Here is a 72,089-nt window from a genome sequence, read left to right as displayed (position 1 = left end):
TGGAACCCTGGACAACCGTCGGTATACTCGAGTATTACCACTGGAGGGATAAGGTGATGGCCAGTCAACCGTGGGGATCCGGAAGTTATAAGGTGCAGAGGACCGACAAAGTTCCACCGGAATACCGTATCCTTCAGTATATGGTTACCGTGTATCATGATAATTGTTCCATGATAAAATGCCAACATGAAATCATGTGCTATACCTGTGATATGCTCCATACCTGTAATAAGTCCCAACCACTCATGAACTATACATAAGGTTTTCTGGATTAATTGTTATTACATGACTACTGTTCCTTGTTTAATTACTTGTTTATATATATAGAACCTCACTGGGATTTTTAGCTCATACCACGTCAATTGTTTTCCTTAGCAGCGGAAGGCGAGCAAGGACGAGAGTTCTGTATAGTCTAGTTGATCTAGTTCTTTGGCCTTGTAATGGTTCTTGCCCTAGTGCTTGGCACGGAATGGTTGTATGAGGAATGAGAACCCTTGTATATTCGATGTTTGTACTTGAATGGTAAAAGCTTTGAAGACTTCTGGTGTGTAGAAGTTTCTTATCTTTTACTTGAGCATCTATTATCTATGGATGTATATACATGATACGAGTGAGTGAGTCCTGGCGAGAGTTGGGCAGGCGACCCGCCGAACTCTTTGGTACGCCCTAGGGTGAGGTGGGGCCGTCACAGGTGGTATCAGAGCTTAGGTTTCAGATCTTTGTAGTGTATCCTAGACCGATGTTTAGGATGCCAAACTGTGGGACTGGCTTGAAAGTTAAATGATTGCTTGTAGCGATGTAATTTAGAGCCACTTCACGTGGCCTCTACAAAGGAGCAAGATAGGACCAAGTGGTGTTATGGTCCTTATCATATGGATGAGAAAAAGGGTTATGTGCTCTTCTAGAGTGAAGCTGTGGATCATAGATGCGATAGGTATAAAAACCTTTATTTTGTTGCTTGGAGGAAATTTGATATGTATGTTGAGTAGGAATCTCGAATTTGGTGATATACTCTTGGGACCGGCCGGCTTGAGTTGTGAATTACCTTATTTCGAATTCTCGTGCTCGAGTACTCCAGAGTTGAGGCGATGCTAGCTACTAGGTACTTGAAACTTGTATTTTGGAACATGAACAGGCTTTGTCCGACTAAAATGAATATAAGAAATCTACGGACATCTAGTGACTAGGAAGTGACGTGAGAGACCAGACAGGGTCATCTTCGCTGAGTCTGGAAAATATTGTAACCCAAAAGATCCTTGTGGTGAGATTGAAATCGAGCATGTTAGGGAACGAGAATCGTCTAGTTCCAATTAATCTAATGAATCCCTACTTGTGATCTTTTATAGTGAGACGACGGGAGTAGAACTTAAGAGTTGTGCCTTGGAGACGAGTGTACTTGTGATAATCACTTGTTTATTTTGTCATTGACTTTGACTTGGCATGGACTTTACTTGGTCATAACTTGTTTTATGATTTAATGAACTCTAGTTTGCGTGTCCTCGCACAGTGATAATGATATTTGTATATGTGATTTCTTTTCCTCTAAAGGGTGTTATTGGCACATGTGTGTAGTTCGACTAAGGCTTAGTATGAGATTTATATATATGTGTATAGATTAGTCGTGGACATGGAAACTAGAGGATAACTTTTGAGAACTGTTTTTGATCTGATTAGTGCAAGTTGAAATTTCGAGGTCGAAATTCTTTTAAGGGGGAGAGAGTGTGAGGACTCGCAAATTCCTTACATATTTCTCAAAAAAATTCCCTTTTATTTGAAAATTATTTTGTAATTATTATTTCATGTTATCCATGGTTGAATCACTCTAGAAAAGTGCCAATGACCATAGGAAATTAGGGTTTTCCTATTCGTTTTCAATTCAAGGTGAAATCGGATTTTTCGTGTAACCGCAGTATAATTATCCGATACCGAGTAAGGATTAAATTTGGAGATTAAAAGTGACTTTTAAGTGAGAAATAATATGTGAATAGAAGCAATGATAAAAAGTTAGTGAATTGGAAGTAAAAACTCTAGTACGTCCGATTTAAGAGAAAACGCGTCGCACCGACGTGTACCGTGCACTACCGATTGAACCACCACTTGACCACCACTTTCTTGCCATACAAGTTTATTACTAATGGAACAAAATATCTCCTCTCTTATGATGACATCTTGGCCGAAATTAAAGGGCTAAAATGCAAGGAACGAAAGAGAAAAATTTTGTGGTGGAAATCAAGCTAGGTATTGGCTAAACTTGTGGACACAATTTGTTCTAATCTTCTTGTCTTCTTATAAAACCAATTAAGCTTCATTCTTCCCCAATTTTCTGCTGCATAGCCGAGCTAGGAGAGAGAGGAAAGGGAGAGCAAGAGAAAATAAAAATTTCTTCTTGATTTGCATCATCCAAGTGCAAGAAACAAATTCTAAACCGATTAAAGTGTGAATTGTGATCTTGGGAAGGAAGTTAAAATTTTCAAGAGAAAGTGAAGTGGTACTCTTGCAAGCTTTGTTTTTTGAGGTATGGGCTGCCTATACTTGCTATATGGATGATCTATGTTGTATCTAAGCTTAGATAAGTGGTTGTAGTGATGATGGGAGCAAGAAATCAAGAAAGGTTCCATTAACAATCAAAAAATTCCAGATTTCTGGAAATTTCTTTCCTCTTTCTGTCCGGTTTTGTTGCCTCATGTTAGAGGCCGAATTAGCCTTAGGTCAAAACATGAAAGTTGTATAGAATGGTATTTTATAGTTTTTCACAAAATTTCAGCTCAATTGGAGCAACGTAGCTTGTGAAAAGATGAAAATACCCTCGCTGATCTAGGTTACTTTCCAGAATTTCCGCGTGGACAGTTTAGTCTCTTTGGTTGTGTTTGTTAACTATAATCCGTTCAGATTTAGCTTTTTACCAAAACATGAAAGTTTTAGTATTCTGACTTAGCTTTTAAACACCTCCAAGAACACCTTAATCGGACCTTTGTAACCTGAGATATGACCATTCCAGTGCAGTGTAGTTAAATAGCCAACGAGTAGGATTTTGGTTCTGTAATTTGAAGATTTAACTAAGTTTCATTAGAAACTGGATTAAGTGATCTTCATGAATATTGTAGCTCTGTGTCTTAGCTTCGAAACAGTATAAGTTGCGCCTCAATCTGATAAGCGTAGCCTCGGATGTGTTATTTCCGCTACCACACGTCGAATCTGTCTTTTGCTAGATTGTATTTCCACACTTGTTATTACTTTGATTTTTGTTCTTATATTGTCTTGAGCCTATGAAACGGCTATTATGATGAGTTTGTGCTGTACATGACTTTGGGATTGGCTGAGAAAAATCATGAAACCATAAATGGCTGGAAAATTAGGTAAACACAAAAGACATGCTGCCCAAATTTTCGCCCGAAAGCTAAGTTCTATTTGAACTTGTATAATACTATGACCGTTTTTCCATCTTAAAAACATGACCCCTCTTCAATTGGAAACTCCAAATGTATACTTACTCTTACCAAATAAAGAGGAGTAGTTTAGGATTTTCTTGAGTATTTTGTCCACGGGTCCAAATGTCCTCGTTCCACTTTAAAGTCTTTTTATACGTTCTACTCATCATTTGTCGAGCTTCTTTGATTGCACCTAATTGTTTGTGATAAATGAGTGGTAATATTCTTTTCATTTAATCTTAGGTTTTCTCGGTGACTAAAGATAATATCCGGAAGGATATTTTGCACGTTATTGTGCGTAAATAGGTGAGTGTTCTATATACCCGTTGTTTTCTGTGACTATGTGGATTGTTGGGACTATGTGATTATTTGTGAAAATATGATTAAATGTTAATTGTTTTCTATGATCTCTAAAATGAACTTTTGCAAGGTGAGTGTTCCATACAGGAATACGTAATTGAATAAACCTAAGACATGCTCGTTTCATGATTATTATCTGTTAAGTACATGGATTAAGTATTTACCATACTCATGCCTATATAAATAATGTATACTTGCATTGAATATCGATATGAATTGGTTAAATGATTAACCATATCAAATGACTATACGAACTCGATACATGCTATATGAAGTTGTCCATCATTGTTAGGCGAGTGTGTACTTTACCTCACTCGACCTATTCAATTGATGAATTTTACCTTTTTTGAATTACTTGGTTATTTGTGCATGTTGTAAGCTCTAAGCTGAACTTGGGCCCCGCCTCGGTTACTGACCTACTCGAGACAGGACTGGGCTCGGTCGGGTAGGTTGGAACCCTGGACAACCGTCGGTATACTCGAGTATTACCACTGGAGGGATAAGGTGATGGCCAGTCAACCGTGGGGATCCGGAAGTTATAAGGTGCAGAGGACCGACAAAGTTCCACCGGAACACCGTATCCTTCAGTATATGGTTACCGTGTATCATGATAATTGTTCCATGATAAAATGCCAACATGAAATCATGTGCTATACCTGTGATATGCTCCATACCTATAATAAGTCCCAACCACTCATGAACTATACATAAGGTTTTCTGGATTAATTGTTATTACATGACTACTGTTCCTTGTTTAATTACTTGTTTATATATATAGAACCTCACTGGGCTTTTTAGCTCATACCACGTCAATTGTTTTCCTTAGCAGTGGAAGGCGAGCAAGGACGAGAGTTCTGTATAGTCTAGTTGATCTAGTTCTTTGGCCTTGTAATGGTTCTCGCCCTAGTGCTTGGCACGGGCTGGTTGTATGAGAAATGAGAACCCTTGTATATTCGATATTTGTACTTGAATGGTAAAAGCTTTGAAGACTTCTGGTGTGTAGAAGTTTCTTATCTTTTACTTGAGCATCTATTGTCTATGGATGTATATACATGATACGAAAAAGTGAGTCCTGCCGAGAGTTGGGCAGGCGACCCGCCGAACTCTTTGGTACGCCCTAGGGTGAGGTGGGGCCGTCACAGTATATCTTATGATTCGTATGTGTAATTATGGTTATATACAAATGTTAGTTAGAAGTATAATTTCCATTTACCATGTTTCTGGACTTAACTTGGACTGCACATTTATCCATGTTTTAGAGTGAACAAAATATGAAAGTTGTAGAGATATGAGTTAGCTACCTACTTGCAAAATTTCAGGTCGATTGGGGTAATGTAGCTTGTGAAATGACCAAAATACCCTTGACTGCCCATAACTCCTGTTTCACGGACAGTTTCCATTTTTTTCTAAGATCTCGGTTTTTGACCATGAATATGTATGACTTGGCTTTGGAGGCTTTCATAAGAAATGTTGGTATATGTTTTAGCTTCGTAACGCCATAAGATTCGTTTCAATCCGATAAGTGTAACTTCAATTGTGATTAAAATGCCAAAAGGTGATAGGAACTTAATGCTTTTAGAATTCCTTTTGTTTGACATGATATTTGTGATCTAGGGTTTGGACTTGAGCAAGGTAATGATATGTGATGGTTGAGGTTCATGATCCGTGGTTGGTAAGTGATTCCACAACTGTTCCAAAGTTACTCTTCAAACTAATTGCATTGGTTACTTTTCGAACTAATTCTCGAATTAGTTACTTGATTGCATATCATTTGTGTTTGTGTGTGTGTCATGACATGATTTGGCTCCATTGAGTTCTTAGAAAATCTTGTGCTTAGAACCATCGTCTCTCCACTGTTGATTTGGAGCACCGATGGCTCCCTTGTATTGTTTGACTTACTGGATCTGTTTGAGCGTTGGAGTTCTAAGTACAATGACTTTACTGGCTCATACAAGCAATATATGAACATTTGATCATTGATCCATGACATCATCTAAATGCATTATTGTGAAACTGGTTGGATTACTATTTTTACTGAACACTCATTGAGTTTCTAGCTCACCCCAAAATATATTTTCTCCCCACAGGGTTCGAGGCAAAAGAAGCGCTGGTATTAAGTTCTTCGTGTGACTGGATGGTTTATCTCCTGTACAGTTGGAGTTTTAAATTCATCTTGTGGAATTGTTGGGATTGTATGAAGGTTTGGAATTGAGCGAATGTATGTGTACGTTCCACGCTTGGGAATTAGTATCCGCTTCACTTATGATATGTAAATTCATGGAGAATTTAATGTAACATTTGAGATGTGCGTTGTAATTTAATTGAGGACTGTAGTGAGTGAGTGAGTCCTAGCGAGAGTTGGGCAGGTAGTCCGCCGAACCCTTTGGTTCGCCTTAGGGGGGGTTGGGCTATCACAGTTGATATCAGAGTTTAGGCTTCAGATCTCTGTAGTGTATTCTAGGCTAAAGTTTAGGATGCCGGATTGTGGAACTGGTTTGAAAGTGGTAAGTGTAAGATATGACTTGGTTGCTTCCAAGCATACATCAACCGATTCTGGTACTAGCGTACGGCCTGAGTCGTAAAGTTTCTTAGTTTTGATTCTTATACTTGAGTACTTGATACTTTTTCTGAGAAAATGCTTGTGAATTTGGAAGGAACGTGGTCTAGTATATGATGATATGAATAGGAATCATAAGTGAGTTGGAGATAAGTTGTACTGGTACAGGTTAGGGTACAGAAGATTTTGTATTGTACTCGAGACTTAACCGAATGAGGAGATTGGAATGATGAATGTTATCGTGGACTTGTCCAATAGGTGTTTGGCTAGGGTTTTGATATATTATGGTGGTGACCGGATTTGCTGAGAAAACTTCTGGTTTTGCATCCTTCTTCTAGTCTTCTTGTTTGATTCAAGTTTGCACCACCCGATTTGTAAGTGTTGGGTTATGAACTACTTGAACTGCCTGAGATCGACTAAGCTGAGCACTTGAGACTTGAACCTGTTTAGGCGAGTGTGCTCTTACGTACACTCAATGACTTGACTTGCCTGAATATATGGTATCTCTTTTACGCATGAATAAGTAGCTTGATTCATATATGACCTCTATGTGGACTTGAAGTCTGTGACTACTTGAGAATGTGAATTGCTGGGCATAGGCTAGGCGAGTGAATTCTTATTCGTACTCGTGCTCCTTGAACTTGAAGTATTTGATCCTGCTTCCGAACTTGTATGTTTTTATGTGTGGTTGTAGACCGGCTACTACTCTTCTGTAACGGTTGAACTGAACCTCTCTGGTGAGACATTACCTGTTGTGTTGTCTAGCACCGCCATTCTTCAAGTGAGACATGCCTGTTGTGTTCTCAAGCACCACCAAGGGAGAACTTCTTGAACTGAGCCTCTCTAGCGAGGCATTGCTTGTTGTGTTCTCAAGCACCGCCATTTTTCTGGCGAGGCATGCCTGTTGTGTTATCAAGCACCGCCAGGGATGGAAATTTTTGAACTGAGACTCTCTGGTGAAATATAGTCGTTGTGCTAGTTTGTTGTGTTATCCAACACCACCAGGGATAAATTCCTTAACTGAGACTCTTTGGTAAAGTATAGCCGTCGTGCTAGCTTGTTGTGTTGTCCAACACCGCCAGGGGTAAAAATTTCCGACTTTAGACTAAGCTATGTCCTGAATTTTTCAAATATCTGGGACTTTATTTCCAACTTAGGGCTAGTTGGTTGAACCGAGCCCTTTTGTATGTTCTCTTTGGTTACTTGTTTAGCTATTTGCTGGCCCGTTACAAAGTGGTAATTGTGATTAGGGTGATTCTTAGTACTTGACTGACTTTCGAGGACTATTTTGATCTGATTAGTACAAGTTGGAATGTCGAGAACGACATTCTTTTAAGGGGGGAAGTTTGTGACGCCCGAAAGAAGAGAAAAAGGAAAAATTTCTGGTGAATAGTGCTCTTGACAAATCTGGCCGCAAATCCGGCCAGTTCTTGGCAGGATTGCTGGCTAGATTGTTGGTGAATTTTGAAAAAAAAAATAGATTCGCCACTACCTTGAATCCGGCCGGATTGTGATGTGTCGCCTCAGCAACCAGGTTTGATCGGCTATTTTTCCTTCATTATTATCTTGTTTTGGCTAAAGTTGGTCTTCATTTTTGCTCCCTCTTGCCCGGCTCTCTTGAGAGGAAAAACAAGAGAGATTTCTTCATTTTTGCTAGCTTCAATCTTTGCTCAAATTTTGAGATTTCAACGATGGTTTTGGAAACTACTCCATAAAAGTGTGTACTAAGGAGTTTAAAGCTTTTGATGGAGTGATTTTTGGAGAAGAAGCTCTAAGCTATTATCTTTCTTGAGTTTATAAGGTACCTTATTGGAGAATTCCCTTTTTGTTCTAATAATGGTAAATTAGTGACTTATATTAGCTAAATATGTGGTTTTGTGGAAGATTTTATGGTTTAAAGTAGAGTTTGATAAATTTTAGAATTTTTTGTGATTTTTCTGATTTTATATGATGTTTATTGTTGGGACATGGAATGGTAGTTTGATATGGTGTAAAATGAAACTCTTGTATATTAGTTGTGGTTGTTTGCGAAAATTTCAAATTTGTGCGAAAATTTCAGTTTTAGGGTTTCAAATTTGGGGCTTTCTTATGGTTGGTTATTGAGCTTTTACTTGGTTAAGATTTAAGGGTATTGTGGCCCTAATTAGGTGTGTTTTATAGTCTATGAATTATATGTGTAATTATGATTGAATTGAGATGAATATTGGTGTTATTTATAGGATGAAAAATAAGGAAATTAAAGGGAAATGCTGTCCAATCTTTGAGAGCATTTGATAGTTGTGTTATGTGAAATATTGATGTTATATGTGCTAGTTTCAATTGCTTTCGGAAATTCCAGCTTGTATAGGTCAATATCAATGTTAGGGTTTCGAATTGGGGCTTAATTATGATTGGTTTTGGAGCTATTAATTGGCTCATATTGAAGGGTATTGTGGCCTAATTAGATATGTGGTATATCTTATTATTCGTACGTGTAATTGTGGTTATATACAAATGTTAGATAGAAGTGTAATTTCCATTTACCATGTTTCTGGACTTAACTTGGACTGCATATTTATCAATGTTTTAGAGTGAACCAGCTATTGGACAAAACATAAAAGTTGTAGAGATATGAGTTACCTACATACCTGCAAAATTTCAGGTCGATTGGAGTAATGTAGCATGTAAAATGACCAAAATACCCTTGACTGCCCATAACCCCTATTTCACGGACAGTTTCCATTTTTCTCTAAGATCTCAGTTTTTTACCATGAATGTGTATGATTTGGCTTTGGAGGCCTTCATAAGAAATGTTGGTATATGTCTTAGCTTTGTAACGCCATAAGATTCGTTTCAATCCGATAAGTATAACTTCAATTGTGATTAAAATGCCAAAAGGTGATAGGAACTTGATGCTTTTAGAATTCCTTTTGTTTGACATGATATTTGTGATCTAGGGTTTGGACTTGAGCAAGGCAATGATATATGATGGTTGAGGTTCATGATCCATGATTGGTGAGTGATTCCACAACTATTCCAAAGTTACTCTTCGAACTAATTGCATTGATTACTTTTCGAACTAATTCTCACATTGGTTACTTGATTGCCTATCATTTGTGTTTGTGTGTATGCTATGACATGATTTGGCTCCATTGAGTTCTTGGAAAATCTTGTGCTTAGAACCAACGTCTCTCCACTGTGGATTTGGAGCACCGATGGCTCCCTTGTACTGTTTGACTTACTGGATCTCAGTTTGAGCATTGGAGTTCTAAGTATAATGACTTCATTGACTCATACGAGCAATATATGAACATTTGATCACTGATCCATGACATCATCTAAATGCATTATTGTGAAACTGGTTGGATTATTATTTTTACTGGACACTCGCTGAGTTTCTAACTCACCCCAAAATATATTTTCTTCCCACGGGGCTCGAGGCAAAGGAAGCGCTGGTATTAAGTTCTTCGTGTGACTGGATGGTTTATCTCCTGTACAGTTGGAGTTTTAAATTCATCTTGTGTAATAGTTGGGATTGTATGAAGGTTTGGAATTGAGCGAATGTATGTGTACGTTCCACGCTTGGGAATTAGTATCCGCTTCGCTTATGATATGTAAATTCATGGAGAATTTGATGTAATATTTGAGATGTGCGTTGTAATTTAATTGAGGACTGTAGTGAGTGAGTGAGTCCTGGTGAGAGTTGGGCAGGCGGTCCGCCGAACCCTTTGGTTCGCCTTAGGGAGAGGTGAGGCTGTCACTGTTTCGACATGTCGGGAACAGCTCCCAAAGTAGAACCATCCCTTCTCGTTCCCACTGTTCTGAGTTCCCCAGTATCGCAAATTGTCTCGAAGAAATCTAATAGTCAGCATCCTTAAGTCGGCTTTCAATTGCTTGACATAGATCACCACCCGACCTTCAAGAGGGAGCGCTGCTGACTGGTGCTTCTAAACCCAGTAGATGTTGTAACCTCGGCGGAAGGATAGGCCCGCAGCAGCACCCTTAACCTGGCCTCGCCTACAATGCTCTTGAATAAAGGGAGCTCGCTATAATCAATGGCAGAAAGATTTGGCGAAGCTCGAGAAACTACCACACCCTCATCCTGCAGCAACTTGGCCCCAAAAGTGTAGTTGAACAAAGCCTCCGAGTCTCCTGAGGACTTGGAGAACCCTATATCCTTGAAGTCTCCTAAGATATTCTCTCCAAAACTGGTCACCTCCTCTATACTAGTGGTTTCCTCTTCTAACGAGTTGGGATTCTTGACTTTCTCAACGTTTGGCCTCACTATTTTTTTGTAGGTTTGAACTATTCCAACCAAAACTAAGAAGAGAAGATTAACTTACTATTTCTTAATGAAGTGCTCGGCAAAAATTTGCTCGTGACAAACACGTTGAGTTATCACCTCAGATATGCAATTACAGTTTAACTTGTGAAAATAAACTATAAATCACCCCCTATTTATAGAAGGGGAGGAAGGTAAAAAGGCAAACTTTTCGAACTTCGAAACGCCTGCTTGTCCCTCTCTCTACATTAAATGGCTGACGATTCGACTAACACCTCCAAAACAAGACACGTCAATCGCTCTCAAGCTACGTTTCACCTTCTCATAACCCAAGGTCTCAACACGTTTCTCTTCTGGATTGCGGAATATAGTCTCGGATGGAGCATCGGTTGAACTCACTCTACCCAAGGCTGGGGGGCTTATGTGGGCACCTTGGTCTTCCTGGGTTAAATCCACCCCGTCCATACCCCTAAATGTAATATATTGTACCAATATATTATTATCCTACTTTCTTAAAATGTATTGTTATATGGGATTTAACTTGTACACTCATAGCTCTTATTCTGTTTCTTACTTAATCTTGTTTTGTCTCTTTTTAACCCAAAAAAAAGGTAAAGAAGTGATAGAATGTAAACTAAGTAAGCCAAATATTATGAACTTGTATATAATTTCTATTCTAAGTACAAAGATATTAATGAAAACAAATTGAATATAGTTTTCAAATCTAATTAAATATCATCTTTTTTATATAATACAACCACTACATAATAATTAATAGAAATGAGTTTAGAGAGCTCCAGATAGACTAGACATGCCTAGTTGAGGGAATGTGTGGAGTCTTAAATAGAGAAACCTGCAAATCTTCGTTTTACTATGATTTGGAGTTTTTTTAATTGATAATAGTCTAGCTTTCAGAAATCTTGGCAAAGATAACATTTGACATGAAAAAGCTTATCCATTTAGTTCAAAGAAAACTAATAAAGTTATTGCTATATCTTGAGAAAGCTTGTTAATGCTCTCCCCACGATGTTATTTTTTTTTTTAAATGTAGCAATATTATTAATTCGAACCAAAAGTTACAATAGTAGCAGAAATTACGCAAGCCCAAACCCTATAACATCCTGAACTTCCTAATTGAAGGCACTCCTAGTTTATCTAGCCGGATTGCACCACGAGCCATCTGTGGAATCATTCGGATGTGGTCATAAACCCTAACTTTATGCTCAGGGTGAGCTACTCCCACATTAGATAGAATGTCAGCAACATTGTTCGCAACCCTGTAACAATGAATTATCCGCGGGGATTCACCCAGCAACTGCCAAATCTGCCCCGCCTCCCGCCGGACATGCCAAGGACACTGACACTGCTTCCGCGGAATCCCCACCAAGACCAAGGAGTCTAGCTGGATGCCCACAGTACCAAACCCCTTCTGAGCACACTCGCGAAGCCCAATCAACAGGGCCATAGTCTCCGCCCGTAAACTAGAGGTAATCCCTAGAAAGGCCGAGAAAGCAAATAGAGGGCTTCCTGACGAATCCCGTAGGACACCACCACCACCACCCAGACCCGGGTTACCTTTTGAGCACCCGTCTGTATTCAACATTAGCCTCTCGACCTGTGGAACTGCCCAACGTATCAATTGGAAGCCAAACGTGCGCGCTGGGTGAGAGGACCATTCATACAACTGAAGAAACGTATTGACCCCAACCTTGCCCTTAAACTGAATCTCCGCCAGCAACTTCACCTCTTTGAATATGGCCTGAACAATATCTGCCGACTGCAGGGGTTTATCTTCAAAAACGGCTCTATTCCTAGCCTTTTAGATATGCTAGCAGATGAGACTAGGAAGAATTTTGAACAAGAAGCGCCTCCTTTCCGATCGCTGCTCCACAAACCACCATGCCGCTATCCGAGCTCGGAGTAAGGATCCCCACGATGTTATTTATTTTAAAGTAGATGTTTTATTATTTGTCTTGAACAGTTTTCTAATAAAATCTCCTCTTCCCCTACCAAAAGTTTTGTCCAAAAACTTCCTTCTCTTTTATAATTTCCTTTCTTTCATTTCTTTTTCAATCATTTTTTGTGGTAACTTGTTATAAATTTTTTGCAATTGTACTTCTTAGTTTGTTATCTCTACCATGAATTATTAATTGATAATCAACAAGAACAAACCTATCATTAGTAGCAAAAAATAGAGTGGCATGTGGCTTTTATAAAAGTAAGATATAAAGAAATTTTTTTATTAACTTTTTGGAATGTAATGTAGGAAGAATCAATTTCAATGTACTATCTACGCTACACAAGTAGAATCAGACATGGTGCATTGTTGTTAGCATGTCCATCTACCTTTACTATCCTAGGATTTTACAACTCAAAATTACAAATCCATCAGGACAACTAGGTTATCTAGAATATTAATTGAAAATTAGATTCTCCTAAAATTTTTGCCTATGATTCAAGAAAGTAGAGAATGTTTTGATAATTTAAAATTTAGATACTATATTAACTGAATGTAAATTACTTATGATGTTCTCTTTAGCTCTAAGTCAAATATGTATTTTAAAAAAATTAAGTTTACGGTATTGGGCTTAATACCGTAAGCCCAATACCGCCTGCCTAAAATTAAGTCAAATATGAATGTTGGATGAATGATAACTATGCATATCATAAATCCAACGGTGATAGTATATACACTGTCAGTACATATAAGATTTACTCTAATAGTATTAATACACAATCTTGAAAACCATAAATTTTGATTGAGGAAACTTTTTTCTGTTAATATTAAATTTCTTAATTCTCCATATGTTTTCATGAACTATTGGGTACAAAACAAACAAATGACCATACTTTGTATTTATCATAGGGTTTACAATTCTACAATGGAACCTATAATCCAATTCTATTTGATTTCAATCGATTCAACGTAGATTTCCAAATTTAAAAACAATGACAATGGCCAGAGACTCTTGTCATCATTCGTGTATCTATCTAAGATTTTTAACTTTTGGAGGAAAATCTATTCTAGCTTAGTTGATAATATAAATTTTCCACATAATCTTGCAATTTTTTTCTTTTTCTTTTTTATTTCTAGTAGATTCAACTATACTTTATCTAATACTTTGTGAACCTATGTAGCAACTAAGTTTGCATTTCAATTATAAAACTACTATATTTTTATTTTAGATCTATATAACGAGTGCCCATTAGACATTCAGTAAAATGTATGTGTTAGATATTTTGGAAAGGCAAAATTAATTCAAAAACATGTATAAATGCAAGTGAGGATAATAATTGTTAGTGAGTATATATATATATATATATATATATATATATATATGGTAGGTTGATTGAAATTTAGACGTATTAACGGGTTCTTAACAATGGGCACTTGTTAAGATGTACTTCAAGTGTTAACTTTCTGGAAAGATAAAATTAATTAGGAAAGTTATAAATGCAGTGAAGGGTAATAATCCTTAATGTGTGTATATATATGATAGGTTGAATGATATTTAGGTGTATTAACGAATAATCAGTATTAGTAGTTGCATTGAGAAGTTGTGAATACTAGTTTGATGAATTAAAATGGAGAAAGAGAAGAGGAATAAAAAAAGGAAAAAAAAGGACAAAGGAAAAAAGGAAAATTAATAAATTATAAAACTTATTCTTATGTTACCAATCATTCTATGGGTGCCACACAAAAATTCAATCCTGTTAAATAGCTTACCATGCACCCATCCATAACAATATTGATTGTGTAATTTGAACCAAACAGCTACAACTTTATGTTAACTAGGAGGGGATCACTGCGCGATGCGCGGTGTTAATTTCATGTTGCCCAGAAAATGCCCAGATTTTCAAGTGGAGATTTCATAAATCATATGCATTGCATTTAAGTTATTTGGTTATAAAATGATTAAGCTTTTAAATAAGCAATGTTGTAAGAAAATGCGAGTAAATAAAGGTTTGCATCTAACATGGTGTCGAGAAAAAGATAGAAAAGAAAATAATTGAGGCGAATAAAATTGAAGCTCATCAGTATGATTTTGCTTCATGTAGAGATGGGATGGAGTGTTGGGAGAAGTAAATGGGAGATTCAAAAATATTAAACAATGAGTAAACACTATTAATTTTTTCTATTATTCTGTGGAGCATTGATTAGCTGTGGTGGTTCTAAATTTACAACGAGCATTAATTTTGATGTGGTTCAATCGTTTCTATATTGTTTATCCAATTCTTTGCATGTAACACGAAAATCGGAACAACTAACACAACAACTCTGGTCAGAAGAATGGAAGTGTGATACATGGTATGAAGTAGGTGTACACTGAGAATGAAGGGGGTTCATATTTTGAAAAAGGATCCTCTATGCAACAATCTATCTTCACAGTCAATGGAAACGTTCCCTAACCGAAGTTTATTGTTGGGAGAATGAAATAACCAGTTGACAAATAGAAAGGTGGAATTCTTGGCGCACTTGACTTTCATGCCATAACAGGCCATTTATATGAAATTAATTACTGATTATGCAGAAAAAGGTAGCAGGAAAACGGTGAAAGCATGCAAATTGCCCAAACCTGGCGATCTAACTTGCAAATTGTTGTGATGACAAATGTTGAATTATTTGGCAATTTAGTGTCATTAAGAATACAACACACCGTAATTGGACAAGATTAGGAAGTACATAATAGGTCCAATGTACACAATATGATGCATTGAAACAAAAGTTGTTCACTATCTTTACAAACAAAACCTCTTATTTAAAATGTAAAAGGTACATAATGTCTACAATAATATGTATCCAAAAATGAGGCTAATAAATAATCACTATAGATCCATGCAGGACAGACATAGAAATAATTCCAATCTTGATTCTAGGGGTGCTTGACACTTCAATCATGATAATGCAAAGGAAGCGGTAAGAGTTCTTTCACTCTTTGGGTTTTGACTCATTGCTAAGCAAAACAAGCCAAACAAATCATTAAGCATTCTCTCAAATAATTTACTTAATTTGAACTCAAGCCACACAATCAAATAATAGTAAGTATAAAGATATCTGATTGGGCCTAGAACAACAAAGCCTAAAGAAGTGTCAGATGTTTTAAATGAGGTCCTTTAATCTCCATATCTTGACTAATAACCTGCACATAGAACAGTAGAAACATATTCCAAGGAAAGTGAAGAAAATTCTCTTAACAAATTTAGCAAGTCAGCAAAATGTTGAACTCAAAGTCATAGCTCAGGAAATCCTCATCAATCCATTTTAGCTGTGAAGGGTAAAGACAAGTTACATTAAATAGCTATCAATGATACAGTCAACCAAACACAGTAGCTCTAGTATGGTAAAAGAATATTGAAATGGTCAAATAATAGTGAATTTCCCAAAGAATAGGAAACTTAAATGACCAATGCTTATCTTAGCGCCAAGTAACCCAAGGGTCTTTCTTGAAACTCAATCTCTAGCTTTTTCTTAACATTTTAATCATTACAGTAATGACCATAATGATTTCAGTATCAGTATTTCAACTTGCACTTTTTCGCACACCTTTCTTCTTTTCTTTTACGTCCCTCCTCATACTGCCAATGCCTCTCATCCTTTTTTCAACAAGTTTATACCTATAAATATTGAAATTCAAGAAATGAACCCAAAAGGTTAAAGATGAAATATACAAATTAATTACCAAGTAAAACTTACTCTTAACAACAAAAGTGTAATCAATTTATAAAATTAATCAATGAAAAGAAACTAATGATTCGTTATTCAAAAGCCCATCAAAAGAAGATGACATTTTCACACTACAAAATAGTCTATCTAGATAGCCAAATAAGGAACCTGACATGCTATGGAGTTCCAAATACGGATGCGCACAATATCTGCTCAACCAAGTCACCTAGTTTAAGATATTCTCACCTATCAATTAAACAGAAACTCAATTAATTAGAACTTATACTATCATTAAAACCCAAAAAAGGAAAAACAACAATAAAAGGTGAACAAACACCTACTTAAAGGCTATCTTCACCATTTGTTTATTCCTGGACCACAAATAAAGATTGCTTCTTCCTATAGTGGATACCAGAAAAAGAAGAAAGAAGAAAGAAAAGGTCAGAGATAAAAATCTGATGGGGAAAAATTTATCCCTGAGAAACTGCAATGGCAAAATACCTTCAGTTGTGTAGACAATCATCTCTCTCGTCTTACTCTCAAACATATACTACTTTAGAAATATTGACTTGTCCTAAAAGATGCAGAGACAGAAATTGCATGAAGACCAGGCCCCATATTCAATGAAAAAACAAGAAAAGAACTAAAGGATTCAACTTTTAACTGGGCAAAAAATGATTCCTGAACCAGAGTGTAGAGGTTTCTTCGGAAAATCTTTAAACTTCTCTGCAAAAGTGAAATTGAAAAGTTTTTTGTTCCATATTAGTTAATGTTATTTATCATCTAACTTCTGATTTAACAGATGCACTTGATATAATTTTGGCAGATTTCATTTTGACAAGTAAAAGGATTCACTCAAAGCTAGTATTTAAAAGAAGAATATTAAAATCTAAAAAAAAAAAAAAAAAGGCCCAACATACCTTGAAAAAAATAGGAGCAAGAGTTTTACCACAATTTTTTGCCATCCTTCACAAACCTCTGTCATAGAGGGAAAGAGGGAAAGGTCACAAATTGAAAAGGAAAACAAACCAGAGCAAAAACTTGTTGGGGTAAAAAGTTTCTTACCACAGAGGTTGTTCTTCCTTTTCTTCCTTACTCTGTAAAAATGCAAATTGTAATATGAGAGTATAAACGAAGTAAAAAGACGGGAAAAATCACAGATGAATGTGCGCCAAGAAAAGAAGCAATCAGTGTTTCTATAACAGAGGCTCTAGAATGCATAGGTGTTTTAGGAATTAAATGCTTCTAGAATGCTTTAAGAAACTACTATAACTCATACTTCCTGTCAAATGACACCAGAAAAAATGTTTACAGAGGAAAACATTGATGTTCATGCCTATTTTTTTAGCTAAAACCAAATAAATTCATCTTCCTTTCTATAAAAATAATAGTATAATCCAATAAAATAAAAGACAAAATAAAAACTTCAAGTGATTTGAGAGTATAGACCGAAATTAAAAGGACAAAGTTTTTATCGGCAAAAAATAAATAAACAAATAAATCAATAGATAAATAAAGCAGAACAGACCTTTGGAGGACAGAAAAGGATGGAATATATCCACAAGTACTTGCATTTGCATCCCATAAAAGTTTCATCTTTTTCCTGCAAAGATAATACTATAAAAATTAGGAAATTGGATAAATAAAACATAAGAGACATAAAATAAAATAAAAAATCTTAAGATATAAAGATTAGAAGATCAAAGTTCTTATCGCTAAGAAAATAATTGAGTAACAGATATATTAAACCAAGCTTTATTAATTATTAAGCAAATAAAGACCATTGGAAGAACAGAGAAAAGTTGAGTAAATCTACAAGTTATTTGTAGCTCATCTCATCTAACGAGATCAGAAACAAAAGCCAGAAAATTGAAGGTCATCTGTGGCTGTTGTTGACCTTAATTTTTAGAGAAAACAATACGGAGAAAATCGGAGAGGTATGGAAGAAATGTTGGTCCGCTGGTGAGTTTGATAAGAGAAGAAAGTAAGTGATAAGGACGGAGAGTGTTTACCAAGCCCTAGTCCCAATCGTACAGAAATCAGAGGAGGAAAAAGATAAGAATTTGATGGTAGTAATCCTCGAGCCACTAACCAACCTTCAATTGATGTGATTTTCTCTGCTACTGCACGTCTTAGATTGGATCTAGTGGATAAAGAACAAACAGAAAAGAGAGTTCGTGTAAATGAAAAATCGGAGGGGTTAACCAAAGGACTAAAACCCAACCAGACGAGAGAGAGAGAGGAGAACAGCGACAAACAAGGGAGAAAAAGAACCCTTCTAAATTGTGATGTATCGAGCCATGCGCTAGTCCCATCCTCGGCAGAATACGTCAAAAAGAAATAAAACCCTCCAATATTTCTCTAGTTGGGCACGTAATTTTGGCATGAGGAGGACGACCACATTTTAACCAATAACAGCTTGACATATCAGCAGACGACCACTCTTTTGCCAAAACTCATTCGTGCTTTTACTATATAGGTAGAGGATTGCTAAACGTCTGAGCAAACAAAAGAATCCACGCGTGGGAATTCGTACGGCTGGATGACCATCAATTGAAAATTAGCACGGGTGGATGACCACCAATCAACCAATAACAGCGCGCCACGTCAGCAATTGGAACTCAATTGGAAACAACGGCATTCGCGCATAGACTAGATATGTTAAAGAGTGGTTGACCATTATTTGGCTGCCAAATTGGCCCTAGACAACTGGTATTAACTAGGGGTGGCAATTCCTGACACGATCCGAAAACACGACACGAACCTAACACGAAATTAATGGGTTTGGGTTGAGGTTTCGAGAGTTCGGGTCAGAATCGGGTCGAACCCGATGAACCCGAAAAGAAAACAAGTCAATTTCGGGTCAACCCGTGGTGACCTAATATGACCCGATGTGACCTGTTTATGAATTAAAACTAATTTAATAAACATAAAAATTATTTTATCTAACTAAACTAAATCATTTTTTTTCCAAAGGCATTAATTACTTAATCCTAAATGAATTTATTTAACTTGTGTGAAGTTAAAATTATTATATTTGGACAAATAATATATTATGTTATTTTTTACTTTTATGCTGTTTTAATTTATTTTATATTTGGTTTGGGATAAAACACTTTTATGGTGTTTAATTTATTTTACATTTGGTTTGAAATTATTTATTTAAATTTTTATTACTTGATGATGTAATTAATTTTGTGAAAAATTGATTTTATTAGAAATTACAGTGATAAATTAATAAATTAAAATTAAGTTTCGGGTCATTTCGGGTCGACCCGCCAACCCGCCAACCCGAAATTTTCGGGTTCGTGTCAGGTACCCTGACCCGTTTCGGGTTGGCGGGTCTGGTTCGGGTCAGCAGGTTCTTTGTTATACTTAAGCATCAACCCGACCCGCGTAACCCGAACCTGACCCGATTGCCACCCCTAGTATTAACTAAACTAAACTAATCACTCCTTAATTAACTGCTAATAAGTGTTCTTATTTTTTAAAAAAAATTGCTAAAAAGTGGTCACCTAGAGATTTCAGCCTGACTGAAAAAGATCCACACTTCAGCTAGAAAGATACGCATACATTGTCAAACCTCGTGAGCCCCACTTCTCCTTCACGCGTGCTCTTCCATCCAACGGCCACATTTCCGTCCGCATTATACGGAAAGCGCTTTACTTTCCTTGATCGTACGGCTACCAATCTCGGCCTTTGACTCCTTCCTGTCGTTACACTTCCCAAGATAATAAACAACCCAATTTACGTGCATCACTCACGCCCGCAAACACTCCCGCACTAAACTATCTTTCTCCCCCATTCACACACAAATTTTTGCAGACTAAAATCTAGCAGGAAAATTCAAGATTTTTGAGAGGAACCCAAGTGTTATTTTCCTTTATCCTTGGTGGGTTTCTACGAAGATCTTTCTTCTTGTAGAAATATATTTAGTTTTAGTGTAAATATGTACTGGGTAGTGGGTACTTGTGGTTCTGAAGTTTTATTTTTGGATGCTATACGTTAATTTAGCTTTTGTTGTTTGCTTACTGGCTCATTGACAACTTTTTTATGGCAAAATTTGAATTAATCCAATTATTGTGCCTGTTAATCTTTGGCTTTTGTTGTTTATGTGTGTTGATATATGCGTATATGTGCAATAGATTAATGGATGGTCTTTCTGATTGGATTTTCTCTTTTACTTGTTCTTGAATTTTGATATATATTCCTTTGGGTTGGATTAATCTTAGTGCTATTTTTTTTTTTGGCCTTTTCGTTTGAGTTGAATATTATTGCAAAACAGTTTCCATTTGCTTTTGTTTGTCTTCTCTGGTGCTCAGCTATGGCTACTTAGTCCAAAATTAACTGCGAACGGTTGTGATTGTTAGTTGTGTTTTGCTTGAAGAGTCCATGATCCCAAGTACCGTATAGTATTTTTACTGCTGCCATTATCCACTCAACTTTTCCGTAGAAGTACACATAATATGGTGTCCATTCTAACCTTTAGTAGTGCGAATTAGCGCTGCTATTGAATTGAATCGAACTCAGATTCACGCTCGAATCGAGTTGGAATCCAAAAGTACTTGACATGGCTTTTTGAGCATAACTATATACTTATCTTATTTTTTGTATTTTGAATAAATGAAATCTCTATGATATCCATTTTACAAACAATTATAGCTAGTTTTATTTTCTTATTTAAGCTCGATTAGGCTCAAAGACAAATTCAAGCTGGAGCTCGATTTTTACAGTAGGTGCTTGATCAATTTTGAGCATGATAAATTTGAGGCGAGCTTGGCTCAACTAAGCCAAAACTCGACTTGGCTCAACTCTTTTGTAGCCCTAAGTGCATAATTCCGCGAATGAGTATCATTGGGCATGTGGCAATTAAGAATTTCCTCATTTGAAGTAATTTGTTCTTTTTCCAATTAACATTTTTTGTTATCCGTGTAATCTAGCAGAGCATAGGACAACATCTTCTGTTAACCAGAGCTGAGGAGGAAATCAACATGCCGTGGGCGTTTTCATCTCTCAATTATTGTGGGAAGTGTGTGCGCTTGGTTGTGTTCTTTCGCGTGATTCTGTAATTTATTCTTTGGTAAGAATTTTGGCAGCTTCTGCCTCTTCTTTTACGTGTGGACATGTTAAATCTTTGTTGAAATTTATTACGCACGTAAGCATTGTGCAATAATCTAAATTATTAATGTAAGAGCAAATGAACTGTGACTTCAAAATTTTGGGAAATGCTTTTTATGAATGTTGTGTAAGTTGAGAAAAGAATATGTTAGATACATGGGGTTTCTCCGATTGTTTCTTGGACAGATTCAGGTTTTGGTTTATTTGTATTTTTCTTGTTGTATTGCTGAATCTTATATCTGCTTTCTTTGGACTTGAATTTCTTATCCTCTGCTGGGCTTGTTTTAACAGGTTTATCTCTCAAAGTCATTATTTTGCTCTTGGCTTTTTGCTGCGTTCAGTTGTACTGAGAATGTACATTGCTGTCGGTACTGAGAAATATCAAGCTGCAAAGGAAGTTGGAAAGACTAAAATGAGTGTCAGGAATATTGTTAACTGCCAATTGATGCAAGTTTGTCAGGTAAATTGCTTAGTTAATGAATCTTGGGTTCAGCAAGTTGCTTGCTGGAGTTTTAGGCCGGCATTATATTTGCCCTACTCTACAAGGGACCTGGATTTGTTGGACTCTTTTGTGCTTATTTTACTGTTCTTTCTTATATGAATGTCCAGAAAATGTAGTGCAGATTGCTTGTTTTTCTCTCTTTCGAGCAGTTTCTTTTTTAGGTCATCTTTGTAGAGGTACTATGTGATGTTCCCACAATGGATTTACTGGCACTCTTATAAATTTATTTATTTTTGGTAGTTACCTATCTTTTTAAGAATTATTTGCAGTGGCTGTGTGGGCATTGTCTTTTTATTTTTTCCTCTCCTTTGTATGGCCAAGAAAAAGGAAGTAGAAACTGGAAATTGGTTCTATGAATCTAAATGAACAATTTTCTTATATGTGGCATGTTTTCCGATCCATTATTCCCAGTAGTAGCCTCAACGTTTGCCTTTGTAGATAGAAGCCTGACTGTTTTGTCTCAAGCAATGATTCTGTTCTTTACCCCCTGCATTCATTCTGTTTCTCTCTGAGACTTGTCTTTCTCTTTGCATTTTAAAACCCATGTGACTGCTCAAATCATTAGTCATTTAAACAATTAATGCACACAGGAGTGTGTGTACTTTCTTGGTTATAGTTGAGTCCATAGGTTGCTTGGGAATAATAGCAATAGCTGATGAAGTCACTGTAATGTCTAATTACCTCACCACCAGTTAAGAAACTATTATATAATGTTCTTATCTGCTTTAATTACTTGTAATTGTTAGATTATTTCCAGCGTTAGTGAATGAACTGCTTTATGCACCACTTAGTGTTTAAGTGGGGAAAGAAGAAATGAAACCTCTTTTTCATATTTTGATTGTCCAGTTCTGCTTTCTTCCTTCTTTTGCTTGTCAAATGATAACGCTTGTTATGATGGACTTTTGTTGCTTGCAGGCTGAATACTTCCGTCAATTGCTTAAACCTGTGACGTAGCTGGTGTGGTAGAGGCCTTTGGATACTGGGACGGGTGGCTTCTTTCTGTCTTTTGTCATATAAAATTGAAAAGGAAGTTTCCAAATATTTGGTGTTCTGATTGTTCCAGACCGCAACTTTAGCTGTGATGGAAACACCTTAGGTTTACTTTTTAGTTTCCTTGTACTTTTGGGACCTGCATACTTGTCTATTGGAACACATTTGCATTTTACAAGATTTCTCATGCAGAAAAACCAACAACTTTTCCCTAGAAAACCTTTCCTCAGTCCTGCAAATGAAGCAGGTGGCTACATGCTTAGTGCCCCTATATCATCTGTCTTTGGTGAAACCATTTGTCCGCCTGGTGCGACAGGTCTGTGGCCTTTACATGATGTTGAATTTCGGCCCTCTGAAGCCTGCCCCAGGAATTTCATTATCTTTGACCAAACTGATAACAGAAGTCAAATCATGCTCCACCCAGCTACTGGATCCAGATTCTGTTATCCTGGTTCAAACACATGGGCTGCTCCCTCTGAATACAAGGCTATCAAGTTTGCAGACAATGAGCATAGAGAAGTTACTTCTCTGAAGGAAGATTCAGATGATATCAATGCATTATTGAGCTCAGATGATGAACATGAAGAATGTGATGATGACGAGTTGAGTACAGCACGCGCAAATGTCTACTGTGGAAGCAATTCTCCTGATTCATGCTCTAATTATGAATCTCCTCCCAGAAAAACGAGGATAACTTCTTCAAGGAAGACATCTGGAGATATCAGTAGCTGCACTGGAAGAAAACGTCAGAGAATGAGGAAAATGGTCAAGGCATTACGAGGAATTGTACCTGGTGCCCACCAGATGGATACTGTAGCAGTTCTCGATGAAGCTGTTAGGTACCTTAAGTCTCTCAAGGTAGAAGTACAGAAGCTTGGAGTTGGGAAATTGAAGAGCTACGCTTGAAAAAAGTCTGCGTGTACTTCTAATGACCGTAATGCCTCATTTGCCTTTTATCATTTTTCAGTCTCTAATTTTATCCTCCAATAAGAGAATAACGCAGCCTTATACTTGCTTATGTTATGGGATTGTCTTGAGCTTCCTTGTATAGTTCTGCCAATTTGTACGAGTTGCAAGCCATTGGTTCTGTGACTTGGTACTTGAATGTATCTATGCTTATTTTGCACATATGGAGGACAATAGATGCTGTTTAATTTAGCTTAATCTCTTCGATTTGCTGGCTGTCTTTTAGACTTTAATTTTCTGTAAGGCTTTTATTATTACATTGTGGTCTTAGGGCTATTAGACTCAAGTGATGATCAAGTAGTAACAAATTACTTGCCGCCTTTTAGCCATATAAATGTTTGTTGTATTGTATGTTTATTCCGCCTTTTCATGCAGCAAAGCTATTATAGCAATAGGAGTCTCAGAATTCTGAGGTATTTGTTGTTTTAGTAGCTAATGTGGAAGCATCAGCTGCAAATTGTAGTGACACATTTTCTGTGCTTCCCTTGATGTTTCTTCTTTATTATTTGTTTATTTTGCGTTGCTTGCGAGTTCCGAACTCATGACCTCGTCTGTTTGGAGTTATACTCGAATCCCAAAGGTAATCAACATTTGGTACTGAAAAGGAATGAGCGGCTAAGGGAGGAACTGTTTGTGGTACAAGATCATCCTTTTGATTCCTTGTTGGGAAGGAACATGAGGCTGCAGAGATGTCCATTGAAAAGACTTTTCCAAGAATAAAGCTAGGGTAAAATGGTTTCCAGGAAGGCGATTTGCATGCTGCTAGTTTTTTCTAGGAAAATGTATAGTAGTACATCATGCTCAGACTAAGATCCTGACCCAGTTTATACACAGATTGCACAGGATGTTCATATATGTTAGTAGCTGGAAAAGAAGTACAGAGATCACTTGAGCTTTTGGATGATTGTTTTAGAGTTAGCTACCTTCTATTTTTCGTTCGAGTAGGCCTTGGCAGGTCCTGGCATTTACTGTTTTTCTTTGTTTCTATTCGATAAAGCATAATAAAATAATTAAAGAAACAAAAACAATTAACATTGGTTCACAATTGTAAAAGTAACACACTCAAAACAAGAATTTAGGCTTGCGAGTTCCTTGCTAACCAAAATCCTTACTTCGTCACCAACAAGACGCATGCCCCGGTTGGCACTTTCGCTGAATATGATGAAGAAAAAGGGAAGCTCAGAAAAAAGGGGAAGCTCTAGAGGGTCATTGCACATTTTCTAAATGTTTTTCCTTTTTTTTTTTGCAACAATAATATTTCTATAATCTAATATATCCTATTCTAAAGGGAGAGAGAGCCTAAAGAAACTATATAAGAGACAGATTTGATTAATCAAAAGGATGTATATTTTTCACTGCACGTGAGATTCGAACCTCCGATCTACAGTTCGAAGAGGGACTTAGTTGCTTTTTGGCGGTGCCAAAGCTCACTGGTTTGAACTTCTTACTTAGCGTGTGGTCGCAGAATTCAAAGTCTCTTCATACCAGAATCTGTTTGGTAAACATTGGTCCCACAACCATCCGCCACCCGTGAACCCGCAAAAGGATAACAGCCCACTTGATCATTGAAGTCATGAGCCGAAAAGAAAAATGGCTGCCTCATCTTTTGGCCATTCTTGGCCAACTTGCATTTATATATACATTGGGACATATCCAATGTGGAAACTACATAGGAAAACCGCGTTCTACCCAGATCTACCCACCAAGTGCCTTCACATCTACAGTTTTCCATTGCATTTTTTCTTACTACCATAATTAATTGATTCTGGATAGGAGTTGCAATAATTGACTTGGTTTGATAGTGATGAACTGATGATCAATATAACAATCTTTATGCATATTATGCCTGTGGAGAGTTGAGGCAAAGTTACATGTCCAGCTAAATAAATGGTATGATGTTTGTGCTTCTCATGGAGGTAAAGACCAGCACAAATTTGATCCAAGTAACTAAGATTTAAGTCCTATAAATTAGAAGTTCTGAGTTTAAATTCTTCCTTTTCCCTCACTACTTCTTAAATTCTACCCCTTCATTTCTCTAAAAAAATTTTAAAAAATTAAAAAAAGATACTTGCACTGTTAGTTTGTTGCGTCTTTATGAACTACTATATTTTAATTAGTTAATTCGATATCACTCATTTTCTTGCTCTCTTTTCAATTGTAAACAGAAAACTTGTGAGCTTGAACTTTAGATATTTTATCGTTACCATTTTAAAACAAATATTTTCATTCGAATGACACCATTGCATAAACATCCATAAGAAACAGGGAAAACAACAATCCACCTTTAGTCACAAGCAAGCTTACGAGCTGTCACCTACTTACACTGGAGGACACATTGACTTGGTAATGTGACTGTGAATTTTGTCTTAATTTTGCAAGTGGGCAGGAGTAACCCCTACTGTATTTTGAATTTCATACGCTCATAGGTTTATAGGACCGACTAAGATGTTTCTTTAGTTCAAGCATTCTAGATTAAAGCCGGTATTGGTGTTTTGTTAAGGTTCAAAGAATGAAACTCCTGCGTGCTTTCTGAGTGGTTGACTCAGTAGTTATCATGAAGACTCCCATTCTTTGAGATGTAAAACAGTTGAACTTACCTTAAAAAAAGACAAGCTTGAACAGATAGCTGACAAACTAGTGCATATAAATACTTAGTAATACTTCTTGAACTGAGCATTGCCTAAAACTTTCAGAAGCAATGACACTTCAAAGAGTCTTTCTTGCAGTATTTTTACTTTCAACTGTCTTAGTTGGGGTTCTATCAGTCTCAGAACCAATCTTGAAAGGTGAAGTTGAGGCATTGAGAGCATTTAAAAGCTTGATCAGAAATGATCCACTTGGTGTACTAGATGATTGGACTGATGCCAACCATCATTGTAACTGGTCAGGAATTGCTTGTGATTCTTCATTCAATCATGTCATATCCATTTCCCTGGTTGACAAGCAGCTCGAAGGTGAAATCTCTCCATTCCTGGGCAACCTTTCGAATCTCCAGGTTCTTGACCTTACTCTGAATTCATTTACTGGAAATATTCCTCACCAGCTGGGGCTCTGCTCACAGCTTACTGAACTCACCCTATTTGCAAATTCTCTCTCTGGTGAAATTCCAGCAGAACTTGGAAACCTTAGAAGTATACAAGCAATAGACCTTGGAAGCAATTTCTTGAAGGGAGCCATCCCTGATAGCTTATTCAACTGTACATCCTTGTCAGAGCTAGGTCTCATCTATAACAATCTCACTGGCAAAATACCAGCAAAGATTGGTAATTTACTGAATCTTCAACTTTTTGTAGCTTATGCAAATCAGTTGGAGGGTCCTATACCTGCTTCCGTTGGGAAGATGCAAGCATTGCAATCTCTTGACTTAAGCTTTAACCAATTATCTGGAGCAATACCTCCGGAAATTGGAAATCTGACGAGTTTGCAAGTAGTTCAGCTGTTTTCCAACTCTCTGTCTGGGAACATTCCTGCTGAATTCGGTCTTTGTTTAAATCTAGTTGCAATAAACATATATATCAATCAGTTCAGTGGTAGCATACCTCCTGAACTTGGAAACTTGACCAACTTAGAATTCTTGCGTCTGTACAGAAATAAGTTGAACTCCACAATTCCAGACACGTTATTCCAGCTCAAAAAATTGACCCATTTGGGACTCTCAGAGAATGAATTAACTGGAAGAATAAGTTCTGACGTAGGATATTTGAGATCATTAGAAGTACTTACACTCCATTCCAATAGGTTCACTGGGAACATTCCTTCAACCATAACAAACTTGACCAACTTAACATATCTGTCTTTGGGCATAAATTCATTGAAAGGGTCAATTCCTTCAGATATAGGGTTGCTAAATAAATTGAAAAATCTTACTCTGGACAATAACCTTCTTGAGGGGTCTATACCCTCTAGCATTACCAATTTAAGTCATCTTCTTGGAACAAGTATGGCTTACAATAGACTTACCGGACTACTGCCTGTAGGGTTGGGACAATTATCAAATCTGACATTTCTCTCTGTCGGGGGAAACAGACTTTCAGGCCGCATCCCTGATGACCTCTTTAACTGCACTATGCTTCAAGTTCTAGATCTAAACAAAAACAATTTCACTGGAATAGTTAGTCCAAATATTGGCAGACTGTCCAATATCCGGCTTCTCCGACTTGGAGGTAATTCATTTCTGGGGTCAATCCCTGGAGATATTGGTAATCTGAGTCAAGTGATTGATTTGCTCCTACACAATAATAGATTATCTGGCTCAATTCCTTCTGAACTCTCAAAACTTGCACTGCTCCAAGGCCTCGCTTTGCAGAACAATTTGCTGGGAGGTCAAATTCCAGACAATCTTTTTGAGCTAAAACAGCTCACAGATCTTCGGTTACAAAACAACAAGTTCGTTGGTCCAATCCCAGAAGCTGTCTCTAATCTCAAGTTACTTTCTTACTTGGATATGAGTGAGAACATGCTTAATGGAACAATTCCACAAAGCATGCAACAACTTGGCCGATTGATGATGCTAGATCTATCAAGAAACCTTCTGGCTGGAGCTATTCCTGGTTTAGTAATTGCAAGTTTGAAAAATTTGCAAATACAACTGAATCTTTCTCACAATTATTTCAAGGGACCCATTCCAGGTGAAATTGGTCAGTTAGAAATGGTGCAGGTGATAGACATGTCCAGCAACAACTTGTCAGGAAGAATTCCCGGGACAATTAAGAACTGCAGAAATTTGTTCTCCCTGGATCTTTCTGGAAACCAATTCAGTGGTAATCTTCCAGGAGATATTTTCATTCCTCTTGAAGAGCTCTTAAGATTGAACCTCTCAAGAAATAAATTAGATGGTGAACTTCCTTCTAGTTTAGCAAATCTGACGCATCTTCAGTCACTAGATCTTTCCAAAAATAAGTTCAATGGCACCATTCCTGAAAGCCTTGGCAATCTCTCAACCTTAAAGTTTCTCAACCTTTCCTTTAATCAGCTTGAAGGCCATGTACCAGAGACTGGTATATTCCGAAACTTGAGTGCCAGTAGTTTGGTTGGGAATGCAGCCCTTTGTGGAACAAAGATTGGCAAGCCATGCAGCACTGGCAAAAATCTGACTAGTTCAAACCATTTCAAAAAGAAAACTGTCTTCATTGTTGTAGCACTGGGACTAGTTTCTATAATCTTTGGTTTGTTGCTTCTGATCTCTGTACTTTATCGGAACAGAAAGAAGCAAAAAGCGAAAGTAGAAGAGAACTCGGTACCAAAATATCCTTCAGCCTTGCCTCTCAAGAGATATAATCAGGAGGATTTAGACAGTATAACTACTTCATTCAGTCAGGATAACATCATTGGCTCCAGCAGTTTAAGCACAGTGTATAAGGGCAAACTTGATGATGGGCAGGCAGTGGCAGTAAAGGTATTGAATTTACAGCAGTTTTCAGCTGAGTCAGATAAATGTTTTGATAGGGAAGTCAAGACTTTGAGCCGATTGAGGCACAGGAATCTTGTTAAGGTGCTTGGCTATGCTTGGGAGAGTCGGAAGATGAAAGCTTTAGTCTTAGAATATATGGAGAATGGAAGCTTGGACAAACTGATACATGACCCTGTATCTACCAAATCCAAATGGACTATGTCCGACAGCATCGATCAATTGATCTCGATTGCCAGTGGATTGGTGTACTTGCATTCAGGCTATGATTTCCCCATAGTGCACTGTGACTTGAAACCAGCTAACATTCTACTAGATGGGAAGTTAATACCCCATGTGAGTGACTTTGGGACAGCTAGAATGCTGGGTATTCATCTCGAGGATGGAAAGAGCCTTTCTACAGCATCAGCATTTCAAGGAACTATTGGCTACTTGGCACCAGGTAAATTCTAGTAGTTTGATTGTAAATTCTGTCAACTACATAATATTTTCTCAATTTCATATATTGTAATTGCATTTAATCACAACAAACATATCAACACGAGCTGCTTTCCCTAATAACTTTTTATGTTCAAACATATTCTACATGGATCACAACCAGACGCCCTTGCCATAGGAGTATCAGGTTTATTTTTTTCATATTAATCTTCACAATCAAAATGTCTATATTTGTAAAAGATAATCTCCACATCCGTCAGGAATGAGACTCATAATCGTATCAGATATGAAAAGAGTCATTATACAATTACAAGAATGACTCAATAGATACCATTAGCAGCCTGTTCTCTCCACCCCATGAGAACTGATATGTAGGCACATCAAACAGAACTCACAGAACAAATGAATATTGAATAGCATCCCTCTACTCTAGTCTACATCAGAGAGTCATTCTTGTGAGGTGCAGCTAATGACAGCATCATTTTGTGTTTATCAGAGTTTGCATATATGAGAACCATTACCACAAAAGTGGACGTATTTAGCTTTGGCATAATAGTGATGGAGCTGATTACAAAAAGAAGGCCAACAGGACTTACAGAAGATGAAGGCTCATCAATCACTTTGCCTCAACTAGTACAGAAAGCCCTTAAAAGTGGTACCAAGAGGCTACTTCAAGTTGTGGATCCTCATTTAGTTCCCTATGTCTCAAAGAAGCAGGAGGCAATGGAGGGACTTCTGAATTTAGCCTTATCCTGCACCAGTCCAGATCCTGAGGACCGCCCTGACATGGAAGAAGTGTTATCATGCCTCTCAAAGCTACGTCAACTGTCATAAGGATCCTGAAAATACAGCTCGACACAAAGATTGCAACTTTTGCCATCTTTCCTTCGTCATGGAAATTGGTATATTTGGGCTCATTAATACTCTGGAAGAGTGTATATTGCTCTAAGATAGGCATCCAGGCACTAGTTGCCAGAGAATCATATGTATAGCCAGTCTACTATTTGCAGTTTCTAGCAATTTATCTTACATCAGCAGATTGCAATTGCAGAAATAGAAAAGATTATAAAGACACATGCTTTGGTGAAGAATGGTTCTTGTACCTATGAAAGATCAGGTTGTTAAAATGTTTTCCTTTTGTTTATCTTGGTTTATACTTGACCGCAACAAAATGTTCTACACAAGATTGATATTTACAAGCATCGCCTTTCTTTGCTTACAACAGGTTGCTGTTTGGACCATCTAAAAAGGAGAAAAGGATCAAAAGAATAGAAAATATTCATGAAGTAGTACTGTACCTCGAATTTTCATTTGATTTCGATTGACCTGGGGTTAAATCCTGGTATATATATGCCAATGCATAAACAAAGGAAATAAATTTGATATTAGCAGTAAATCCTACTTTCCAAAAGGACATAATCAAAACCAGATCAGTTCAGTATTTCTGAAAAACAATTGTTGAATCAGCATAACAATGGATATGATATGGTTCAGTCAGACAATTACAGGAAAAGGAGGTAGCCTAATCTATCGGCGGATCATTATGCAAGAAATCATCAATAGTTGTAGGAAATTCAAAGCCTTGAAATCCATCACTACTACCCTCTAAAGAACTAAGAAAAGCAGCTTTACTGAGCAGCAAATGTGCCAGCCTCAGTGGCTCTTTCTTTTCCCCGCCACCATTCATGAAATGCTCAATCCAACCCTCCAATCTCTGCAATTCCTTCACACATTTTGGCCCTTTAACTCCAACAATCTTTCCATAAAATTCATCATCACAACCAAAACAAGAATCAAAACCAGAGCCATCCTTCTTGAGCTCATTTTCATCTGGCAAACCCAAGAGTTGCATTAATAATTCAATATCATCAAGGTCACCGCTTTCAACTTCATTTGAAGTTTCCTGGTTTATCTCACTGTCTTTTTCAAATGAGGTTTTTTGGGTTGGGCAAAAGTCAGGAGAATTTGAGAGGAATTCGTGAGGTGGATCACTTTCTTGAGGGGTTGAACTTGAATTAGTAGTGTTGGTGGTGTTTTGGGTATGATAAAGGTATATCGCAGAGCTGAGAGAATCTACTTGTGTATCAATGACTTTTTCAACTGGTGGCGGCAGCGGTGGCGGCGGCGACGGCGGACGTGGTGGTGAGAGAATGGGCAATGGGGATGGATTTTCGAGTTTTAATCTTTTTTCTACCTGTTTGAGAGCGGAGAAGAACTGGGCGTGCGGGGAACTGGATTGCATCTTCCCTTTGGTACAACGATACCGTTTTGAAATCGCACTATTTGAAGAGAACAGACCAAACCGTAATGATTAAACTCAGTTACCAAAATGGCAATTGGGACGGAAATGGACGGAAATCGCACTATTTTGAAGATCAATCTATGGTCATGAAAAAAAATTATAGGGTAGGGGCATTATAGTCTCTTGATAAAAAAAATGGATAGTGAGAGTGTGAATAATAAAATTGAAAATGCTATTAACACTCCCCTTTAGTAACTTTTAAAATAGAACTTGAGAAGTTAAGATTTACTAAAAGGCTCCAAATGAGTATTTGCAAAGAGAGTGTGAAGGAAAAAAAAAAAGAAGAAGGATCCACGATCGATATTTCAGAGTTAATATAGCCAATTCAAAGCCTTCACTTACCAACAAATAAGGCATGTGGCCCAGTACAAAGTGTTAGCTAGCTTTGGAATGGGTAGTTAGCATGTCTATTGCTGCAGTTACTCACAAAAAACCTATCGAGTTAACCATAATATTAGTAATCCAACTTGGTTAAGGGGTCGGTCTACCGAACCACTCAGCTTTGGCTCAGTGGGCACTAAAGAGGGGCTTCGGTTATAGATCGTGGGTTCGAACTTCACATGTAGTTAAAAAAATTTAAAAGAGGTGCCAAAATATTCCTTTAATCTAATCAGGTTTGTATACTTGTTAGTCTCTTATATAGTTTTTTTAGTCTCCCCTTCCCTGTAAAATAGAATAGATTAGTTGCAGCCAAAAAAAAGGTGTGGTGGGGGGGGAGTGTTTGGTCCACCGGGTCAAATGGTTGAACGCTTGACCTACCTGAGTTTAACAACTATGGACCAAACTAAGGAGTAGGAGTGGTAAATACTAAATACCGACTTAGCATGTGAATACGATACAAATACTACCCATAAAAATATTGATTGGGACACAGTAAAAAAAAAAAATTTGTATCATAAATGAGTTGACACATAAATGAAATGGGTCGTAATGGGTCAATGAGATGTTGGTGTAATTAACCCGTTACCAGCCTATTAAAAGTTGTTAATTGAAACATCACTTAAAACTTGTGTAACTCCACGTTTACAACTCAAATGAAAAATCATTTATTTGTTTGGGTTCTATCCAAAATTTATAGTAGAGACTTAACAAAAAACAAAACAATTTGGGTTCCCTCCAAATTTACACCAAAAAGTGTGGTAGTTTACTTCCTCATTTTAAACTTTAAGAAAATAATGAGATTAACCACTTGCACACACATATGCACAAAATATATTGAAGTCCTGACTTCATAGATCCATATATATAATCACTACAATTCTAACTTTGGCTTCTCACCTTCATTCTTCTTTGAATTGATTAACACTCACTTTTAGATTAGTTATTGCTCCTTTTTTTCTTTCTCCCATTGTGATCAAATATTTTTTAGACAAATTTAACTCTATTCTCTAAATTTACCACCATTTTTTCTGATTTTTTTGAATACGTTCTTATGCACATTCCTCTTCTTTTGCATGATTTTAACCATTACTCTAAAGCTTTTTTTTTTTGTAAAATAAAAAAAGAACTGGCCTCTTTCTTTTTTATATTGGTAAAGGCATGATAAATACTTATGTAAGTTTTATTTAATGAGAGATCAAAACTCTGAAACTGAGAGAAAATTACACATTTTCTTGGACAGAGTATTAGGTTCATGAGTAACGAGTTATGTCCCATAATGGTTTGAGAGATAGAAAAAGAGCGGTTACTATGTAAGTAAGGGATTGAGACCTAATAGTTTAAACTTTTGGGTCAGAATTGAATTCCTGACTTACATATTGAGTTCTTTTGTGAGCTCTTTCGAGGCGTTTTCTCTTATCAAATTGGTATCCGAGTGAGATTGGGCTACTCATGGGCAAGTGGATTCTTCTCGGAGCTAGACCGGTGAAAATTCTCTTCTTGATAGTGGACCAAAATGCCAAGGAGTTTGGTTGGTGTTAGACCAGGTGTGCCATGGTTTGCCAAGGAGTCCGGTTGATGTTAGACCGAGGAGTTAAGGGTTGGCAGGGGTCCAAAATGCAGTTTGGATGTTGAAGATGTTAGGATCGAAAACAACCTAAGAGTGGTTGAATTGAGTTGAATAAAAACCTAATTAAGTTATGGGCACTTTTTGCTCAATATGAAATTTACCCTCTTTTCTAAGTGATCACACAATAAATCAATTAATGAATGAACAAAATTACTTGAGAGAAGTAGAAAAGATAAGCAATGTAAAGATCACAAACGTAACAATAAGTAAATAAAAAGGAAAGAATTGCAAACTAATTAACTACCCAACTCCTCTTGAGCTTGTAGATTAATTCAAACAAGATTCTTCAACTTGATGAATTACAATCACTCTTGTGTACAAAGAAAAGTTCACCTCTTCCTTGCCCCGAACTTTACTATCACTCAGGACAACCCTCACAAAGCTACACTCATGAAGTATTCACTTACAAATGAAAAACTTACAATGAACCTCACACCATTAAAACTACAAATCTTTTTTGAAGAGCGTTTTCTCACTAAAATTACTCTAGATCTTTTGTATTTTCAGTGTGCAAAAGTTATTTGAAATTTCTGAGCATACTCTATTTATAGGAGACCAAGAAAGTGCTTCATTAATGCTTTCAACGGATAGAAAGTAGTTGAAGAGTCAACTAGTCGTTGGAGTATCGGACATCCGGTAGTCTGGTTTCTTGCATCCGACAGCAAGTAGTGGTTTTGAAAAATCTTCTTCAATTCTATCGGACGTCCGGTGCTTGTGTCCAAAAGCAGACAATGAGTTAGAAGAAATATCTCAATTCTATCGGACGTCCGGTATTGTTTTTGTGAGCGTCCGACAGCTTTCGTAGAATTTGAACGATCCTATCGGACGTTCGATACTTGCGTCCGATCGAAGTCAGTGAGTCAGGGGGAATGTCTTATTTCCTTCGGACGTCCGGTGGTAGAGTTTTTCATGCGTTCGAAGTTGCGCAATGATTATCGGACGTCCGAACCACGCATACGACAGCTTTCAGCAGCCTTTGTCCCTTTCATTTGCACTTGATCTTTAAATCTGATTTGCTTCATAACTGAAAATATTTTTTGAAGAGCTATTAGTATTATCCATTGTTTTGTAAACATCAAAAGATATGGATCAAGATCAACATTCTCTCCCTTTTTGATGATGACAAAATAATGGATGGAAGGAAGGAAAATGAGGAGAAACTCCCCCTTACTCATAGCATCCCAAACCAGCATCAAATGAACTCCCCCTTACTAATAGCATCCCAAACCACATCTATTTTATAATTTCTCCCCCTTTTTGTCATCATAAAAGTAGAGAGTAATTGTCATAAAAAAAACAGTAGCTGCAACCATCATCAGTCAATAACAGAAAAATCACATCAAAAGAAACCAAAAAATAACAATGAACATCAATGAAACCAACATTCATATCAACCGAAATCTATTAATTATTAAAAACGTCAAAGGAAACTCAGTTCAAAATATCAGAAACATTAAAAAAAAATTACAAAAGAACGTTATGAACAAAAATCTGATCATTTTTACCAACATCTCTTACTCTAATTTTTTGCTTTTATATCATCTCCAAATGTCACTTTGTCACTTGATTTTGGCTTGAATTTGATGAATGTGATGGATCACCGGCCATATGTCTTGAGTATCAACTGTTTAGTAACTATTTTGATTCCTTAATAATGTTCACCAGGTTCACCTACTCAAGAGTTCAGGAACTAATGTTTGGTACCCTTTAATTTTTAGATTTTTGAGAGTTAGTATCATGTCTAACTATCCATATGCATTCCATGCCTCTTCTCATGTTTTTCCTCACATAGCAATCACTTTTCATGTGACCTTTTTGACAACAAAAATTACACATAACCAAAGAGTTGTTTGCAAAATCAGGTTTAATAAATCTTACAAAATTATTTGCACCAGAATTTAATTTCTTCTCATGAGTGCCAAAATGAGTTTTTGTTTCATTTCCTTGAAAACAGTTTTATTTTTTATGTTAGAGCAACTCATTTAAATTATTCATTTTTCTTTTCAAATCACCTTACTCCTTTTTGAATATTTCACAAAATCTTGTTTTTCTATCAAACTTATTTTGTAAATCAATCTCATTCTTTTTCAAGGAATCATTTTCAGTTTTCAACATCTTGTTTTCTTGAATAAGGCGTGTATTATCATGAAGAAAAAAACTAATTTTGTATTTTAATTTCTTGTTTCTAGCATAAGATTCTTTCAAACTATCATGCAACTTTTTAATGAAAGATTCAAGATCATCATCAGTTTCATGATCACTATCAAATTGAGAATTACAAGTTGTTACCTCATCATCTCCAATGGCCATGAAAGTCAATTGAGCAGATTCATCTTTCTCTTCAATTTCACCATCGGAGTTGCATCCATTCCATGTGAACTAGAAATTGTTGAATCTTGATTTTCTTTCACCGTTCCTCTTCTTCATTGGACACTCACTCATGTAGTATCCCAGTTGGCCACATTCATAGCATTTATCACCTTAATTTTTGTTGACCTCATATCTTCCTTTGTTTCTTGTATTGTTGAATTGATTAGAATCTGAATTGCTAAGTCCTTCTTTTCTAAATTTCCTTTTATTGAGAATCCTCTTGAAACTTCTTGTGATAAGAGCAAGATCACTGTCATCAACTTCCACATCTTCTCCATCTAAGGAGGTCGAATCATTTTCATATTGAGATGCTTTTAGAGCAATGCTCCTTCTTACCTTTGCATCTTCTTACTCTTGTACCTTAGTCTTAAGTTTCAACTCATAAGAAATCAGAGAATTAATAAGTAATTCAATAGGCATATTATTCAAACCTTTAACCTCTTCAATAGCAGTCACTTTACTTTCCCAATCTTTGGACAAGACATTTAGGATTTTTCTATTTTTCTCACCTAGAGAGTATTCTTTTTCCAACACTTCTAAATCCTTAATGAAATCATTGAATCTACAATATATTTGATCAATATTTTCATGAGGTTCCATCTTAAACGACTCATATTTAGTAACTAAGATAGATTTCTTTTGTTCTCTAACATTTTCACTACTTTCATGAATTTCTTTCAGTTTGTCCCAAATTTCTTTAACTGACTTGCAATCCTTGCCTCTAATAGATTCATTTGAATTTAAAGTATAATATAACACATTATGGGTTTTGCATTTAAGGTGAGATAAGTTCTATCCACAACAGTCAATTCACTTCTTGTTTTTGGTTTAGATCTATGAATATTTGTAGACACCAAATTTTTTTTTTAGTATAATTTCATTCACTATTTATTTTTTATTTTTTATGTTAGTTTTTATTTACTTTTAGTTTTTATTTTTATTTTAAGCCATTTTAGCATAAAGTTTATCGAAAAAGGGAAAATCATTCATAAAAATATGCTTTCATTCATTGTTATTTAATTTTAAAAAGGAAAAAAGGGGAAAATTAGCATTTCATTTTTATCTTTTTATGCCTAGTTTTGCTTAGTTTTTATTCAAATTTATTTCAGTTATTATATTTCTTTATATTTTTGTTTATTACCTAATTAAAAAAAAATAGAGAATGCCGCACATGCGGCAGCATGGAAAAATAATATCATTTTTTCATGGGAGTTTTTTCTGGATCGGATGGCTAAAGAAAGGAGGTGAACTGAGGTTATTTATCAGCCATTGAGATGAGGTTTTTGAGGGGGGCAGCTGATATAAAAGGAAGGCAGCAAAAGATAGAAAAAGGAGGAGGGTTTTTGAAGTAAGCTAGGGGAGTGACGGCTGGGAGAGAACCGAGAGCAATAGAGAGAGACCAGGGGACTGGACGGCTGAGTTTGGGAAGAAAGAAACGGAGTCAAGGGGAGAAAAGAGAGAGAGCTCCTAGCAAAAGTTGAGGGGAGTCGAGGTTGACGGCTAAGGAAGAGTGAAAACAAAGGAAGGAAAAAGGGAACAAAGGGACTGCTGGATAGTTTTTGAGAGAGCAAGAGAGGGATTGAGAGGAACTTCAGGGAAAGGAAGAGCGAAAGGCTACGGGTAAAAAAAAAAGAAAAAGAAAAAGGAGAGTGACGGCTGGGGTTCAATGAGATAGAAAAGGGAGAAAGAGAGACTGGAGCAAGGACGAAGCCGAGAGAGTTCTGAGAGAGTTGCGGTAGGGCCAAGGGTTGAAGAAGAAAAGAGCAAAAAGAGGGAAGACGGGATCTGGTGCTGTTCCCTTGGCGAGACAAGAATCTATTGAATTTGCCGACTTTCGTGAGAAGTTGTCATACCATCTTTAGTCGCGAATCTCCATCGAAAGGGAAGAGAGAAAAGTTCAGAAATTTCTCTGCTGAAATTTGGGCCAAGCGAAAAGAGGCACCTGGTCTCACTCCAGAAATCCACGCAGCTTGCATCAATTCCTCAAGTTTCCTTGTCTCGGTAAGTTCATCACTAGAACTATTTTCGGATTTTGTTCTAAGCCCATGACTGAAAGTTATTTACTTTTTGCTATTCATGAATCTGGGGAAGTTTAAGCCAGGAATCTAATGTTTTCTGGTATTGTTCGTTTGGGTTATTAAAAGGGAAAGAGCAGTGCATATTTTGACCAGATTTAGATTCCGTCAGTCACATACTGATGTTGCCTTTCATTGCTTTCATTCCTTTTCCTCCCGTTCGTGGGTTTGTTCGAAAAGCTGTATCCTTCAAATGAAGATTATGGAACTTTGTCAATGTTTTGGTGCTGTTTGCTAAGAGTTTTAGGAAGGATCTTGATTTAACTTGTTGGCTGTTTTGTTTTACGGTACAAAGGGCGAGTGAAAGTCTTGCATGAATCTTGCTGGTCGAAAGTTCCGTGGGGTTACAAAAACTGTTCAAGGAAAATTGCAGCAATAAGAACAAAGTTTCCCCGTGGCTTTGTATGGGGTTTGCCCAAAAGAATTCTACACTTTGCTCGTGGTTTTGCATGTGAATGACTTGACTCATACCAGATTTGCAGCAATAAGAACATGTTTACAGTTTTGCCATCGTTGTTCACCCCTGCCTTTTTGAATAAAAGTTGTCTGTTTGCCCCATCCGAATTTGAAGAGATGTTTTCTATGAGTGTTGAGTCTTTTGTTTGTTCTTGATTGCAAAATTATGGTTGGGATCTTAGTTTTTATCTTATGAGTTTGGTTGGAAGTCATGGCAGAGGTTTAATATTTTGGGTTATGTTTTGATAAGCCACAAGTCTGCTTCAGGAAGATATTACAGAAAATTTCCTTAGCTGTCAAAATCTGTTTTTTAGCAGAAAGTTCTCTTCGCATCTTCGCATGGACCCTTGCAGGAATATTTTGCTCGTTGGCATTTGTTGGCATTGAAGCCTATCATTCGTTTGTGATTCCTTCATCATTTTTAGTTTCCATTTCCCCAAGAGCATGAAGAACGTGTTGTTGTTTCACCTCCATTTAGCTCACCTGCTGTTTTATGTTGGTTCAGTAGACTGTTAAAAAGATTGCATACCTGTGACTGATTTTTGTTGTTTGTTTGGACATTTAAAACTCTGTGTATGGTTGCTTGAATCAAGGCTAGATGTTTGGTTGAGGTCTTATGCGAAAAGAATTCTATATGTTGCGGTTGCGGAGACCTGGAAATTTTAGTTGCAGAAGATGGTTTCTTCGTTTGCATGCATGGAATTTGCATGCAAAATAGCTTCCCAAACTTGCACTTTAACCCCCTAAGTTCCCCTTTATCTTACTATGGCCCAATTATGTTTTAATTTCTTGCAATTAGGTCCTAAGTTGATTGCAATTCGAACCATTGTTTGACCTTTTCATTACTTATGAGCTTTGAAGTTTCCTAAAAATGTTTAATTGGGTTTGAATGCTCGGTCAATATTTGCAATTGAGTCCTTGGTAGTTTTTCATCTTAGTGATTTGACCCATAATTTTACTTTTTTTGGAATTTATGCATCATTTGATTTCATTTGAGTTGCAATTAGGGTGATTTCGGTGATTTTGTTTACTTTATTAGTTAATTGGTGCATTAATCCCTTTGCTTTGATGGTTTTAGCCCAAGTTATCTCTTTTTTTGGTGACTCTGGCCCAAGTTAAGTCTTGTTCACTTTACTAACATCACAAACGGGGAGGTATAACTTCTTTTATCCATTTTTTGTCTCTCCTCTATGCGATCCAACGTGCTAAGTGAGAATTGCATGTCTACTTGGCTTTCCGTGCTTTTCCTTAATTCCTTTCATTTATTTCATTTACTTTTGCTTTTTTATGTTATTCTTTTATGGGGTATGTGTACACCTCTTGGCTTGTAATAGATAGGGCTTGGAGAGCAATTTTGTCCATTTTTTCCCTTCCCCTTTTGTTTTAGTTAGCAAATGTAATAGGTTCATTATTTGCTTTTGTTGCTATGTGTTAATTTGCTTTATTAGGCTCTTGCATTTAGTCGAGCATGCTAAGTGTTATGTGCTACGTGTTTATAGATGATTTGCATGTCTACTTGCTTTCTATAGTCGTAGATGAATATGATGGATGAATGCACGTCACCACACTAGTCCAAAGCTAGTTGTGGCTCATTGTCCCGTTTTCCACTAGTCCAACGCTAGTAGGAATTCATAGATATGGGCTAGTCCAACGCTAGACCTAATAGGCCGTCCCCTCTCGTTGGTACATACTTGCATGTTTCACTACATTTCATGCATTTTTCTTAGTTTTTTAGCATTTGGCATGCCCCTCCAACCTTTTCCCTTTCATTTTAGGTTTTTGCATCCTCGTGCTAGTTATAGGGTACATTTGCTTGAGAGTCCCCTTTCGATAAGGGAAACGAGCGAGTGTGGCTACAAAATAGCCTTAGCACGCTAGTTCTTCCTTCTAATCAAAGGGAAAATTAAAGTCATGAAGTTAGAAGTCATTCCCGTACCCGACTTGATGCATTCCTTTAGGTTCATATACTTTCATTTCTATCATATCACCTCCTCACTTTTTTATCCACATTTTCTCACTACTTATATTTTTTCTCAATCCACATGCCATGTTCACACATTTCTCTACTTTCCCTATCACTTATTTATTTTCTACCTCACAAATTGCACCTAGTTGCGCTTATATGTATTTACTACCATTATACCATTATTTTCATCCACTTGCACACAAACACCTTTATTTTCTCAATTGGCACACATGCACTTTTCTTACATTTGCACACATGCACTTTTCTTACATTTGCACACTTACACTCATACTTGAGTCCTCATTTGTATTAACCATGACCTCTATGAGGGCTTTCTTTATTGGCCATCATAACTCATGTGGTTGGGACCAAAAAGCCTCATAAGAGACATTTTTAGATTTAGGATTGCATTTTTCTTTCTTTTTTATCCATTAGTCACAATTCAACGTGCAACGCATATTTTGGGTAGAAGAATTAGGAAAAGTGGGGCTAAGTCACGCAACTAGTTTTGGCTAGGGTAAGGGAGTGCCTTAGGCTTTGCCTTTGCCTTCTCCCTTATCAAATGTGACCCCCGATCCCTTTTTTTGGTTACGTATACCTAAAAGTTCTTTAAAAAGGATTTGTTTATTTTTCTTTCCAAAAATCACTTTTTGGGTGACTTGGTACACCCTAACTGTATACCAAGTGGCGACTCCTTTTTTATCTAAAATCCTTTTGAACTTTGTTTGGCCAAACCGTCGCATTTCAATCCCACGGCCTTTTACTTTCACTTTCACACACGTTCACGTACATATCTTACACACTACTTTCACACCCATCAAAAGTGGGGCGCGACAGTATTTTCATCTATAAGAGATGCATCATATGGACTTTCATTAATAATAAACCACAATTCAATATCAATAGATTGTAAAAAGATAATTATTTTTTCTTTTTAACTCACATAATTTGACCCATTAAACATAGGTGGTATAATGATAGAATGTCCTTCAAAAAAATGGCATTATTGGTTGTCATTTTTACTTCTAAATCGATTGAGCTTAATCTCAAGGAGATCAAATTCTGATACCAATTGTTAGGATCAAAGACAACCTAAGAGTGGGTGAATTGAGTTGATTAAAAACCTAATTAAATTATGGACACTTTTTGCTCAATATGAAATTTACCCTCTTTTCTAAGTGATCACACAATGAATCAATTAATGAATGAATAAAATTACTTAAGAGAAGTAGAAGAGATAAGCAATGTAAAGATCACAAACGTAACAATAAGTAAATAAAAAGGAAAGAATTGCAAACTAATTAACTACCAAACTCCTTTTGAGCTTGTAGATTAATTCAAACAAGTTTCTTCAAATTGATGAATTACAATCACTCTTGTGCACAAAGAAAGGTTTACCTCTTCCTTGCCCCGAGCTCCAGTCGGTTAAGTTAGGAAGTTTTACTATCCCTTATGACAACCCTCATGAAGTATTCACTCACAAATAAAAAACTTACAATGAATCTCACATCACTAAGACTACAAATATTTCTTGGAGAGTGTTTTATCACTAAAACTATTTTAGATCTTTTGTATCTTCAGTGTGCAAAAGTTATTTGAAATTTCTGACCATGCTCTATTTATAGGAGACCAAGAAAATGCTTCATTAATATTTCCAACGGATAGAAAGTAGTTGAAGAGTCAACTAGCCGTTGGAGTATCGAACATCCGGTAGTCTGGTTTCTTGCATCCGACGGCAGGCAGTGAATTTGAAAAATCTTCTTCAATTCTATCAAACGTCCGGTATTGTCTTTGTGAGCGTCCGACAGCTTTCGTCGAATTTGAACGATCCTATCGGACGTCCGATACTTGCGTCTGATCGAGGTCAGTGAGTCAGGGGGAATGTCTTATTTCCTTCGGACGTTCGGTGTTGGAGTTCTTTATGCGTCCGAAATTGTGAAATGATTATCGGACGTCCGAACCAAACATACGACAGTTTTCAACAGCCTGTGTCCCTTTCATTTGCACTTGATCTTTGAATCTGATTTGTTTCATAACTAAAAATATTTTTTGAAAAAATATTAGTATTATCTATTATTTTGTAAACATCAAAAGATACGGATTAAGATCAACAGAAGAAAAGTGGGTCCATGTTTGAGAAAAGATGTGACCTTAGGTATAAGGTGGGCTTACGTTAAATATTAAGTGGGCTCGAAGAAGGACTTGTAAATTTGAGTTTAATGTGAGGGGTTACTCATGAATGGAGAGATTTGTTAGATTCATGAGTAAAGAGTTATGTCCCACATTGGTTCGAGAGATAGAGAAAGAGTGGTTAATATATATAAGTAAGAACTCGAGACCTAATAGTTTAAACTTTTGTGTCAGAGTTGGCTTCCTTACTTACATATTGGGCTCTCAAGGTGTTTTCCCCCTATCAAATGCTTGTTAAGATCCAAATGCAGAACAAACAACTATTGAAATATCAAGTGCACGACAATTTAATGACAAACAAGTTACAAGCATGAAAGATAAACGACACATAATATTTAATGTGATTCGACTCCACCATTGAGCCTACATCCACGGAAAGAAACCCATTCTTTATTATGAGAGAAAAATCCTATGTAAGAATACAATTTGAACATAAACCCAACTCTTGTATACCATCTCTCACACCCCATGTATAAGGTTACATGTTGCCCTTGTGTGTCCCCTTGTATAGCATGCCAACTCACCTATTTATAGATAACATTATTTGGCCAAAATCCAAATAATAATAAGAAATCAATTGTAATTCCTAAACTTATACAGAATAGGAAATAACTTCCAATTCTAAACAATATAAGAAATTCCTTGGCTACTATTTCAAGTAATTAAAATCAATTAGAAAACTAGTTACTTCCACACAAAACAAAAACCTGCCTAAAAGAAATTAAGCCAATTTCCTAACAAATCTCCACTTTGGCGAAAATTTCTTTTAACAACCATTTGCTTTCAACTACCAAATAATATGGTACAGAACTACACATTCGAATCAATACAGTCCTAATACCAAGCTGATTCAATCAGCCAATGAACATGTGTAGTTACCCTGAGTCCAACCTCCAATTGACTCGTGAGAAGGTGTCTCAATTCACCGACTCCCTTTGCAGGATTTCTTCTCACCACCACTTGCAACTTGGGATCCCCTTCCGTGAGTTCTAACCCTAATCATTGGGGCAATGAAGTGGTAAAATCATCATACTTCTTCCCATCCTCAAGATTGTATCACCACGTGTGGCTTTCAAGACTCCATCTAAAATAAAAAAACTCGTAACTGTTAGAGTTTTCAGGCACATGGAAGTTAGATCTGTGAGAACCCGTATTTCCCTAATACTTTTCCTAGGGTTTATTTCCCCTTAATTGCATGTTTTCTGCATTTTCTGGCTTAGGAATATTTCTTGGTGGATTTTATGAATAATTATAGTTTTTAGATAATTTTTTCTAGTATTGGAGAGTTTTTAGAAAATTAAGAATATATTATGGACGTGGGACCCACTAGTGCGAAAAGTTCGGAAAAAATCGGCCAATTAGGTTAAATTCCGGATACTGTGTAAAATTTATCGGGTATTAAAAGATAAGTAGAGTGTGTGAAATGATTGATGTGAGAGAGAAAAGAAAGGATAGGAATGCATTAATGAGGTGCCAAGTGCCATGGTATCATTGGATAGGATTTAAGAGTTACTATTCCAATTTTTGACTTTTTTGACCAAAAGATTAAATATCTTTAAAATTGCTCAAAATTCACTCATTTTTACTCCTCCATGGCCGGCTCTCTTAAGCTCAAGAAGGAAGAGGATTTCTTCAATTTTCAAGCTCCCAACTAGCACAAATCATCCAAACCACTTACCTAAATTAGTTTCTACTCCATATTGTCCTTCCATTAGGTGCTAGTAAGTTGATTAATGAAGTTTTCTTGGAGAGCTAAGGTGTCATACAACTCCCTCTCTCTTGTTTACTTGGTAAGTGGTATATGAACTCCCTCCTATACTTAATGATGGTTAATTGGTGCCTAGTGGAAGCTAAAGTGATGAATTATGTGATTTATTTCTTGGTTTGAGTTGATTTGGTAAAGTTTTTATTTTTTTTGAGGAATTTTCTGGTTTAATATGAATGTGATGTTGTGGCTATCTTTGATTATTGGCAATAGTCTATAAAGACTCTAGTAGGTGTGAATTGGTGATAAATGCAACCAATTTTGGGTTTGGAGTGAAATGAGAAAAGTTAGGGTTTTTCAACCCCCTTTTCTGTCCGGTCTTGGATCATAGGGTTAGAGGCCGAATTGGACTTTTCTTAAAACATGAAAGTTGTAGGTATTGATGTTTTTGAGGTGCCTATAAAATTTTAGGTCATTTGAATTAGTGTAGTGTGAGATATGTCGATTTTACTGTGGCTGTTCTGGGTTGATCAGGATGGCAGAACTGCGTTTGTATTTGGCTATTTTGACTGGAATTACTTTGGATTTGGATATTGGTGTCTTCTGATGAAATATAGAGGGATGTCTTAGCTACCATATGCCTTTGGAATCAATGCATTTGGACTTGTATGGACCGAGTTGGACTCATTACAGCATTATGTGATTTGCAAACCTGTTTTGGTAATTCTGGTTTAGTATTTTGCATATTTGACCTAGTTGTGCTAGGATTTGGATTGAGTGACCTTCTACATTGTTGTAGCCCTGTTTCTTGGCTTCGAAACGGTGGGTCTTACATCCCCATCCGATAACCGTAGTGAATTTGGTGCCATTACCGCATATTGAGGTCAAATACGGTTTCTTTGTTAAGGCTTAAACTAAAGCCATTTCTTAATTTCTGGTTACCAATGATGCTTATTTATGCATATAAACCCTATTGGGGGTTATGATTGGCATTGCTATATGACTCGTTATCGAGTCTCGTTGCATTTGTTTGTATGTATAGGGCGTGACGGTAGTTCACGACGCACTTTTGACCGCGGTGCATGAAATATCACTTACGTGATTGGTGAGTATACTACTCACTTAAATGTTACAACGTGGCTTTGTTCTATGTGAATTGATGCCTTGAAGGCTTATTTGGTTATGGAAATTGATAGAGGTGAGGGTGTACTTGACCGCCCTCACCCCTTGTGATTCCATTCATGACTGTTTACCGTTTTACTGAAATACTGCACTTGCCATATGAAATATTGAATGCCATTCATGGACAACTGATTTGGTGTCGTTTGGACGAATATCCAACGGCCTTACTGTATTACTGAGCTCAACCTCGTAGGTAGTCAATTGAATCGAGCCGGCGAGGGTTTGGTCGTGAAAATTGACATGCCACGGGGACTGTACTGGGGAATCGTGTGGTAATGAGACCCTCGGTTCCGGTATACTCGAGTATTACCAAAATGACTGAATGGAGTGCGGGCCAGGTTGGGGTATGATAGTTGGACGGTTGGATGTAAGTGATGTCTACGGATGGTTACTTTTAACATTGACGGAGGGTCAATGAGGTTGGATCAAGAAATAAGCGTGGAAATGGGCTCTTGAGAGCCGTCCGTATCCTTTCATTGATTTGATTTACTTCTTATTTGCATACCTGAACTGAACGGTTATGCTTATGTGATCTTAGTTACTATGGTGGTTGTATTCTCACTGGGCACTTAGCTCACCCCGTTTCTTTTGTTTTCCTTACAGGAATATGACTCTTTTGGAATGAATTTTGTTAAATGGTTGCCGAATGAACTAGATGAATGCCTCTTTTGTATTGTATATAAAATGGGACCCTAAATGTATCATTAGAGCCGTTTTCACTTTTGTTTTGACAACCCACATATGTAGTGACTTTTGTATCACTTTTAAATGCCATTGTGGCTTGTAAATGGTTAATGTTATGTTGTATATGTATTTCGATGTTGGTTGAGTTTCGGACGGGTCGGTTACTATTCATGGCCGACTCGGGATGTCATTTCTTTTATTTTGGGTTATTTTGCCCTTTTACCTTGTTTGCGCACATTATAAGTTTCAGAACGTGATAGATCGCTTTATACTGCACCGTTAGTCCTGGCGAGAGTTGGGCAGGCAGTCCGCTAACCTCTTTGGTTCGCCTTAGGGGAAGGTTGGGCTGTCACAGGTGGTATCAGAGCCTAAGTTTGAATTATCTTGGGTGTAATAGAAGTGCTCGACTTGAGGGTTCTATTGTTTATGGCTTTTAAGGTTATTCATGTTATTTCTTCCTTTGATATAGGATGAACGCGAGTGGTGACCCGAGTGACCGCTCGGCAGGAGATCGTTCTCGTAGCGGGCTACCGCCAATTAAGTATCAGATCAGGCAGAAGGGGGCCGTGGTGCGTTGGAGCCCGACCAGTCGCCTCCGACGGTGTGAGTGCCGTGATACTTATGCCTACCCGAATGCCCTAGTTTTGGCAGTAGCAAAGGAGCGTGAGGAGCTTGCTAAGGATAACGCTAAGTTGGAAGCTGGGGTTGCTAAGCTGGAAGCTGAGGTGACTCAGGTTAAGGCAACCAATGAGAAGCAAGCCGCACGTATCAAAGAGTTAGAGTATGACGTGCTTGAGGTCGAGGACCGAGTTGACGACCTCTGCGATCAGCTGAGGACTGCACGCGAGCGCGAGATTAAGCGAGCTCGCAAAGTCAGGGGTCGCGCTGAGGCGATCCTTAATCTGTGTGACGATGGCCTTGAGGAGTCTAGCGATGAGGCCTCGTGTGCTGGGGCTGAGGCGGGGGAGGAGTCTACCCCGTCGCCTGGATCCCAGACCCCAGCGACTGATTAGGCCTTGATCTTTAGGCATCTTTTGGATAGTTGGTGATTTTTGTATGTACATAGGGATAGGGATAGCGCCTTAGCTAACCGTTTTGGATGTAGGGTTAGCTATGTGTAAATCTCTTTTGATAGGCCAATCCTCAGGGGGATCGTTTATGTTAGTACGTGCCTTGGCCGTACTTGACTTGACTGATTGTATATATGTGTTTGGCTTGTATATATATGTTTGTGATCCTGTTTTGAATGTGTAAATATGTGTTATTGTACAAAGTTTAAGTGTTACTTACATGCCTTGTTACTACTTTGGTTTAGTACTTTTGCCTAGATCGAGTAAAACTCATGGAAGGTACACGAAGTGGTCGGGGACGTGGGCGCAGTATTAGACAACCCACACCGGTTAGGGAAATGGGAGAAACCTCTACTGGACCCAATCCTGAACCCCAAATAGACCCGAATGTGCAAATAGCTGCTGCTATGCAGCAAATGACAAACCTACTGGCACAAGTAGTGCAACAACAGGGCCAAAACTCAAACCCTAACCCCGAAAACCCTGGTAACCATATCGAGAGCGAAGATAGAGCTCTCGAACGCTTTCAAAAGTTTTCCCCGACAAAGTTTGTTGGGGGACCCGACCCTGACGTTGCTGAGAAATGGCTTGAGAAGATGGTTGACATATTTGCAGCTCTACACTACCCGACGAACGCCAGGTGACTTTTGCCGTGTTCCAACTTGAGGGAGCGGCCCGTTCCTGGTGGAATATAATTAGACAGAAATGGGAAAGGGAGCAGACGCCGAGGACTTGGGTGAACTTCATCCGAGAGTTTAATGCAAAGTTTTTCCCTCCTCTAGTCCAGGAGTGGAAGGAAGACGAGTTTATTAGGCTTCGCCAAGGAACTCAGACGGTGGCGGAATATGAGAGTCAATTCACCCGCTTGTCCAAGTTTGCGCCTGAGTTAATCATGACTGAGCAACGACGGGTTCGGCGCTTTATTCAGGGTTTGAACGTTGAGATCCAGAAAGATCTCGCGGCGGCTCAAATCACTACGTTTAGCGAGGCAATGGAAAAGGCCCAACGAGTTGAAAGTGCACGAATGCAGGTCCGAAACTTCCAGACTAAGAAGCGTGGCTTTCCTGGGAGTACTTCTGGACAGGGTGAAAAGAGCACTCCCTCTAAATTTGGACGAGGTACGGGTGGTGGTCGACAATCTGGTTCAGGCAGAGGGACTCCATTCAGGGGTGATCAAGCTGGACGAGGACAAAGGGGCAATGTTCAGAGTGGCTCGGCTTCGGCACCTCGCGGTCCCTGTGGGTACTGTGGGAAAGCAAACCACACCGAGGATAATTGCTGGAGGAAACAGGGTAAATGTCTGCGCTGTGGAAGTGCGGACCATCAATTAGCTACTTGTCCGGTCCTGAAACAAGATGGAAAGGGGAGCCAACCATCGTCGAGGGCCAATACTGGACCAGCGAAGGGAGATGGGTCCAAACCTAAGGTGCCGGCTAGGGTGTATTTCTTAGAGCCCCATCAGGTTCCAGAATCTTCTGAGGTTGTAGAAGGTACGATCCCTATTTTCTACCGCTTTGCCAAAGTTTTAATTGATCCTGGTGCCACTCATTCGTTTGTTAACCCTGATTTCATGTGTGGCATCGATATAAAACCTGCTAGTTTACCATATGACCTAGAAGTTAGTACACCTACGGGGAATCAACGTTTAGTGACTAGTATGGTATATAGGGATTGCGATGTATGGGTAGGTGAAAAGAGATTTTTAGGAGACCTGATTAGCTTGTCCATTAAGGGGTATGACGTGATTCTGGGTATGGACTGGCTAGCCAAATATAACGCTCAACCGGATTGTAAAACGAAAATAGTAGAATTTCGCATTCCCGGCGAGGCAACCATAAGGTTGGATGTAAGGGGTAGGTTAGCTTCGTCTGCTCTAATTTCGGGCATTCGAGTTAGGAAACTGATAAGTAGAGGGGCGCAAGATTTTTTGGCCTTTTTAATTAACACCCCTACGGATAAGTTAAAAGTGGAAGACGTGGCCATAGTGAGGGAATTTCTGGATGTATTCCCTGATGAGTTAGTAGCCTTACCTCCGGAAAGGGAGATAGAATTCCGAATAGATCTTTTACCTGGAACCTCACCTATCTCAAAAACCCCTTACCGAATGGCGCCTGCAGAACTTAAGGAGCTTAAGTTACAATTACAAGACCTTTTGGAGCGGGGATTCATTCACGAGAGTGGGTCTCCTTGGGGGCCTCCTGTCCTATTTGTGAAGAAAAAGGACGGAACTTTGAGGATGTGTATTGACTACCGGGGGCTGAACAATGTTACGATCAAGAATAAGTATCCACTGCCCCACATCGACGAGTTATTCGACCAGCTGCAAGGAGCAGTGGTCTTTTCGAAGTTGGACCTCCGACAAGGATACTACCAGTTGTTAATTAGGAAGGAGGACATTCCGAAAACTGCTTTTAACTCAAGATACGGGCATTACGAGTTCGCCGTTATGCCCTTTGGACTGACCAATGCTCCCGCCGCCTTCATGGACCTAATGCATAGGGTTTTCAAACCCTATCTAGACCGATTTGTCGTTGTGTTCATTGACGACATTTTGGTCTACTCTAAGACACGCGAGGAGCATGAGGAGCATTTGAGAGTGGTGTTGCAGACATTAAGGGAACATAAGTTGTACGCCAAGTTTAGTAAGTGCGAATTCTGGTTGGAGAAAGTAGCGTTCCTAGGGCACGTGATCTCCCACGAAGGCATTTCAGTGGATCCGACGAAGGTAGAGGCCGTGACCAATTGGAAGAGGCCAGAAAATCCCACGGAAATTCGCAGTTTTCTAGGGTTAGTTGGGTATTACCGAAGGTTCATTAAAGATTTCTCCAAATTAGCCGGACCTTTAACTGACCTGACGAAGAAACATGGTCAATTTATCTGGAACGCCCGATGCGAAACAAGTTTTCAGGAACTAAAGAGAAGATTGACCATGGCTCCAGTGCTAGTTTTGCCAAATGGAGTGGACGGGTTTGCGGTGTATGCCGACGCGTCGCGAGAAGGCCTGGGGTGCGTATTGATGCAGAACCGGAATGTGATTTCTTTCGCCTCTAGGAAATTAAAGCTTCACGAGCAGAACTACCCGACTCACGATCTGGAACTAGCCGCAGTTGTCTTTGCACTGAAAAAGTGGAGGCATTACCTATATGGGGTGACCTTCGAAGTGTATTCGGATCACAAAAGTCTTAAGTACCTTTTCTCCCAGAAGGAATTGAACATGAGACAACGAAGGTGGATGGAATTCCTGGAAGATTACGACTGCACAATCAATTACCATCCGGGAAAGGCAAATGTGGTAGCAGATGCCTTGAGTCGTAAGGTGCAAGTAGCAGGGCTAATGATTAAGGAGTGGGATTTGTTAGAATCTGTGTGCGAGTGGAGACCCTGTCTTGGAAGCCATAAGGTGATGTTTAGCAATGTTAGGGTGGCCTCCACTCTACTGGAACGTCTTAAAGAGGCATAAAAAGAAGATTTGATGGTACGGAAGTGGAGAGAGAAAGTGGAAAAGGGAGAAACTACGGACTTCAATTTGAGTCCTGAGGGTATTTTGAAATATCGAAATTGAATAGTGGTACCGAAGGAAGAGTCGATGAAAATGGAAATTTTGGAGGAAACTCATCGGTCCAAGTATACAATCCATCCGGGCAGCAGCAAGATGTATCAAGACCTGAAAGGAACTTATTGGTGGGACAATATGAAGAAGGAAATCGCTCAGTACATGCAGAAATGTCTCATTTGCCAACAGGTGAAAGCAAAGCATCAAAAACCATCGGGTTTGTTACAACCCTTGGAGATACCCGAATGGAAGTGGGAAAATATCACAATGGACTTCGTTTCAGGTTTACTGAGGACGCAAAGAGGACACGATGCCGTTTGGGTGATCGTGGATCGATTAACCAAGTCGGCCCATTTCTTGCCAGGGAACATGAAGTATTCAATGGACAAGTTGGCCCGACTGTACATGGACGAGATAGTAAGACTACACGGTGTACCTGTAAGCATCGTCTCCGATCGGGATCCACGGTTCGTATCTCAGTTTTGGCAGAAGTTTCAAGAAATTCTGGGGACTAAACTCAGTTTGAGCACGACCTATCATCCTCAGACGGATGGCCAGTCGGAACGGACTATTCAAACTCTCGAGGACATGCTACGAACCTGCATTCTGGACTTTGGAGGCAATTGGGGTCAGCACATGACCTTAGCAGAGTTTACGTACAACAATAGCTTCCATTCGTCGATTCAAATGGCTCCGTACGAAGCTCTCTACGGACGCAAGTGCCGGTCACCGATTTATTGGGACGAAATTGGCGAAAAGAAAGCACTGGACCCGACAACTATTCCATGGATGGAAGAGGCTCACGAGAAGGTCAAGTTGATACGGCAACGAATCCAAACAGCTCAAAGCCGACAAAAGAGCTACGCAGATAATCGAAGAAAAGATTTGGAGTTTGAAGTTGGGGATCACGTATTTCTTAAGATCACACCCTTACGAAGTATCACAGCGGGCAAAGGAAAGAAACTTCAACCGCGGTACGTCGGACCCTACAAGATCCTGCAGAGGGTAGGAGCGGTCGCGTATCGATTGGAACTGCCATCCAGTCTCTCTCGAATCCACGATGTGTTTCACGTCTCAATGCTAAAGAAGTACCATCCCGACCCATCTCATGTCTTACAACCGGAGGAAATTGAAGTAGACGAATCGCTTGCATATGAAGAGAAACCGGTCCAAGTGCTTGATCGGAAAGTCAAAGAGCTCAGAAACAAGCGGATTCCACTAGTGAAAGTGCTATGGAGAAACCACGGAGTAGAGGAAGCTACCTGGGAAGTGGAAGAAGAAATGCGAAAGAAGTATCCAAACCTTTTCGGGAATTAAGGTGAGAAATTTCGAGGACGAAATTCTTTTAAGGGGGAGAGAGTGTGAGAACCCATATTTCCCTAATACTTTTCCTAGGGTTTATTTCCCCTTAATTGCATGTTTTCTGCATTTTTTGGCTTAGGAATATTTCTTGGTGGATTTTATGAATAATTATAGTTTTTAGATAATTTTTTCTAGTATTGGAGAGTTTTTAGAAAATTAAGAATATATTATGGACGTGGGACCCACTAGTGCGAAAAGTTCAGAAAAATTCGACCAATTAGGTTAAATTTCGGATACTGTGTAAAATTTATCGGGTGTTAAGAGATAAGTAGAGTGTGTGAAATGATTGATGTGAGAGAGAAAAGAAAGGATAGAAATGCATTAATGAGGTGCCAAGTGCCATGGTATCATTGGATAGGATTTAAGAGTTACTATTCCAATTTTTGACTTTTTTGACCAAAAGGTTAAATATCTTAAAAATTGCTCAAAATTCACTCATTTTTACTCCTCCATGGCCGGCTCTCTTAAGCTCAAGAAGGAAGAGGATTTCTTCAATTTTCAAGCTCCCAACTAGCACAAATCATCCAAACCACTTACCTAAATTAGTTTCTACTCCATATTATCCTTCCATTAGGTGCTAGTAAGTTGATTAGTGACGTTTTCTTGGAGAGCTAAGGTGTCCTACAACTCCCTCTCTCTTGTTTACTTGGTAAGTGGTATATGAACTCCCTCCTATACTTAATGATGGTTAATTGGTGCCTAGTGGAAGCTAAAGTGATGGATTATGTGATTTATTTCTTGGTTTGAGTTGATTTGGTGAAGTTTTTATTTTTTTTGAGGAATTTTCTGGTTTAATATGAATGTGATGTTGTGGCTATCTTTGATTATTGGCAATAGTCTATAAAGACTCTAGTAGGTGTGAATTGGTGATAAATGCAACCAATTTTGGGTTTGGAGTGAAATGAGAAAAGTTAGGGTTTTTCAACCCCCTTTTCTGTCCGGTTTTGGATCATAGGGTTAGAGGCCGAATTGGACTTTACTTAAAACATGAAAGTTGTAGGTATTGATGTGTTCGAGGTGCCTGTAAAATTTCAGGTCATTTGGATTAGTGTAGGGTGAGATATGTCGATTTTACTGTGGCTGTTCTGGGTTGATCAGGATGGCAGAACTGCGTTTGTATTTGGCTATTTTGACTGGAATTACTTTGGATTTGGATGTTGGTGTCTTCTGATGAAATATAGAGGGATGTCTTAGCTACCATATGCCTTTGGAATCAATGCATTTGGACTTTTATGGACCGAGTTGGACTCATTACAGCATTATGTGATTTGCAAACCTGTTTTGGTAATTCTGGTTTAGTATTTTGCATATTTGACCTAGTTGTGCTCGGATTTGGATTGAGTGACCTTCTACATTGTTGTAGCCCTGTTTCTTGGCTTCGAAACGGTGGGTTTTACTCCCCCATCCGATAACCGTAGTGAATTTGGTGCCATTACCGCATATTGAGGTCAAATACGGTTTCTTTGTTAAGGCTTAAGCTAAAGCCATTTCTTAATTTCTGGTTACCAATAATGCTTATTTATGCATATAAACCCTATTGGGGGTTATGATTGGCATTGCTATATGACTCGTTATCGAGTCTCGTTGCATTTGTTTGTATGTATAGGGCGTGACGGTAGTTCACGACGCACTTTTGACCGCGGTGCATGAAATATCACTTACGTGATTGGTGAGTATACTACTCACTTAAATGTTACAATGTGGCTTTGTTCTATGTGAATTGATGCCTTGAAGGCTTATTTGGTTATGGAAATTGATAGAGGTGAGGGTGTACTTGACCGCCCTCACCCCTTGTGATTCCATTCATGACTGTTTACCGTTTTACTGAAATACTGTACTTGCCATATGAAATATTGAATGCCATTCATGGACAACTGATTTGGTGTCGTTTGGACGAATATCCAACGGCCTTACTGTATTACTGAGCTCAACCTCGTAGGTAGTCAATTGAATTGAGCCGGCGAGGGCTTGGTCATGAAAATTGACATGCCACGGGGACTGTACTGGGGAATCGTGTGGTAATGAGACCATCGGTTCCGGTATACTCGAGTATTACCAAAATGACTGAATGGAGTGCGGGACCGGTTGGGGTATGATAGTTAGACGGTTGGATGTAAGTGATGTCTACGGATGGTTACTTTTAACATTGACGGAGGGTCAATGAGGTTGGATCAAGAAATAAGCGTGGAAATGGGCTCTTGAGAGCCGTCCGTATCCTTTCACTGATTTGATTTACTTCTTATTTGCATACCTGAACTGAACGGTTATGCTTATGTGATCTTAGTTGCTATGGTGGTTGTATTCTCACTGGGCACTTAGCTCACCCCGTTTCTTTTGTTTTCCTTACAGGAATATGACTCTTTTGGAATGAATTTTGTTAAATGGTTGCTGAATGAACTAGATGAATGCCTCTTTTGTATTGTATATAAAATGGGACCCTAAATGTATCATTAGGGCCGTTTTCACTTTTGTTTTGGCAACCCACATATGTAGTGACTTTTGTATCACTTTTAAATGCCATTGTGGCTTGTAAATGGTTAATGTTATGTTGTATATGTATTTCGATGTCGGTTGAGTTTCGGACGGGTCGGTTACTATTCATGGCCGACTCGGGATGTCATTTCTTTTATTTTGGGTTATTTTGCCCTTTTGCCTTGTTTGCGCGCATTATAAGTTTCAGAACGTGATAGATCGCTTTATACTGCACCGTTAGTCCTGGCGAGAGTTGGGCAGGCAGTCCGCTAACCTCTTTGGTTCGCCTTAGGGGAAGGTGGGGCTGTCACAAGATCTCTTTGTTTCATTAGGACACGAGTCACACCACCCAAAGAACATAACCAAAATCTAAAATCCACCGGGATGAAGTATCATCTATTGAAGGTGTGAGAAAGTCTCTATCAATTCACGTCCAAAATCAATATTGGACTCCACATTTTTCTCAACCCTTGAATCACATGCGTAGATTCACCGTCAAGTATCTCCATACTTTTCGACTTTCCATCATTCCCCATCAATGCTTTTTGTCAAGCCATTGAAATAAGAATACCACTCATTAAATTGTTCAATTGGTAATAGTCACCAACCCTCTTGATCTCAATAGTTAATCAGGATCCAATCATAAATAATCAAGCTCTTGATCTAACTATTCAATTTGTTGGGAGCCAGATGCTTGTGAGCAGCCTATTTTCGCAGCCAAGCTCTAATATCACTTGTTAAGGTCCAAACGCGGAACAAACAATTATTGAGATATCAAGTGCACAACAATTTAATGACAAATAAGTCAAAAGATTGAAAGATAAATGACATACAATATTTAACGTGGTTTGACTCCACCATTGAGTCTACGTCCACGGAGAGAAACTCATTCTTTATTATGAGAGGAAAACCCTATACAAGAATACAATTTGAACCCAAATCCAACTCTTGTATACCATCTCTCATCTCTCAAGAATCCTCTCTCACACCCCATGTATAAGGCTACATGTTGTCCTTGTATGGCCTTGTGTGTCCTCTTGTGTAGTATGCCAACCCACCTATTTATAAATAACATTATTTGGCCAAAACCCAAATAATAATAGGAAATCAATTGTAATTCCTAAACTTATACAGAATATGAAATAACTTCTAATGCTAAGCAAAATAGAAAATTTCTTAGCTACTATTTCAAGTAATTAAAACTAATTAGGAAACTAGTTACTTTCACACAAAACAAAAAAACCTGCCTAAAAGAAATTAAACCAATTTCTTAACATAGAACCATATTTACATTTTGATATTTCATTTATAACTTTATGTACAAAGTAAAATAGGTCAAGTCAATTAAAAATATGACACGACATGAACATTAATAAACAAATTATGACACAAGTATAACAAGAAAATTAAATGCGTCATACATGTTAAGCATGCTAGGTTGCCTTCTACTATAGTTAGATGTAGTTGCTGAACTCCTTATGAAATTTGATATATGACTTACTATTAGTTTTAGATTAATTTTAAGCAAAAATGATAATGGCACCCCTCATTTGCTTTAGACAATGTGAAATATACAACGGGTTACTCATACTTTGCCTCCAAAGTTATGGAGTAACCACACTGTAATACTGCAAGTCATAAAAATATTTACCTTTTCCTCATTGAGACTAGTAAATGTTAGAAATCATAACTCCGTAAAAAAAAGTAAGTGTTATAGTGCAAAAATGAATCTTGTAAATTTGAAGTATATCATGTCAAATTCTTTCTTGATTTAAACTCTCCATGCTCCAAAGAATATTTTGGTATAAAATTTAAAAGATTTGGTAAAAGATTTATAAAATGGTGATAGAACTAAGATATTGACTTGTCTAGGGATATCCATTGAAAGTTAAATGCAAATATCCACTGGAATGTATGTGAAAGTCAAGTCTAAAGGTGTAATTTCATCAAATTTCAATAATGATAATGTGATGTTCAATCCCCGGTCAATGGTGGTCAACGATTGTTGATCAACGGTGAATAGCTACAATGGTCATCATACCTAATTTGAGAAAGAAGAAAATCAAAGTTGTCTTTTTGAACTACGGGAATGTTTGGGCAATGATATCTTAGAAATAGATTATCACAACTCAGACACAAATTATTGCAAATGTAGTGAGAGTAGATTGTCAGTAGAGCAAGTCTAGGCCTAGATTTGACCGAAACCCGATCCATATTTCTAGATCCATAATTCCGTCTAGTTTCATTTACCCGAATCCAAATTCTATACATCCTAAACGGGTTGGATATGGATTTACATGTTTTGACCATTATTGAACTCAAATTCAATTAATATAAATATATAAATAAATTAGTAATATACAACTATTATAATTGTTTTACTAATCTGTGTGTTTTTTCTTTAAAAAAAAGGATGTCCTATTAATCAACTAATTGTTGGAATATTTCTCATTGTATTGAAACTATTTTATTAATAAAATTTATGTAAATTTAAAATATTAAAATCATTCAAAACTTATTATATTGAATTAATGAAGCTAACCAGATATATTTGACCCGAATCCGAATATGATCAAAACCAGATTTGAAACTGCATATGAAGACGCATCGAGTAATCAAACCCAAATCCGTAATTATTATTGCTTACCGGATCCGAGTTGGAATCAACGGTTAATGATATCTATAAATGGGAGCAATTAAAACCGTAAAGAATAATGTAGTCATGTCTCAAAGAAAGCATTATCAAATGTTTTAACCTTTTGTGCTTTTTGTTAGCACTTTGTTTACAACATTTGTCAACATTTAACATGTCACATGTCATTAACATGTCACCCCAGTTGAAATCTAAATAGAAAACCTTGTCCTTTTGGTAATTATTTGCCTGAAAATTTGGAGATAAAAATTGAATTCTTGAATTATTTGGTTATGATAAGATTGAAAAGTAAGTGACTAAAATTTCATATTTTGGGAATGGACATAAAACTGGGTATCTCAAGTTGGCAAGTGGGATAAGTTTACTATATATGTGAGTGGGTTCAGGATTGGGGTGGGAGGGGGGAAGGGTGTGATTCCTGCTTCTTCTTTCTCAAATTAGGTAGGATGACCGTTGTAACTATTCACTGCTGATCAACCGTCATTGATCACCATTGATCGGGGATTAAAAGTCACATTATCATTATTGAAATTTGATGAAATTATACCTTTAGACTTTCACTTTCACATAGATTCCAATGGATATTTACACTTAACTTTCAATGGATATCCCTAAACAAGACGAGATCTTAGTTCTAGCACCATTTTATAAATCTTTCACCAAATCTTTTAAATTTTATACCAAAATATTCTTTGAAGCACGGAGAGTTGAAATCAAGAAAGAATTTGACATGATATACTTCAAATTTACAAGATTCATTGTTGCATTGTAACACTTACTATTTTTTTATGGAGTTATAATTTCTAACATTGACTAGTCTCAATGAGGACAAAGTGAATATCTTTATGACTTGCAGTATTACAGGGTGGCTATTCCCAATGACGGAGCTAAGGGAGCGCTGATGGGGTCATGGCCCCCCCTAAGTTTTGAAAATTTTAATTTATAGTGTATAAATATATGTGTAAAACAAAGTTACCCTCCCTAATTTTTTTACAATTTTATTTTTTATTATGAGAGTTTATATATATATATATATATATATATATATATATATATATATATATATCTATTTATAATGAAAATTAATATTGATTTTTTAGATGTCATATATTTAAATGGATGAAAATTATTTTGAACATAGCATATTAAGAAAATTTTGGCTCCCCTAAAAAAAAATCTTGGCTCCGTCACTGGCTACTCCATAACTTTGGAGGCAAAGTATGAGTAACCCTTTGTATGCTTCACAATGTCTAAAGCGGTGCCATTATCATTTTCGTTTTAAATTAATCTAAAACTAACAAGTAGGTCAGATACCAAATTTCGCAAGGAGTTCAGCAGCTACATCTAACTACAATAGAAGGCAACCTAGCATGCTTAACATGTGGTGTCATGTCGAATAGCAGTCATATAGTGCTAAAATTATATTTGTGTTAAACGGGATTCAAAGCCATGTATGACACATTTGATTTTCTTGTTATACTTGTATCGTGATCTGTTTATTAATGTGCCATGTCGTGCCATATTTTTAATTGACTTGACCTATTTTACTTTGTACATAAAGTTATAGATGAAACATCAAAATGTAAATATGGCTCTGTCCAAGAAAAATGTGTAATTTTCTCTCAATTTCAGAGCCTTGATCTCTCATTAAATAAAACTTACATAAGTATGTATCAGGCCTTTACCAATACAAAAAAAGAAAGAGGCCAGTTCTTTTTTATTTTACAGAAAAATAAAAGCTTTAGAGTAACGGGTCAAATGATGCAAAAGAAAAAGAATGTGCAATATAAGAGTGTATTCAAAAAATAAGAAAAAATGGTGGTAACTTTATAGAATATTGTTAAAATTTGCCTAAAAAAATATTTGATCACAATGGGAGAAAGAACAAACAAGCAATAATTAATCTAAAAGTGAGTGTTAATCAATTTAAAGTAAGAATGAAGGTGTGAAGCCAAAAAGTTAAAATCACGGTGATTATATATATATATGGATTTATGAAGTCAGGACTACGATATATTTTGTGCATATGTGTGTGCAAGTGGTTAATCTTATTATTTTCTTGAAGTTTGAATTTAGGAAGTAAACTACCACACTTTTTGGTGTAAATTTGGGAGGGAACCCAAATTGTTTTTTTTTGTTAAGTCTCTACTATAAATTTTGGATACATTCCAAACAAAGAAATGATTTTTCATTTGAGTTGTAAACGTGGAGTTACACAAGTTTGGCGTAATGTTTCAATTGACAACTTTTTATAAGTTGGTAACGGGTTAATTATATCAACAACTCATAGGTTGACCCATTTTATTTACGTGTTGACTCAATTGTGACACAAGATTTTTCTTGCTTTGTTCCAGTTAAGGTTTTTGCGGGTTGCATTCTTATCGTGCCCACATTCTAGGTCAATATTTACCACTCTATCAGGATGACGAATGACTGAATTTGAGAAATAAGATGAAATTGGAATTGAGAAATGAAATGTAATAATTGAAAGGCAAAAACGATGTAGTTTTGGGTTAAGAGCTATAAATGAGGTGGTTAAGAGGTGATTAGTGACTAACTACCTTAGTCTGGACTTAAGCATGACAAAAGAAAACCGACTAAAGAACCAAATACGACATGGACTTGATTGGCTAAATAAAACTGAAGGAAACTAAGAAGTGGACAACCGACTAAAAACTAAACATATTAGTTATAAAATAGGCTTGGTTCATTTTTCTTCAATAATCCGAAGCAGCATTAGCTTCACGAAAAATGTGTAACAGAGAACCATGTACCAAGACATGAAGCTGTCAAATACGAACAAGTGTATAACACAAAGGCTATTTTGCAACCCGTTGACTGTGCACCAAATTTACCAGCACCCTCGAAGAATCAGACTCAAATGTTATTGTTGCGACAAAAAAAAAAATCAGCTCAACTTGGATACGAGTCTATCCATTCCCTTTGCAGCGCAAATCTCTAGTCCAAATAATAATGCTCTTGCCTCAGTCATCAGAACTTCATGTTCCCCAAATTCGTTGTAGAAGGCAAAGACCACCTTTCCTGACTGGTCGTGCAAACACCACCATCAGAGCCTACACCATCCCTCAGACTCCCATCCATCCGTATTCATCTTGTAAACACCATGAAGAGGTTTCATCCATGCAACAGGCTTAAAATGTAATGTTGGAGCAGGTTTGAATCTAAAAAACCAAGACACAAACATCCAGGTCACCTTGCAGTTACCTCTTTTGTATAGGATAAGCAGCTCCCAACTGATCAACTAGCGACCTGAAACTTAGCATCATTCCTCAAAGTTTGAGAACTCAAATTGCATTTTTTTTTCCCAAATTTTAAATGGTGGATACTAGTTTTGAGATAAAATTAAAAGTATGTGCATGAATCCATGGCAAAATACTACCCATTGTTGTATTAACGTGTATATTTATTGCTTTAGGCACACATTGTTGTCTAATTATATCTTTATTATAGAACAAATACAACCTACAATTATCCGAGGCCCTTGATCCTTCACTAAACTACTTCAAAAAATTTATTTGCACATTAAAATTTTTCTTTTTCGTTTTTGTGACAAATGGATATTAATTTCGTTACTTTACCTCAATTACCGCTAAGAGAAGTTATTGCAACTAGCAGGCAAACCAGCTTGTAGGAGCATTTTTGCCACTTCTTAGAAAAGCCTGGTGAGCAAACTTTACCATTTACAAGTCCAATTAATTGCTGAACCGACAAGAAAGAAGAAAGCAACGGGAAAAATAAAATTTTGAAATAACTTCACTAACTATGATGCACTTTTCCTTTTTGTGTGCCACAACTTTTCTATTAGGCTGGATTGATTCTCTTACGCATTGATAGGCTGCCACTTATTTTTTTCACTTGAATGTCCACTGTTGAGTGATTGATAGTGAGACAATTGTGCATTTTATTTGGCAGTATATGGTCTTAATTTTGGCCATTTATTATCCAAAGTACTGGATTTCTACTCATAATTAGTATTTACGTCAATTGCAGACAATTGGTGTCCAAAAGTGATAAAAATGGGCGAATTTCCAGAAGACTATTCATCTCAGAGTGTGCCCACATCAGACACTGCAGAGTGAAGTCCGAAAAGACGGACTGCGGAACTTATCCCTGGAAGTTGCCACTATTTTTGGGAGGTGTGTCTTGAAGTTGCATTGAATTAGGAGACATCTTCAAAGAATATTTTGGCAACAAATCAAGGAGAAAAATAAGAACACTTGATTGGCAAAAAAAGGAAGCTAAAGAAAACTTCAGTAGGAGTTGAATTTTAGTTCTTTTTGGGGGTTGTTAAGAATTCCGTAAGCTTATTCATTATGAGGAGGAGAGCAACAGACGAGTAGTTTTCCTTTTTCTTCTTAACGTGAGTTGGAGATTCTATATTGCGAGATTAGTTGCTTTACCTTTCGTAAGAGATTACATTGAAGCCTCGGATTGCATCATCATCATGAGGCAAGGCTAGGTTATGTTATCTAGTTAAGGAATAATCAAGGCCCAGTTGCATGGACAATTGTAAGATATTTTTAATTTTTCTGCACTATTTTAAATTCTGCATTTGTGTGGTATTTAATTATTTCTTGTTTTAATAGACTATTATTGTTTGGATCTATTGGATTAATGTGGTCAATTGTTCAATTGTCTGAATAGTACACTGCCAATTAAGACGGTGGTGCATATCACTTGATTGTCTTAAAATTAGTGGCAAATGACACAATTTCATTACCTCGCAAGTAGTTTAATCTGTGTCGTAGGAATAGTTAATCTAGTTTAAATGAACCGGGGTGTGTTTGTTAATTAGAATTAGGTCTCTCTAATTCTTAAAATTGGGAATAGATTAAATCTTACGACCGTCTCTGGGGTTATCTATTTTACTAGGGAATAGTTTAAGAGCATCTCTGGACTACCATATAATGAAGGAGAGATTGGTAGTTTGACGGTTGTTGAATTGTTTGAACCAATGTACTTACGAACGTGTGAATTATTCTAGGTATCTATGATCAGTTGCGTGAGCCGGTGCCGAAATTATTTTCTTGACTAGGTTGTGTCAATTAATTATTTATTATATTCTTTAGCTACTGCGGTTTTTGCGAATTGGAAATTCAGTACCCTTACATCTTTAATTTGTTCTTTTTATCTCCCTTCCTAAAATTCTCCAAATTCTCTATGTGTAATAAATTTATCCAGTTTCTTGAGGAAACGACCCTACTCACCACTAAACTCGTTCAGCTTTGGGAGTAGGTTTTGATAATAATTTCATTTTTGGTAGTTTGATAGCCACCAAATTTTCGCGCCGTTGCCGGGGAGTTAGTGTTTGAAGTGATTTATTGCCCAGGCTTTGTTTAACCTCTGTTTTATACCTCGATCTTCCCATGTAGGAAGATTTGAATTTGACCCAGAGATTGAGAAAACAGCAAGGAGTTAACGAAGGAGACTAAGCTGCAAAAGCATCAAGCTTCAGCGGCACTACCCTCCGAATTTGAACCAAATTCTGACGCAAGTGATTCATCAGTTGAATTGGAAGCAGACTTGAGTGGACCCGATGAAACAATGGCAGCCTAAAGGATTTTGAGGGAACTCGCAACCCCAAATATTAACCAACAGCCTCTGTGCATTACGTATCCTGACACTGAGGAGGCTTTTGAATTAAAATCTAGTTTGATTCATTTATTGCTTACTTTTCATGGTGTTGCAGGTGAGGACCTACACAAGCATTTGAAGGAATTCTGCATAGTGTGCTCAACTACGAAACCTCAGGGAACTATGGAAGAGCAAATCAAGCTGCGTGCCTTTCCTTTTTCCTTAGCAGACAAGACTAAGGACTGGTTGTTTTATTTGCCATCGGGGTCCATCACTACTTGGAAAGGACTTAAAAGGCAGTTCCTTGAGAAGTTTTTCCCGGCCTCTAGGGCCGCCAACATCAAAAAGGAAATATGTGGAGTTAGGCAGGCCAATGGAGAAACTCTCTACAAATATTGGGAGCGATTCAAATAGCTGTATGCTAGTTGCCTGCACCATCAGATCCCTGACCAATTGTTGATCCAGTATTTTTATGAGGGACTGTTATCCATGGATAGAAGCATAGTAGATAGAGCTAGTGGCGATGCTTTGGTTAATAAAACTACAGATGAAGCCAAAAAGCTTATCTCCAACATGGCTGAGAACTCTCAACAGTTTGGAATCAGATATGAGAGAGTGACTAGAAGGGTCAATGAGGTAAATCATTCTGACCTTGCAAGTAGATTAACTGAGCTAACTACCATGGTTCGTCAAATGGCTGTAGGGCAAGTACAGACAGCTATAGCCTGTGGGATATGTGCTGCTCCTGAACACACGACTGATATGTGCCCGACCCTTCAAGAAAACCTTCACGAGCAAGCCAGCGCCATGGGAGGTTTGCCTGGACCACCACAATAGAGAAATGACCTGTATGCACCCACATACAATCCAGGGTGGCGGAACCACCCCAACTTCAGCTACGCTCTAAAACCCTCGGGTTTTCAACAATCATTCTAGCAAAGGCCACCAGTATAGCAACCATCCACGTCTAATTCAGGTATCTCCCTTGAAGACATGGTTAAATCACTTGCTAATAGCACTTGTCAAATGCACCAGGATTCGCAGAGATTTCAACAAGAGACTCGCGCCAGCATTCGAAATTTGGAGGCGCAAATGTCACAACTAGCGTCTTCAATGAGCAACCTTGAGAATTGTAATAAAGGGAAGCTACCAGCTCAAGTGATTCTCGATCCAAAGAAGAATGCAAGTGCAATACTTCTACGAAGTGGCAAGGAGGTGCAGTTCTCAAGATCGGAAGTAACAAGAGCTGAAGATGAACACGTTTCTAGGGAGCTTGAGAAGGAAAAGGTAAGTCATCCGTTGGATGTTTCTAAGACCTTTGATATTAACCCTTCTTTCCCTGGCAGGTTGGCTAAAGCCAAAAAAAAGGAATCCGAGAAGGAGATTTTAGACACCTTTAGGAAGGTCGAAATCAATATCCCTTTGTTTGATGCAATTAGGCAATGTCACGCCCCATTTTTTGATAAATAAATAAAATGGTTTGAAAATGTATTTTTTGATTCAATTTGTGATTGGAAAATGAATTGTGATTTAAAAGAAAAGTGGGTCTAAATGGGGATTTGAGAATGCGACGATTTGACCCAAAATTATAGTTTAAAAAGGGTTTTTTGAAATAAAAAATTAGAGTCGCCACTTGGTAATGAGTTAAGGTGTACCAAATCACCTAAAAATGAATTTTTAAAGAAAAAATAGGAAAAAGTAGTAAGAAACCCCTTTTAAACGACTCCTAGTCCACGTAAACCAACGAAAAAGGTTCGGGAGTCACATTTGACGAAGGGGAAGGCAAGGATAAAAATCCAAGGCACCCCTTCGACCTAGCCAAGGCTAGTTGCGTGATTTAATTAAAGATTTTCTTGTTTTAACCAAAGAATTTATTACATTTGGATGTACTACATGAATGCAAACCCTAGACCTAGGGGACATGAGAGAAATTTCTCTTCAAAGGTTGAGTGGTGCCAATCACATTAATTGTGAAACCCAATAACGATCCTTTGAAAAAGTCACGAATAATGCGAGTGAGATGCAAATGAATGGAATGCATGTATGCAATGTGAGGACATGAGTTTGAAAAAGTAATAAAAAATAATAAATATGTAAATGAAAATGTGCACGTGAGTGATCAAGGTACGGTATGTGCAATGATAATATGAAGTGCATGTGTGCAAGTGATGATAAAAGTGTTCGTGTGCAAGTGAAGAAACATAAAAGTGCACGTGTGCAAAATGGGAGGAAAAAATGAAAGTGTGATGAGGGTATAAAATAGTAGAGTGGATTTTAAAAAAAATGCATGAGCCTAGGGAATTCATGCATATTGGGTACGGGGAGACCTAAATCGTGACTCAATTTGCCCTTTTATAGAGGGAATACAAGCGTGCTAAGGTTTAGAAAAAGCCACACTCGTCTATATCCCATATTTAAGGGGACTCTCAAGCAAATGAACCCTATAACTAGCATGAAATGCAAAAAATCCTAAAATGGAGGGAAAAGGGGTTCGAGGGGCATGCAAAATGATAAAACTAAAAAGAATGCATGACATGTAATGAACATGCAAACATGTACTAACGAGGGGAAATCCCTAAGGGTCTAGCGTTGGACTAGCCCATTCTATGAATTCCGACTAGCGTTGGACTAGTGGAAACGTACATTCATCCATCACATTCATTCATGGCTATGGAAAGCGAGTAGACATGTCAATCACTTATAAACACGTAGCACATAACACTTAGCATACTCGACTAGATGCAAGGTCCTAAGAAAACGATAACACATAGAACACAAGCATGCATATCACGCCAAGCAAATAAAGCAAAGAAAGCCCTATCTATTACATTAGGGAGACCCTACTACAATCTAAAAGGGGGAAAAGGAATAAAATAATTAAATCCCTAACTATTACAACTTTGGCATTCAAGTGCCTTTCGAATGATCAAAATTGAACTAAAAAGAAATATACAAACTAAAATCAATGAATAAATAAATGAAATACTAATAATAATAAAAAAAACATTTAAGAGGCATACAATTTAAACACGTAAGGTCGCATAGGGCACGTAAAGTCAAATAAAGTAAGAAATAAGGGATTAGGGTGTACCTCCCTTGAATTGGCACTCCTAATGAGGAGAAATTATTTATTTGCCCTCCAAAATAATTAAAAAAAAGTCAAGGCATCATTTTAATCAAAAGATAATCATGAAATTGAATCAATTAAATCATATAGACAACCCACATTCAAAAAGTCAAAAGAATACAAGACTTGATTGCAAACATTAACAAAATTTTGGGGTCACAATTAAATAGAAATAAAGTTTAGGGACCCAATGACAATTAAATTAAGGACCTAATCGAAAGAAACTGAAAGTTTTGAGGGCCACAGTAGAGTTAAAGGAAAATACAAGGACTAATCTGCAAAATAGTTTTCTGGTTTCTTAATGGATCAAACTATTGGGCCATTTTTCTTATTTGCTTGGGCCAAAACCTTCCAAGCCCAACCGAAAATCCAAGGTAAGAGAAGTAAGCCAGTCTGCTACTTTGGCCCCAAAGATTAACCAACAAAACCGGTGGGCTTCTACCCCTTGGCCCAAACCAAAGCCCAAAAGAATAATAAACTAAACCCAAATCAAAAACCGTTAAACTCACCATCAGGACCCAATCCAAAAGTTTTAGATGTCAATTTTCTAAGCCCAAATAACAAAAAACCAAAAAAAAACAAGCCAACAACCCATTTCTAAACCCAAACAAAATAGCCCAGATTTTTATCCCAAAACCAAACCAAACAAAACTCAATCCAACCCTCCAACTATTTATTCTAAAACCAACAATATAAAAATCTACTAAAACTTATTAAAGACTGATTATACTTTAAATTCCCAAAAATTATTTGCTCGAGAATAGGCTTGAAATATGGAAAGAGGATTGGATCCCAATAGGGGCAGAAATGGTTCTATTGCAAAAGTATTTGGGCCATAACGAAATCATCTAAAAGTCGAAGGGCCAAAACGAAATTTCAAACGATATTGCAAATCAGAATCGGAGCTTTCTTCTTCCTTTTACTTGCTGCAACTTACGAAACTCTAGGCTTCAGCAGCTTTACACGGCAAAAGTTGCACAAAACATCACAAAAATGCAACAACAAGAATGTAAAAACTCAACTTTAAAAATCATGGCTTCTTTCCCCTCCCCAACTGGTGAAATGCACAGATTCTGGCCAGCTTTGGGCTGGCCAGAATTCCTTTTAAACACATACAGAAAACACACCAAATTGATTCTTTTAGTTTGGAATTTCGTTCGGTCATTTTATCGAATAGCTACCGGGCGTTAAAAAATTTCAGCAAATCTTCATTCAATTGATGTCATAATCAGCCCAAAAATTCATCAGAAACAAAATTTTCAGTCCAAATCAACACATACATCATGTGTGCTCTGAATTGAGACCAATCAATCAGGAAATTTGCACAAAAAACGACGGCAGACCCATTTACAAGAAACTGAAATTTTAAAAAACAAATAGCTTACCGTGCTCCTGCTTGGTGAAATTCTGCTGATCGCGGTGGAGGATCGATGGTGAGGTGGTGGCGACTCCGGTTCTTGGGCAGGCCGTTGGTCACTTATTGATCTGGAGAAGAAGGGCTATGGCTGTGGGTGACTGCGATGGAGCTTGGAGGAGCGCGACAGCAACTGGCGCGCGATGGTGTCGATGGCAGACAACGGCAGCGGCGGATGCAGGCTGGTGGTCGTTTGGCCAGACTTTCCTTGCATTGTTTTCTTCGCAGCCTTGCACCGTGGCTCTCTCAAAGCTCTCGGCAAATTCTCCGATGAACTCCCTCACCCTTCCAGATTTCTTTCTTCCTCGCTCAGACCCCTTTGTTTCCCCTCTGTTTTTGAGCCTTTCTTTGGTTCTGTTTTTTTCTTTTTGCTCTGTTCCTCGAGCCCCCAAACCCCTCTCGGCCTTTCTCTGTTCTTTTTTCCCTTCCGTCAAAACTCCCCCTTTTTTTCACTCAGCCCCCCCTAGATTTTTCTTGTCGGCTGCTGCCAAATGCCACCTCCTATACACTTGTCTCATACTTCCTTTGACACTTGTCTAATGATTGTTTTGTACACTTGTTCAACATGCACACTTCCACCTATCCATACATTTTCCCTTACTTTTTGTCATTTTCATTTTTTTCAAAAATCAATTAAAAATAAGTTAACAATTTTCAAACCAAATTTAAGAGAATTAAAGCCACTTTTAACATCTTACAAAAATGAAAATGATGAATCTAACCCAATTAAAAAAATATAAATAAATAAATAAATAAATAATAAATGATAAAAAATGCAATTAAAAATAATCAAAATTTGGTGTCTACAGGCAATTACCAAAATATGTAAAAAATTTTAAAGGGTTGTGTACTAACCGGAACAAGTTAAATTTTCACGACAAAGTAAAAGTGGGTGAGAATGTGTCAGCAGTCCTTCAAAGGAAGTTGCTGCAAAAATGCAAAGACCTAAGTATATTCACAATACCATGTATCATAGGCCAGAAAAGGATAGAAAGAGGTATGCTTGATCTAGGGGCATCTATTAATGTTATGCCTGTGTCAATATTTAGGGCCTTAAATTTAGGACCTCTAAAGGATACAAGAGTAATAATTCAACCAGCCGATAGGTCAAATGTTTATCCTGAGGGTCTGGTTGAAGACATCCTAATGAAAGTTAATGAGTTTATCTTTCCTGCTAACTTCTACATCGTTGACATTAATGACGATAACTCAGTCAATTCAGCTATGCTTCTTGGGTAGACCATTCATGAGTACTGCCAAAACAAAGATAGATGTGCATGAAGGTACCCTGTCTGTAGAATTTGACAGGGAGACAGTTACTTTTAACATTTTCGATGCGATGAAATACCCAGATGATACTGAGTTTGTTAATTATGTTTGTATCACCGATTCAATTGTGCAAGATCACTTTGAGCAGAATTTTATGGAAGACAAGCTGGAATTCATGTTACAACAGAGCAAGACAAATGTGAAAGTGAAAAGCGTGGATGAGGAGGATATTAGAGAAGCAATTATGTCGCTACATTCACTTCATGCATTTTTTGACAGGTTAGTCAACTCATTTTTACCTTTGACTACTTCTAATGAAAGAATTTTACCCTCTGTTTAACAGGCACCAGAGTTGGAATTGAAGGAATTGCAAGGCATTGCAAGGAATTTGAAGTATGCTAACCTGGGAGATCATAGCACTCTGCCGGTCATCATTGCAAGTGAGCTGACAGCAGTATAAGAAGAAAAACTCATATGAGTTTTGCAAGAGTTTAAACCTGCAATTGGATGGACTGTGACGATTGGAAAATTTGTTCATATTTTCTTAAAATTTCCTCTTATTTTGATTAAATTACTTTCTAATAGCCTTACTATTCATTTACTCCCTCAATAGTTGCAATAAATCATCGACTCAAGAATTTTACCTTTAGTTTCGTAGTTGGCGTAAATTAGAGTTTTTGTGTATTTAGGAAGTGTGATAAATTGGTAAGGTGTGTGTACCAAATTTTGTGAGTAAGAGTGAGTTTTAGATAAAAGAAAGGGTGTGATTAGAAGTGATAATAATAAATTAGTGAATCATAAGTTAAAACACTAGTACGCACGAGTTAGGGAAAAACGGTTTGAACCGACGTACACCGGTTGTTACCGATTAAATACACCACTTGAACACTATTTTATTATCTTAATATCCTTGTTTTTATTTCAGCTAATTAACCTTAAAATATCCCTTAAACCAGCCACAATCTTTGACCAAAGAAAAAAGAAAAAAGAAAAATTTTGAACTTTAATCCTACGATGACACTTGACAACCATCCAAGGGTTGTTTGACCAATAAATTTCCTATCTTTTTATCACCAAATTAACTTCATTTCTTCTTCATTTTCTGCATTTTGCTGGCCGAAACTTGAAGGAGAGAAAGGGAGAGAAAACTTCATCTTGCACTTCAATTTCAAGCCTCAATTTTGAGTTTCAACAGATAATCTTGCAAACTCCTCCATAAAAGTTGATCACTAAGAAAGTTTAAGCATTTTGGTGGAGTGATTTGGGAAGAGAAAGGTCTTGGTAGTCTCTTTGCATAGGGATTAAGGTGACTTTGGCAAGAAACTTCCCCCTACTTCATATATGTGTAAACTAATAGCTTAAAACTGTAGTTTTGGTAGTTTTATGGGAAAATTTCATAGGTTGAAGTAGTGTTATGGAAATTTTCAGTTTTATGGAGAATTTTCTGCCTTTATATGATGCTTTATGATTGGCCATGGTTTGATAATTTTGCTATGTGTAATATTGAGATTTTATGTGTTAGTTTAACTTGTTGAGAGGAAATTCCAGGTTTAGTTCCAAATTTTCAGCATTAATGCTGGAATCCGTCCTGTTACTGACGTGTATGTTCGTCCATGTTAAAGGCCGAATCAAACCTAGGTCAAAATATTAAAGTTGTAGGGAATGGATTAACTAGCTGCCTGAAAAATTTCAGGTCAATCGGAGCAATGTAGCATGTGAAATGACTAAAATACCCCTGACTGCCAAATGCACTATTTTGCGAACTGTTTTCTATTTTCTCTGAGATTGCACATTTTGACCTTGAAAATGCACAAATTGGGTGTTCATGTCTTTATAGAAAATGTAGTTCTCTGTCTTACTTCGAAACGGCATAAAGTGTATCCCAATTCGATAAGCGTAGTTTTAGTTGTGACATAAACGCCAAGAGACGTCAAACCTGCTGTTTTGTTATTTGTCTTTAAAATTGGTTTCTGGTCGCATTACGAGTATTGTTTTGTACTTGAATGACATTGAGCCTAGTTAAAGGGCTATTGTGGTGACTTGATTATGTGTGACTTTGGACTGAATTGAGGAAAAATAATGAAGCCATAAATGGCTGGAAAATAGCTAAATACAAAGGGCATGCCGCCCAAATTTTCACTCGAGAGTTAGGAATGTCTACTCGCAACTTGAGTAAAGATTTGAGGATGAATTGAACTTGATTTGTCTAAAGTATTTGAGTCTTTTTTTGTAGAGGTATATAAACTAGAATTTGGTCGAAACTTGTACCCTTGGAAAAATGAAAGTAACGACCAATAGAAATACATTTTCCTCGTCTTTTCGACTCAAATGGGAATTCCAAAGTTTTAATCATTTCATTGCCAAAACCAAAAGAGCGAGCATGAATTTTCTAGAGTTTGATACATAACATGAACCCTATCTAAATGAATTTCATTTACTTGATCTTCTTGAAGCGAAACTATTAAGTTTCGAACCTTAGTTGATTTCAAGCTTTTAAATAATATTGTATCGTAGATTTGGACTCCAACCAAGAAGTTACACCTGAGCGTGAATTTTGACAAGCACTAAATCTTTGGTGAGTGCTTTCAAATACCTGATTGAACTTGACACTTGTTTTCAATACTTGACCAATGTGATCAAATAATATTTGATTGGTATGGTCGGGTAAAGGTGTACTTTATCGCACTTGTCCTAATGTGATATGTACTTGTTTATTGTTGCAATCGACTTGATATGCTTGTGCTTGACTTATAAGTGTCGAACGGCAGTATGTATCACACTCGATTCGAGTGGGAAGTACCTCTAATTCTCGTTTCCGTACTTTTATCTTGATTCAGTCGATTGGAGATGTTATCTCATCGATTTTTTTGGGACCCAAATTCCACTGGCTAGTTAATCGAGTCGAGCCGGCAAGAGTTTGATCGATTAGATAATGAACCATGGA

At 37.4% G+C, this 72,089-nt stretch overlaps 2 protein-coding genes across 4 annotated transcripts; both read left to right on the top strand.

Moving 5' to 3' along the window:
* The first annotated feature begins 20,003 nt into the window (after positions 1-20,003).
* On the top strand, positions 20,004-24,045 carry LOC113708926 (transcription factor bHLH144-like). Of its 2 annotated transcripts, none has more exons than XM_027231650.2 (4): positions 20,004-20,163; positions 21,215-21,351; positions 21,681-21,849; positions 22,807-24,045. In XM_027231650.2, the coding sequence occupies exon 4, from the start codon at positions 23,068-23,070 to the stop codon at positions 23,785-23,787; it is 720 nt and encodes a 239-aa protein (XP_027087451.1). In that variant the 5' UTR covers positions 20,004-20,163; positions 21,215-21,351; positions 21,681-21,849; positions 22,807-23,067; the 3' UTR covers positions 23,788-24,045. The 2 variants fall into 2 exon arrangements, with proteins under 2 accessions (XP_027087451.1, XP_027087452.1); XM_027231651.2 differs by having other exon boundaries at positions 20,015-20,163; positions 21,212-21,351.
* Positions 24,046-26,274: 2,229 nt separating this feature from the next.
* On the top strand, positions 26,275-30,836 carry LOC113708676 (uncharacterized). 2 transcript variants are annotated; one of them, XM_072064931.1, is made up of 3 exons: positions 26,702-26,842; positions 26,958-29,696; positions 30,189-30,836. In XM_072064931.1, exons 2-3 carry the CDS (start codon positions 27,188-27,190, stop codon positions 30,524-30,526), a joined length of 2,847 nt encoding a protein of 948 aa, XP_071921032.1. In that variant the 5' UTR covers positions 26,702-26,842; positions 26,958-27,187; the 3' UTR covers positions 30,527-30,836. The 2 variants fall into 2 exon arrangements, with proteins under 2 accessions (XP_027087043.1, XP_071921032.1); XM_027231242.2 differs by having other exon boundaries at positions 26,275-29,696.
* Positions 30,837-72,089: the final 41,253 nt, after the last annotated feature.

This window comes from Coffea arabica, chromosome 9c (assembly GCF_036785885.1).
Source record: "Coffea arabica cultivar ET-39 chromosome 9c, Coffea Arabica ET-39 HiFi, whole genome shotgun sequence".
In the NCBI taxonomy this organism is placed as follows: domain Eukaryota; kingdom Viridiplantae; phylum Streptophyta; class Magnoliopsida; order Gentianales; family Rubiaceae; genus Coffea; species Coffea arabica.
This window is presented reverse-complemented; position numbering and strand designations above follow the sequence as displayed.

Bases quoted from the DNA above. Each gene is read 5' to 3' on its own strand.
- LOC113708926 (XM_027231650.2), top strand. From the start codon at position 23,068: ATGCAGAAAAACCAACAACTTTTCCCTAGAAAACCTTTCCTCAGTCCT.
- LOC113708676 (XM_027231242.2), top strand. From the start codon at position 26,546: ATGACACTTCAAAGAGTCTTTCTTGCAGTATTTTTACTTTCAACTGTC. The intron at 29,697-30,188 runs GTAAATTCTAGT...TGTGTTTATCAG, and splicing joins TATTGGCTACTTGGCACCAG to AGTTTGCATATATGAGAACC.